The 72,089-nt window shown below is 37.8% G+C and overlaps 2 protein-coding genes across 3 annotated transcripts; both read right to left on the bottom strand.

Moving 5' to 3' along the window:
- Window positions 1–21,142: 21,142 nt before the first annotated feature.
- F11 (coagulation factor XI) lies at window positions 21,143–40,686 on the bottom strand. Its single transcript, XM_058525395.1, has 14 exons — window positions 40,632–40,686; window positions 35,721–35,883; window positions 34,142–34,248; window positions 33,016–33,175; window positions 31,422–31,531; window positions 30,552–30,711; window positions 28,310–28,419; window positions 28,043–28,205; window positions 27,850–27,956; window positions 24,423–24,591; window positions 23,205–23,380; window positions 22,522–22,617; window positions 21,811–21,950; window positions 21,143–21,304 (listed from the first exon to the last, which is right to left on the bottom strand). Exons 1-14 carry the CDS (start codon window positions 40,684–40,686, stop codon window positions 21,143–21,145), a joined length of 1,878 nt encoding a protein of 625 aa, XP_058381378.1.
- Window positions 40,687–46,980: 6,294 nt separating this feature from the next.
- On the bottom strand, window positions 46,981–69,102 carry KLKB1 (kallikrein B1). 2 transcript variants are annotated; one of them, XM_058525392.1, is made up of 14 exons: window positions 68,997–69,102; window positions 64,599–64,761; window positions 63,133–63,239; window positions 60,631–60,790; window positions 60,074–60,183; window positions 56,367–56,526; window positions 55,509–55,618; window positions 55,190–55,352; window positions 54,978–55,090; window positions 54,645–54,813; window positions 50,847–51,022; window positions 49,569–49,664; window positions 47,672–47,811; window positions 46,981–47,172 (listed from the first exon to the last, which is right to left on the bottom strand). In XM_058525392.1, exons 1-14 carry the CDS (start codon window positions 69,100–69,102, stop codon window positions 46,981–46,983), a joined length of 1,965 nt encoding a protein of 654 aa, XP_058381375.1. The 2 variants fall into 2 exon arrangements, with proteins under 2 accessions (XP_058381375.1, XP_058381377.1); XM_058525394.1 differs by lacking the exons at window positions 47,672–47,811; window positions 68,997–69,102 and having other exon boundaries at window positions 47,144–47,172; window positions 64,599–64,675.
- Between the last annotated feature and the right edge of the window lie 2,987 nt (window positions 69,103–72,089).

Raw genomic sequence — 72,089 nt, 5'->3', positions numbered from 1 at the left:
GAGCACTAGCAAAGCAGGGACATTTTTCTTTTTAAAGAATTTTATATTTGATGATTTTAAAATGCATTAAAATAGTGATCATGGGAAAAAACTAGAAATTTAAAGGACTTTGTTACACTTTATAGGACATTGTTAAACTTATTTTATGATTGTGTGTGTATTGCTGTGGAATGAATTGTGTCCCTTTAAAATTCATATGTTGAAGGCCTAAGCTCTAATGAGGTGGTACTTGGAGATGGGGCCTTTGGGCGATAATTCGGTTTAGATGATGTCATGAGAGGGGGATCCTCATGATGGGACTAGTGTCCTTAGAAGAAGAAAAAGAGAGACCAGAGCTTTGTCTCTCTCTGCCATGTGAGGATGCAACAAGGTGACGGTCTGCAAACCTGGAAGAGAGCTGTCATCAGAAACCAGCCATACTGACACCTTGATATTGGCCTTCCCAGCCTCCAGAACTCTGAGAAATAAATTCCTGTTGTTTAAGCCACTCAGTCTATGGCATTTTGTTAGGGTGGCCTGAGCTGACTCATATATACATATATGTATATGTATACATACACACAAAATATATATATATATATAATACAATTATATACATATAATGCATATGATAGCCCTGGCTACAATAATGCACTTAATTACATGCTACCTTCAGGTCAAAAATAGTTTTACTTTGCAGGACTCAGTTTATTACATTGCAAACATCTGCAGTCAATGAAGTCTAGTATACATAGGATAGCATAATATTCCTGGAGTCTCTGGAGCTGTGCTGTTCAGTACGGTAGCCACTAGACACATGGGACTACTTGAACTTAAATTTTAGTTTAGCTTAACTAAAATTCAGTTCCTCAGTTGCATGAGTCACATTTCAAGTGCACGATAGCTACACGAGGCCAACTACTACTGCATTGGACAGCACAGCTAAACACTGTGCTGGAAATATTTCCATCACTGCTGAGAGTTCTATTGGACAATGCCACTCTACAGGTAATTAAAGTAATATAGTCTGAGATAAGATAAAAGGCCTAAAGCTGATGCTAATGTCTAGTCTCTAGAGTGCCACATGAATTTCTAGAAGCCACTAAATCAAAGGCCTTCTAAATATACTAAAAAAGTGATTTCATCCTAAAAGGCTACCTTGCTGATATTTAGCTTCCTCTGGGCTGGCTAAGGGGGTCTCTAGTTGTACATGCCCATTATTCCTTGGAACATGTACATACATACCACAGTATATAAAATAAATGGATTAAATAGAAATTCAAGGGATGATGTTTTCCCCTGGCTCTCAGAGCTTGGGAAGACAGAAGGTAAAATAAGACTAACCAAAAAAAATACTATTATACATCCATCGCTAGACTCTGAAAAACAGCCAAGCTTGTATTGTTTTGGTTGCACTAATATCTGATCCTGACGATATTTTTGTATGCATCTTTGTATGCAACATTCAGCAAACCTTTATTAAGTGTTTGTGGGGAAGCAAACACTGTGTTCAGTGGGAATAGGTGGAAGAGGGCACAATCACTGCCCACCATGAGCTCAGGAGTAGTGGGGCACACACAAGCAAGCCTCTGATTACAGTGCAACACAGTAAGTCCTAGACAGAAGCCTATACCAGGGGGCAGTGTAGCAGAATAGGAGGATTGTCCTGAGAAAGCCTGGGAGGGCGTCATGGAGGAGGTGACCAGTGAACCAGGCATAAAATATAAGCAGGTTGATATGGCTGTAAGAAGGATCATAGGCAGAAGAAATGGTAAATGCTGTGCCACAGAGACTGAAGCAGTGTGACACTTAAAGGAACAAAAGGAGGTTTGACTTGGCTGGGGCATAAGATGTAACTGGATGAGAGTGGCAAGAGTGGGCACACTTGTCTTGTTCCTGTTCTCAGAGGAATGGCTTTCAGTTTTTCACCACTGAGTATGATGTTGGCTGTGGGTTTGTCATATATGACCTTTACTATGTTGAGGTACTTTCCTTCTATACCCATTTTATTCAGAATTTTTATCATAAATCAATGTTGTATCTTGTCAAATGCTTTCTCTGCATCTATTGAGATGATCATGTGATTTTTATTCCTCATTTTGTTAATGTAGTGTATCATGTTGATTTATTTGTGGATGTTGAACCATCCCTGCATCCCTGGAATAAATCCCACCTAATCATGGTGTATGATCTTTTTAATGTATTGTATGCGATTTGCTAGTATTTTGTTGAGGATTTTTGCATTGATGTTCATCAGTGATATTGGTCTGTAATTTTCTTTTTTTCTGTTGTCCTTGTCTGGTTTTGGTATCAGGGTAATGTTGGCTTCATAGAATGAGTTAGGAAGCTTCCCTTCCTCAATTTTTTGGAAGAGTTTGAGAAGGATAGGTATTAAATCTTCTTTGAATGTTTGGTAGGATCCACTAGAGAAGCCGTCTAGTCCTGGACTTTTTTGGAGGGTAGGTTTTTTTTATTACTGCTTCAGTCTCTTTACTTATGATTGGTCTATTCAGATTCTCTATTTCTTCTTGATTCAGTTTTGGGAGGTTGTATGATTCTAAGAATTTATCCATTTCTTCTAGGTTATCCTATTTGTTGGCATATCTTCTCATAGTATTTTCTTATAATCCTTTTTATTTCTGTGGTATCCATTGTAATTCTCCTCTTTCATTTCTAATTTTATTTATTTGAGTCTTTCTCTTTTTTTCTAAGGGTTTGTCAATTTTGTTTGTCTTTCTAAAGAACCAAGTCTTAGTTTCATTGATCCCTTTCTACTGTTTGTTTAGTCTCTATTTCATTTATTTCTGCTCTGATTTTTATTATTTCCCTCCTTCTATTGACTTTCAGCTTTGTTTGTTCTTCTTTTTCTAGTTCTTGTAGGTGTAATTTAAGATTACTTACTTGAAATTTTTCTTGTTTGTTGAGCTGGGCCTGTATTGCTATAAATTTCCCTCTTAGTACAGCTTTTGTTGCATCCTATAAGAGTTAGTATGTTGTGTTTTCCTCTTCATTTGTCTCCAGGTATTTCTTGATTTATCATTTGATTTATTCATTGATCCAATGGTTGTTCAGTAGCATGTTGTTTAGGTCTCCACATATTTGTGATTTTCCTAGCTTTTTTCTTATAGTTGATTTCTAGTTTCACAGCATTGTGGTCAGAAAAGATGCTTGATATGATTTCAATCTTCTTAAATTTATTGAGGCTTGCCTTGTTTCCCAATATATGGTCTATCTTTGATAATGTTTCACATGTACTTGAGAAGAATGTCTATTCTGCTGTTTTTGGATGGAATGTTCTATATATATATATCTATTAAGTTCATCACAGTACCGGAAGTTTTGGCCGGAGCAATTAGGAGAGGAAAAGAAATAAAAGGGATCCAAATTGGAAAGGAAGAAGTAAAACTTTCACTGCTTCTGGATGACAAGATTCTATATATATAGAAAACCCTAAAGAATCCACCAGAAAACTATTAAAAATAATCGACAACTACAGCAAAGTTGCAGGGTACAAAATCAACACACAAGAATCAGTTGCATTTCTGTATACTAATAACAAACTAGCAGACAGAGAAGTCAAGAATACAATCCCATTTACAATCACAACTAAAAGAATAAAATATCTAGGAATAAATTTAACCAAGGAAGTGAAAGATCTATGCACTGAAAACTATAGGACATTATTGAAAGAAGTTGAAGAAGACATAAAGAAATGGAAAGATATTCCATGCTCATGGATTGGAAGAATAAACATAGTTAAAAGGTCCATATTACCTCAAGAAATCTACAGATTCAATTCAAATCCAATCAGAATCCCAATGACATTCTTCACAGAAATAGAAAAAAGAATCCTAAAATTTGTATGGAACAACAAAAGACCCTGAATAGCCAAAGCAATCTTGAGAACAGAGAACAAAGCTGGAGGTATCACAATCCCTTACTTCAAAATATAGTACAAAGCTATAGTAATCAAAACAACAAAGTACTGGCAGAAAAACAGACACACATGTCAAAGGAACAGAATTGAAAGCCCGGAAATAAAACCTCACTTCTGTGGGCAGGTAATCCTTGACGAAGGAGCTAAGAACATACAATGGAGAAAGGAAAGTCTCTTCTAAATGGTGTTGGGAAAACTGGACAGCCACACGCAAAAGAATGAAAGTAGACCATTATTTTACACCACACACAAAAATTAGCTCAAAATGGATTAAAGACATGAATGTGAGACCTGAAACCATAAAACTCCTAGAAGAAAATACAGGCAGTACACTCTTTGACATCAATCTTAGCAGTATTTTTTTGAATACCATGTATACGAATGTGGAGGATTAGAGGAAAGGGAACTCTCATACACGGCAGGTGGGAATGCAAACTGGTGCAGCCAATATGGAAAACTGTATGGAGATTTCTCAAAAAATTAAAAATAGAAATACCATACAATCTAGCTATCCCATTACTGGGTATTTATCCAAAGAACATGAAATCAACAATTCAAAGAGATTTATGCACCCCTATGTTCATTGCAGCATTATTCACAATAGCCAAGATGTGGAAGCAAGCCAGGTGCCCATCAAGTGATGAATGGATCAAGAAGATGTGGTATATATAAACAGTTAAGTACTATTCAGCCATTAAAAAAGACAAAATCATGCCATTGGTGGCAACATAGATGGACCTCGAGGGTATTATGTTAAGTGAAATAAGCCAGACAGAGAAAGACAAACGCAGTATGATTTCACTCATATGTGGAAGATAAACAAACACATGGATAAAGCGAACAGATTAGTGGTTACCAGAGGGGAAGGGGGTGTGGGGGTGGGCGAAGGGGGTAAAGGGACACATATGTATGGTGATGGATAAAAACTAGACTACTGGTAGTGAACACAATGCAGTCTATACAGAAACTGATATATAATAATGTACACCTGAAATTTATACAATCTTATAAACCTTTATGACCTTTATAAAATAATTTTTTAAAAAAAGAAAATTCCAAATCCGTAGCTCAAGATCAATGATGCAGAAATAAAGTTGCATTTTTGATTTAAACAAAAAACAAGATGCACCTGGAGGGGATAGTGGGAGCAGAGGCTAAAGAGATGAGCAGAGAAAGACCTGGGAACATCTTATATGTCATGCCAAGCTATTTGGAAATGATCCTGAAGACCCATGGAGAATTATAAATAAGAGGGGAAATAAATCTGCATTTTGATGACACAGGCAAAATTGTGAAAAACGATTGAGACATATGGTATTAGAAACCCAGAAACCAGTGGCAAGTCTGTTGCAATATTCCAGTGGGAGACAACAGGTCTTGAGTGATGGCTGGAGCAGTGTGTAAGAAGATGGCGAAATGATTTGAAAAGATTTAGGGACACAGAAATAGTAAAAATTTATAAAGAACATGATGTAAGGGTGAGGAAGAGAGAGGAATTTTACTGACTGAGAACATATTTTCTCATCTCTCATTATGCTAATGACACTCATAAGACCCAACTATTTTCTGGACTCCATAAACAGACTGTGAAAGATCTTTGCGTTTAACACTAAGGAGTTTGGAAATTATCCTGAAAGTCTGTGAAGAGTTGCATTTCTAATCAACAATTTCTATAGAAAATCTAAAATATCAGTTGACACAACTTCCTAGTCAACATGTTCTCACTTTTTTATAAACTCATGTAAAGAAAAGAGGCAAGAAACGCATAAAGCAGAGATTAGAATGGGGGTTATCAGGAACCGGGAGGTGGGGGGATTGGGGAGATGTTGGTCAAAGGGCACAAACTTGCAGTTAGAAGATGAATAAGTTCTGGGGATCTAATGCACAGCATGGTGATTATAGTCAGCAATACTGTGTTATAAACTTCAAAGTTGCTAAGAAACTAGATCTTAAATTTTCTCACCAACAAAAAGAAATGATAATTATGGTACATGATGGAAGTGTTAGCTAATGCTATGGTAATAATCATATGGCAATATACAAATATATCAAATCAACCTGTTGTACACCTTAAACTTACACAATGTTATATGTCAATTATATCTCAATAAAAAAGAAAAAGAAAAAAATAAAGGAGGCAAGGATGTACTGAAAAGAATACTAATGTTTACAACAGGTAGTATAAAATACGCACTGATGTAGTCCTGGTACCTGGAACAGCCACACTAGAAGGGATCAATAAATACTTGTTGAATGAGTGATGAGTGAATGGGTGGTGCACCTACATTCTATATCATCCTACAACCAAGCTAGATGCCCCTGGAAACACCAGGTAACCTTTTAGTGGATGCGGTTGGGAGCAATGTGATTCTGCTGAGTATTATAATTATCTGTGAATTTCTTTTCATTCTCTTAGCCACTTTCTCACAAGATAATAATCCTTTAGGTACAGGAGTTGTGCTTTCCTTCATTATCATTTTCCGTCCAGAACTTGGCTCTATACTTTGCACATAATAGGTATCAAACACGAGTAAAAATACATTGAAAATGAAGGGGCAGGCTAACAAATAGGATAATTAAATATTGAAATACTTTATTTTTACTTCTGCATTAGACCAATTATTGGGAGGAGGATGTGGCTGACGACCCACAAGGACTCCAGGCCATCTGGAGAGAGGCCCGTGTGACTGCAGCCCTTGCCGGACCCACCGGCAACCCAGGAGCATGAAAGGCACCGCCTCATACAGGGGAGGACAGGGTGGGATCGGAGTGGCTAAATGGCAGAGCCTGGAGAATACTCCACGAAGGAAAACAAATAGGAAGGTATTACCCCTGCAAAGAGAATTCCTCCTGTGCTCCTCTCACCCGAGTTAGACAATCATTTTTTCCCCATGGAAAAGAAGCTTGTTTTATTCCATCACAAACAGTATTGAGCATGTTCTGTTTTTCATGAACCAAAGATGAGGGAGTGGGAAGAGGATCTTTGCCTCCACAAATCAGCTCCTCTGCACCAGCATGTGAGCTCGGCAGGATCTGCAGGGGCTGGCAGTTTTCTGGGGTGGCCAGGTGGAGGCTGGAAGCGAGAGGAGTATAAGCAGCTGAAATCACACCGCCAGGCTCCTGCCAGCTCAGAGTGAATGTCCCACGCATTCCCTATAGCTCTCAATAGAGGTTTGAATTATTTAGCTCAATCTCATCTTCTATTTTGCAGTAAAATCTAGTCAAAGCTGGTTTTAAATTAGATTTGTTCTCTCCTTTGTTGGGCTGGGAATTCACAGTGTAATCTCATCCTGATCAGGTCACTGGCACGGCCCCAAACCAGAGTCCTGCTCTCTGGAAACTGGCCCCTCCTTTCCTCTCCTCACAGTGTGGATCATTACCTTATCCTTTGCAGCCAAAGGAATACAGCCTCTTTTCCATGATAACATCCACTGCTTCTACAGACATTTCTTGTATGTTAGAGTGATGGAAAAGACGTGAATGCTGTTCAAATGAGGCCCAAAATGAGAAAGGAAAGCAAACTAATGGGTGTGACCTAATCTCTATGATCAAAATAAAGAAATTATTTAGGATACAATTAATTACAGTAGACCTAAGAAAAGGAACTTAGTTTTAGTTTACAGTGTAACCCTGCAAAATAATAATAATTATAACCATTTATTGAGTATCTACATGTGTGTGCTAGACACTCTTCTGGGTACTTCTAATCAGTTACGATATTTACTTTTCACAGTAGCCACAAAGTAAGTATTATTATCATGAGAGTCAGTATAGTATAGCATAGGGATCAGCAAACTTTTCCTGTGAAGGGCTAGATACTAAATATTTTAGGCCTTGTGAGCCATAGGGCTCCTAGGTCAACTCCGCCCTTGTAATGAAAGCAACCATAGGCAATACGTAAATGAATGGTGTGGTTGTGTTCCAATAAGACTTTATTTACAATACTCCAAGGAGGCCAGGTTTGGCCCAGAATCCATCATTTGATGATCCTTTGTGTACTGGAAAAAAGTACAGATTCATGAAGCAGACACTATTTTTCTAGCTTGCCTTTTACTAACTCTTCTAATTCTTAACCTGTCTTTGCCTCAGTTTTCTCATCTGTAAAATTAAAATAATAATAGTATTTACCTCATAAAGTAAGTGCCTAGTATATTGTTAATACTGTATAAGTACTTGATATTCTATTTTCAATTAAAAATGGACATACTGAGATTCAGAGAGGTTAACACAAATCTAGTGAAATCTCTTTATAATTTTGCTCCAGAATCTTATCACATAGAACAGAATCTCCTCTAATGATAATCAGGTATATTGAGAGGAAGAGTAAAAGCACCATTTTTAAAACACCAGATGGTAACATGTCAGGAGTCCTTCTTCATATGCCATTAGAACTGGTAGTTGGAGAGTAAAAGGTCTATTAAAAGGGAGACCAAATAAAATGTTACTTGCACACCATCAACATTTTAGAGAGCAAACTAAACAAAAGAAGCAACATTATTATTAACGTTATTATTAATTAATAAAAATTAGAGCAGAAATAAATAAAAGAATACAGAAACAAAAAAAATCAATGAAAACTTACATCATTTCTTTGAAAATATCAAGAAAATCAACAAACCTTTAGTGAGACTAACAAGCAAAAAAGAGAAAGAGGACTCAAATAACCAAAATCAGGAATGAAAGAGGAGACATCACTACTGACCTAACAGACATTAAAAAAAAAGATTATAATGGAATACTATGGACAATTGTATACCAAAAAACTCAGTAACGTAGAAGAAATAGACAAATTCCTAGAAGGATAAAGATAAAAAGCATTGAAATTGACTCAAGAAGAAATGGATAATCTGAATAGACCTATAACAAATTAAGACATTGAATTAGTAATTTTAAAACTTTGACAAAATCCAAAGTAATCTACAGATTTAATGTAATCCCTCTCAAAATTCCAATGGCTTTTCCACAGAAATAGAATAAACAAACTTAAAATTTGTTTCGAACCACAAAAGACCTGGAATAGCCAAAGCAATCTTGAGAAAGAACAAAGCTGGAGGTGTCACACTCCCTAATATTACAAAGCTATAGTAATCAAAACAGTATGCTGTTGGCATAAAAACAGACACATAGATCAATGGAACAGAATAGAGAGCCCAGAAATAAACTCACACATATGGTCAATTAATTTATGACAAAGGAGCCAAGAATGTACAAAGGAGATAGGACATACTCTTCAATAAATGGTGTTGGGAAAACTGGACAGCCACATGCAAAAGAATGAAACTGGACTACTATCTTACACCATAGACAAAAATCAACTCAAAATGGATTAAAGACTTAAACATGAAACCTAAAACCATAAAACTCCTAGAAGAAAACATAGGCGGTAAACTCCTTGACATCAGTCTTGACATTGATTTTTTGGATTTGACACCAAAAGCAAAGGCAACAAAAGCAAAAATAAACAAATGGGACCACATCAAACTAAAAAGCTTATGCATAGCAAAGGAAACCATCAACAAAATGAAAAGGCAACCTACTGAATGGAAGAAAATATTTTCAAATCATATATCTGATAAGGGATTAATATCCAGAATATGTAAAGAACTCATACAACTCCATAGGAAAAAAAAACAGTCCAATTAAAAAATGAGCATAGGATCTGAATAGACATTTTTCCACAGGAAACATACAAATGGCCAGCAGGTACATGAAAAGGTGCTCGATATCACTAATCATCAGGGAAATGCAAATCAAAACCATAATGAGATATCTCACACCTGTTAGAATGGCTATTATCAAAAAGAAAAGAGAGAACAAGTTGGTGAGGATGTGCAGAAAAGGGAACACTTGCGCATTGTTGGCGGGAATGTAAATTGGTGCAGTCACTATGGCAAACAGTATGGTGGTTCCTCAAAAATTAAAAATAGAACTACATTATGATCCAGCAGTTCCACTTCTGGGTATTTATCCAAAGGAATGAAGACACTAATTCAAAAAGATATCTGCGCGCACATATTCATTGGAGCATTATTTACAATAGCCAAGACGTGGAAGCAACCTAAGCGTTCATTGATAGATGAATAGATAAAGAAAATGTGGTATATATACATACAATGGAATATTATTGATCCATAAAAAAGAATATAATCCTGCCATTTGTGACAACATGGATGGACCTCAAGGGAATTATGCTAAGTAAAATAAGTCAGACAGAGAAAGACAAATATTGTATGATCTCACTTATATGTGGATTCCAAAAAAACCCAAAATCACCAAAAAAAAAAACCCCACCAAACTCATAGATAAGAGAATAGATTGATGGTTGCCAGAGGCAGGGGTGGGGGCATGGGTGAAATGAGTCAAGGTGGTACAAACTTCCAGTTATAAAATAAATAAGTCATGGGGATGTAATGTACAGCATGGAGTCTATAGTTAAGAATACTGTATTGTATATTTGAATGTTGCTAAGAGAGTAGATCTTTAAAAATTCTCATCACAAGAAAAAATTTGTAACTGTACATAGTAATGGATGTTAACCACAGCTATTGAGGTCATCATTTCACAATATGTAGATATATTGAATCATTACATTGTATACCTGAAACTAATACAACATGTCAATTATATCTCAATTAAAAATAACCAGTTTGACAGTTCCTCAAAATGTCAAACATAGTGTTACCATAGGACTCATCAATTTTACTACTAGGTGTATATGCAAGAGAAAGAGAAACATATGTCCACACAACAACTTGTACATGAATATTCATAGCAGCATTTTTCATAATAGCCAAAAAGTGGAAACAATCCAAATGTCCACCCACTGATGAATGGATAAATAAAATATATATCTGTATATTGAGATATCATTCAGCCATAAAAAAGAATGAAGTAGTGATACCTACCACAACATGGATAAACCTTGAAAACATTATGCTAAGTGAATGAAGCCATTCACAAAAGATTACATATTGCATGATTGCATTTATATGAAATGTCCAGAATAGTCAAATCTATAGGGATTGAAAGTAGATTAGTGATTGCCTGAGGCTGGCATAGATGAAGAGGTGAAATGGTAAATGACTGCTAATAGGTATAAGGTTTCTTTTTGGGAGTGATGAAAATGTTCTAAAATTAGACTGACGGTTGCACTACTCTGTGAATATACTAAAAATCACTGAACTGTACACTTTGAATGGGTATATTTTGGAGTATATAAATTATATCTCGATAAGTCTGTTTTTTTTCAAAGAAGTACGTACTATCACCAATGAGTTATCAACGTTACAATTCACTGATGTTAACCTGGATCACCTCTCCGGTTCCGCCACTGTAAAATTACCTTTTCATCCCTCTCCCTTCTCTACCTTTTGGAAGCAATGGGTGGAGAGTAAGCTCCACTTCCAAGAGAGGAGGAGTATCTCCATAAGTTATCCGGAATTCTTCTGTATGGGAGATTTCTCTCTTCTCTCTCATTTTTGGGTTCATTCAATAATTTATCAGTCTGAACTCACGGATATTTATATTTTTTACTTTAGGATATAATCCAATACTACATTATTCATTTTGTTGCTCAAATTGTTCCCGCTTTGGTCACGAGACCTCTTTCAGGTTGGGGCATACACAATTGTGAGTAAATTACTTCTTTACAGTAACAGGTAAAACCGACCTGAATATGGAAACAGAACCGATTTCAGAAGCTTGCATTCAACTGAAGAGAGCAGAACCTCGTGCCTGCACTAGAAAGGAGCCTTTAAGCCACAAGCATTTTGTGGTTGGTAGAATCAGCCAGGGTGATTTTACAGTAGGCGTAGGGAGTGTGGATGGCGAATCTGCAAGTCAGTTAAGAGCTTCACTTCAAATGTGAACTTATAAAACTAAGTCTACCGTGCAGATAAAAAGTATCAATACTGCCAAACGCAATTGTTTTTCCAAATATAATTGAATTGATTTTTCCAGAGTCATTTTGTTAATACCCAGGCACAGAATCTTATGCTTTCAGACATGCCCCCCACCCCTTCTTTTTCTCTCTACTCTACAGGAGATGACTCAGCACTAAAATCATCTAGAAAATCTAATGAGGCTTCCAAATTGAGTCAAACCTCTTTCTAGAGCTAGAGAGACTGTGTTGGTCTGTGAGCACAGCCTGGGCTGCAGCGGGGGTGGGCATTGTTCTATTCTACTTTGTTTCAAAGCACGTTTCAGACCCACTCCAAGCTTTAAACAGCAACCTTTTAAAGAACCAACTAAACATCAACTTTGGTTGACCTTTAATAGAGTCCCTTTTGGAGACTAGAAGAATCTATTCAGCTGTTTGTTGACCACGTTAACAGCAATGCTTTCATTTATGACAAATGTCTGTTCCCGGGGACATCTTTCAGGGCAATTATATTCTATTGGGGAAAATTACACAGAAACTTGAATCTTCAGTAACAAGCATGGGAAAACAGAAAAAATGTCATGTTGCTCTGGTTTTATAAATAGATGTTTATGATAAACCAGCAAGAAGCAATGGGCTGTCTGCTGATTCATTTCCTCATTTATGTATGTACTCATTCAATAAATAGTTATTGAAAATCAACTATATTTTAGAAGCAAGTAGAGCTATTCTTCTATGATAGACAGAAAATAGACAAAAAACACACAAGATGTATCTCATTGTGATAAGGTCATAAAAAAGGTATTGTGTTGGTGACAGCTGATGGCAGAGTTTAATTTAGTCCGAGTGGACGAGAAAAACCTCTCTATAGATACAGGATTTGAGCTGAGACCTACAAAAATGAGAAAGACCCAGTCAGTGAATTACTGAGAATGGCACCTTCCAGGAAGAGAAAAAAGTACAAAGTGCATAAGAACCGTGCGTTGGTGGAGAATGGCGAACAAGAGAGGAGAGTGAATACAATGAGGTTAGTGAGAGATGCAGGAGCAGATAACTGAGGGCATTAAGAGTCTTAGAGTTAGGAGCCTGAATTTAGATAAAGATCAAAGACCTAGAAGGATTTAATCTAGAAGTTCATAATCTGCTTTCTGTATTGAAAAGTTGTACTCACTTGCAGGAAACGAATTGTAAGAGAGCAAAAAGAGATGGCAAGGATATCTGCTAGAAGAATCTCACATGAGTTCAGGCAGGAAAGAGGTGATGGTGGATTGGTGTTAGCTGGCAGCAATGAAGATGAGAAGTGGACATGTATAGCGTATATTGAAGTTGGAAGCAAAGACCTTGCTGATCAATTAGATGTGGAAAGAATTTCAGGGTTCCTGATTTCAGGAAAGTGGCATGCACCTTGTAAGATTATAATTTATATAACCAAGAATACAGAAAATGCCAGAAGTGGAGGGCCACACAGCCTGTAGGTGATGTAGGATATCTTAGCCCAGACTTCCTAGCTCCCCAGGAGGTAAATCTGCAGCTAAGGCCCTCATTTTTGCCTCCCTCCCCCAATTATGTGGCACTCAAATAAATAACTGCCCAATAGACACCTCTTCCCAGAAGGGCATCATCTGGACTAACTTTCTGAAGGGACCTGTTTTTTTATCCCATAGAAGGTGATTCTAGCTTAATGGTGTAGTGACTGAACTGGGGAGGTGTTTCAAGCCCATTCTTGCAATGTCCAGGCACAGCAGAGTCTCTAAATAGGCTTCATGGGAGCCAGATAAAGATGGATGGTATCTGCCACTCTTTGGAGGCTCTGCACAACTTATCTCCCACAGTACCTAAATATCTCTGGTTAGTAGGGTTGAATTATAATTTTGTTATAGGGTGCTCAAACTAAGACTGGACTCCAGTAACTTTTGAAAACCTAAGGGGTACACATTGAAGACAAACTAAGGTGGGGCTGAGAGGGGAATGACATTTTAAGACTTTAAGAAATTTCTCTTCTCTAGAGAGTCAGAGTCTTCAGTTCACAGAATAACTGTGCCCTCTGATGGCACACATGGAAGCTATGATGATTCATACTGCGCCCTTTCAAGAGCTGCACCTAGATCCCTCTTCCCCAGACTTTCTAGCCACCAGTTTTATTTCACTTTTTTCAAGTCCCTAGCCAGCCAGCCAACTTATTAGACACCATCCACAGGGCAAGGCATATTCATACCTCAGGCCTTCGCTCTGTCCACATGAAGTAGACAAACCAAATACTGATCAATGTTCTGCTCCTAAGAGGCTTTCTATGTCATAATCACAAAACAATATAAGCTTCAGCCCCTCAAACCTGGCTGCCCCTGTGGGCTCTGTGGTTAGAGAACTCTTAAGCTGGGCCCTGCAAGCTAGGGGCCAGGGAAACGTACAGCCAGTAGAGAAACCGCTACAGAGGAACTTGGTCTGTGGAGTCTTGGAGTGATTGTATCTATATTCACTTGCCAGCGTGTGTATGTGTGTGTGTGTGTTGGGGGGAGTGTATTTTTCTTTTCTGTTTTTTTTTTTCTGTTATCACCTTAAGAATTCAAAAGTCTTTGCTTGTTTGCTTGTCTTCAATATTGCAACATGATCTTAACAATATTCTGAGTAGTCAGAGAAGGGATTCTATTCACATGTCCAGCAAAGAAGGTGGAGGAGGGGCAGAGAGTGACTGGAAGGTTGGGGGGGTGGGAAAGTGCGAGGGGAGGGGGCAGCAACAGCTTAAAGGAAACCACAAAGACATGGCAAGAAGTAGTCCTGAGCCATGGGTCAGCAAGGTGGCAAGTGACAACGCGGATGCTTGAGTGACACGCAGGTAAGCACTCCCTCTGCAGCCCTGGAGGTGTCTGGGGAGTGCACCGTGGTACACACTGACACACTGTGCACGCGCTGTTGGGGGCTCACAATAGTTAGCCACTAAAGGGAAGTGAAGACCCCAAAACTGGGGGACTCGGAAGCATATAGTTTAAAGGAGAAACTACTATCCAGGGACTAGATGTTTACACCAGCTATATTTGAAGAGTCAAACGAATTTGAATTGAAGCAATTGATCTGATTGAATGTTTCCAGATATTATACATACATAGAATTTGTTTAAATTCATTATCAATTAAGTGCATTCTGTCCAGATGCTATGGTTTAAAATGTAGCAAAAAGAGGTATCAAGCGCCATCTAGTGGAAAAATGGAAAATTAAGTTGAAAATGTTTACAAGCTGATTCCTTTTTTCCCGTTTAAAAACAATGACATTATATTGTTATAATGGGAATAATAGTACCTTATCTTACATGGTGGTAATGAAGAGAATGAGCTGTAAATCACTTCATACAGCGTGTGGCACACAGCAGGCACTCCATAAGAGGTAGATATGGCAATATTCTTGTATTCTTTCTCTAATTCTTGTTAATCAAAATGATATTACTATTATTACGAACAATACTAACTGATTGTTGGCCTATTTGAATTTTATGTCTATACTATTCACTTAACGAGCTGTTCACTTAACTCTAGAATGTCCACTTTAACTCTTTTTGGGTAGAATTAAATGATAATGAGATAAATGATACCCTTATGGTCGCGCCCTTCTTGGGATTGTTTAAGAGGCTGCTCAGAAGCTCCTAATTTATTTCAACATACACTCTTCCCTGACATTGTGCTGGAAGCTGCTCGAATTGAGAGGAAATAGGGAGGAGGAGGCACAGATCCTGAGCCTGAGAACTTTGATCTACCTTCAATGTCAATGCCGTGCGTGCAGACCGAACAGCAACTGGACGTAAAATGCCTTTAAATAATAAGAGTGGTGTCTTAGAAACTCGTTTCTTTCTAATCTGTACGTAGCAGCAAAGAGAAACACACGCCCTGACGAAGGGGCTGCTTTTCCATCTAATTCTATTATCCGATCTCCCTTCATGTTTACATTGGCACCTAGAGAACTGGGGCCCGTCATTAGAAGACCTGGATTTTCTACTCTTGCCCTAACTTGCCATGTGAGCTGGGAGAGGTCTCTTCCAGGTCCGGGCTTCATTTCTGTGGATGTGATCCTTAAAGTCTCTTTCTCCTCTAAGAGTCTGTGGGCCCCCAATAATTCATGTGCCAAACGTCACCTTTCATCAGTCTCATCAAAGTGCGATAGCACTTTCGTCAAGGTCAAAAATCAAAAGGAGTAGATTGATTAGACACCAGAGCAACTTTGAACTTGGTATTCTGATCCTCCAAAGTAGCGGAGATAACTCTCTTCACATGAGTTTTAATGCCCTGAGTAGCAGGAGGGAAAAGACTGGAACCATAGATATAAATGTATAATGCCTGGAATTCAGCTAAATTATAAGAATGAGCAAATTGAGCATCTGAGCCTATAATTTAGCTGTACATTATTTTTATAAACTCCAGCAGAGCCATCAATATGCTACTAAACCCATATATTGACTGTCACTTAGAACGTCAAAGGCTACCCATCATATCTCAGATTTCTCATTTACAAATTAGAATTTGAATAAAGAAAAAGTAACTTTGAAGTCTGAAAAATAGTCCTATCTTGATTGCTGCCATTTCACAAACATGTTGAAATATATAAGATGCAGAAATATCATTTTAAAATATCTTTATTAATCCTTCCCTCCATCAAGTGAAATAATGATTTGAGAAAAACATCCAGATCCACCACAAGCCAAACATCGATTTGCTCAATTATCTAGATCTTTCTGAGGAGGAGGTTTTTGTCTTGATTTCTCTTGGCTGCCTCACCTTTCTTATAACGGGCATAATTCTTTTAAGTGGTGACAGCAAAGACTTATCAGAAAAACCCTACACTTGGTGGTTGATACTGTTTTCCGTGTAATGACAATGGCTTGGTATTCTGTACACTTTGTTAAGGTGCCTTCCCAGCCAAGGCCACGAGTGTCACCCTGACTTCTTTTGACAATGTCCGAGCATTGATATTATCCACAAATCCACACAGGGTATGGAAATTCCTGCCTCTGCTCAGCACAGTGTCCTTTGAAAGTTTCTGGTGGTTACAAAGCATGCACACGTTCCTGGGGGTGTCGGGTGCAGTGGAACAAAAGGTAAATGTTGACCCCTATTTAGGTAGAGCAGGTAAAACAAACACATACCCGCACACCTATCATAGTCATCTGGGAATCCCACCATCTACCATTACATTTGTAATAAAATTGCCTGATACCCAAGGGCAAAGAGGAGGGAACTAAGTTATTGATATTTGTTTTGTGCCAGTTACTGTACAAGGCATTTTGAATACAGTCTCTTCTCTGAAAGTTTGAATTAAATGGACAACGACAATAAATTATATACTACATGCAGTATATACTTTATACAGTAGGTTGGCTCTTCATCCAATATGACTGGTGTCCTTGTAAGAAGAGGGGAAGAGACACGGGGGAGGAGGCCATGTAAAGACGGAGGCAGCGACCGGAGTGAGGCTGCCATAAGCCAAGGGACCTGTGGGGCCACCAGAAGCTGGAAGAGGCAGGGAAGGATCCTCTCTTGAAGGCCTCTGAGGAGCACGGCCCTGCTGACACCTTGATTTTAGGCTTCTAGACTTCAGAACTGTGAAAGAATAAATTTCTGGGGGTTTTTTGTTTGTTTTTTGTGTGTCTGTGAGGAAGATTAGCCCTGAGCTAACATCTGTTGCCAATCCTCCTCTTTTTGCTGAGGAAGATTGATCCTGGACTAACAGCTGTGCCCATCTTCCTCCACTCTATATGTGGGACACCCGCCACAGCATGGCTTGATAAGAGGCGCACAGGTCTGCACCCGGGATCCGAACCTGCAAACCCCGGGCCAGCAAAGTGGAGCACACGAACCTAAACACTATGCCACCAGCCTGGCCCCAACTTTCTGTTGTTTTAAAACACTCAATTTGTGGTAATTTGTTGCAGAAGCCCTAGGAAACTAAAACCAAATCTGAAGATGAGGAAGGATTGAAACCCAGAGAGGCAGGGCATTTGAAGTGAGTGCAAGGTGTTGCAGCTATCAGAAATATTCGTTTTCATTCCCTCTCTCTCTCTCTCTCTCTCTCACACACACACACACACACACACACACACACACACACAGAGGCACATTCCCAACTGAAAAATTGCTCTGAAGAGTTATTTTTAGTTTGTGGATGGCCTTGGAAAGGACAGAAATGTTCTCCCAAGAAGTAAAGAGAGAAGCTTGCTCTGCACTGATCCATGAGCACTGTGTACACAGTGGGAATTGAACAAATGAGTGGGATGTCAGGATAGAGCCCAGGGACCACGGCCAGAGAAGCCCTCCCTGGGGTAGCAGGGGGCCTCGTGGACATCTTGTGGAAAGATGCCAATAAACTTCTGTTGGAGCATAAGTGCCATCGGTAAATTCTCTAAATGTGATCTTTGGAACATTAACCCCAGAATGTTGAAAATTTTCTCACACCAGGATAGCGAAAGGTCCATTCTGACCCAGACTGCTGCAGGATGTGGAAAAGCACATACCATAGGAATATTAGAGGACAACATAGAACTCAGAGGATGAGGGGGGAAGTAGGTCTGAATAGGACCAGGTGGGGACATGTCTCTTCATCAAAATGGGTCAGTTTCCCTGACTATTTAATGAGGTAAGACAGCAGCTAAGGCTATAAGTGGATCAAATATAATATAAAATGTATTATTTCTAAAGTTTTTCTTAAATAAATGCCTTAGTCTTATGTATGATTCTCATCCCAAAGTTTGGGTTCACTCTTTAGGGTCTATGTTTATGACAGCCTACTGGTGCCCAAGGTGCCAGCTGTGTGAACCACAGCATGTGTGACGGAGCATGGCCTCATTGCTGGCCGTCCAGAAACAGAGGCAGCTCTATAAAGAGTTGTAACCAACTTCTCTTTGAATATTTAAAATCAAAATGATTCAAGAAAATAGAATTTTTAAAATTAGAAGAAAAGATAAACTAAGTTCCCTAGAATAGTACAATAGTAGGTGCCTCATCAAGGCAAGTTAAATTTAGTTGAATCAGGGTAATAATAATACTTTGGGTCACTAAGTCCTAGGGCATCCAAGTTTCCGCTGCAAGCAACAGAAAACCCAATTCAAACTGGCTTAAACACAAAAGGGGATTCATTACTGTGAAACAGGAAAGCCCGGTGTTTGCTCGGGCCTCAGCCACTGTGTCTCCACGTCTCTGTGGGCCCTGGGCTGGGTTCTCAAGATTGTTGCCACCGCAACCAAGGCCAGTGCTTCCCCATTCACCTGGAGGGGGATGAGAAAGCTGTTCCCTCGACAATCAATCCAAAGTCTTAAAGGTTGCTCAGATTGACTGCTGAGCCAATGACAGTGGCTTGGGGGATGCCATATGCCAGCTGCCTAGACCTGTTCACCCAGGAACTAATTCCCAGGGCAAGGAAGATAGGATTACATCGTTGGAAGCACGCAAATCACGATCCATCCCTGGACCTGGAGGTGAGATCACTTCCGCCCCAAATTTATGTCTATAACATACAGGGAGAAGGATAGGCAATCAATATGTTCACCACATTGAGCCACTATCCAGTTTGCACAATATAAGTTCTGGAACCGTTTTTTTTTGTAAGAATTCTTACTATATTTTTAAGACTGCAAGGATCATATTCTATTTTTGTTTATGTGATAACTGCCAAATTAATATTTAATTAAAAATTAAGCAGTTAATAATTTGGTGATCTTACACATGCAACGTTTAACGTCATTTATATTAAGAGAATTGCAAAATAAAACTACATTGAGATATCTTTTCCCACCGAATTGGGTTGTCAAAAAATTCCTAAGTTTGATGTCATAATGTTAGCCAAAGTGTGACTCCGTCTTACATTGCTAATGGGAGAGAAAATTGCTACAAATTTTTGAAGAGAAATTTGACAATATTTATCAAAATTAGAATTGCATGTATCCTTGTTTTCTTTTCAGCAATTCTATTTCTGGGATATATCCTACAACTTTACCTGCATACATGTGAAACAGTGAAAAACTGGAAACAACCTAGGTGTCCATCAGTAGGGGACTGGTTAAATAAAATGTGGAATCTCTGTGATGGAATACCATACTTCCATAAAAAAAAGACCAAGGAAGCCTTCTCTATACCAATCAGAAATATTTCCAAGGTAGAGCACTAAGTGAAAAAGAAATTTCGGAATAGTGTGTAGAGTGTATAACCTTTTGGTATGGAGAATGGAATCTTCTCATTGTATATTTTACATCTTCTTACGGTGTTTTCTCTTATGAACCATGGGTATATACTAGCTATTCAAAAATTAAGATATTATATAAAATTAAATATTACAAAACTAAAATGTGTATTTTTCTTAAAAATTTCTTGGGAAAGACTTCACAGAAAGATCTTTTCTTTTTTTAGGGAATAACAAATTTTTCTTCAGAAATAGATTAGTAACACACAGTCTCCTCTATCCCTTAATGCCTCTTCCTCTCCTTTTGAACAAAAGAGACACAGATGGGGAGTGTAAAGGAAGGATCTCTTCTTATCACAAATTATATCCTAACCTTTTTTTATGTGAAGTGTTGCATCAAGACTACTAAGGCAACGAACAGACAATAAGATAAGAAAAATTATTATCCTTGGTAATCTTAATGGCACTCCAATTTTCAATTCCAGTCTTGTTTGAATCAACAAGCATTTTGGATCAGGCCCTTTTATGCCATTCCAGTCTGTTTGATTTTAGGGGGTTTTTTGTTTGCTTTTGTTTTGTTTTGTCTTCCTCAGAACAAACTCCTTTTCATCACTCACAGCTTCTATCTACTCAAACTAACTTGAAAAAAATATTCAAAATCGAGATGACAAGAATTCCTGATTATTCTGAAAACCTGCCACTGAATTCAGTCAAGTTCTTCCTTTACAGAGGAAATGTGTTCATACAGGCAGAGAATAGATTCTTGCAAATTGATGGTGACTGTCCTTGTCTCCATTTTCTCCAGTTCCCGTTTTTCATTTAACAAATCTTTTCATGGTGGCTTCTTTCCTTTGGTGCCACTGCTCGATTCTTTTCTGGTTTATCTGGCTATATTTTAATCTTCAAAAATATCACCTTATAGTATTTCTTTGGCTGAGTAAAGATGTGATCAAAAAGCAAGAGACTGGATGCTGAAAGCAAACTATGATGATCATGGAATAGGAGTTTTGAAAACAATAGTTTGTTTGGGCATCTTCTTACAAATACCAAGCCCCTTCAATTGTTTCTGCCTCAGTATCGTGACCTGTAGAGGAAAATGATGGCACAGCGTCTTCTTCAGTGAAATCAAAACCCTCTTCTGGGGAAGAATCTGGTTTGCCCTTCAGGGAGTCCGATGGCATCCAAGAACTCTTTCACGGTGCTTGTGTTTTCTCCAAAATCCAGTCCACATACCTGACCACATTGGTGTAAACACCTGGCCGTTCTCTTTGAGCGCAGCCTTCACCCCAACTGGTAATGCCCACCAAGTGCCAGACCTCATCGTGTTTACAGGACAGGGGGCCCCCAGAATCTCCCTAAGATGAGAGGAGAAAAGAAAAGGCGCACAGTCAGTTCAGACACTTCTTATCTTAAATACATTTTCCCCAGAGTGATTTCGCCTAAAATTCTGTCTTGGCCCTTTTGTAAACTTCAGTTTTAAAACAAACACACTGTGGGGCTTGCCCTGTGGCATAGTGGTTGAGCTCACGTGCTCCACTTCAGCAGCCCCAGTTCACGGGTTCGGATCCCAGGTGCGGACCTACACCACTCATCAGCCATGCTGTGGTGTCAACCCACATATAAAATAGAGGAAGACTGGTGCAGATGTTAGCTCAGGGCTAATCTTCCTCAAGCTAAAAAGGAGGAGGATTGGCAATAGATGTTAGCTCAGGGTGAATCTTCCTCAGCAAAAAAAGCCAAAAAACAAACAACAAAAAAAAAACCATACTGTGTTCCCTGCTCCTTGGCAGAAGACTGCTTTTTAAAATGCATTAAACATTCTAATTTGAATATATTCAATTGGTTGAGAACCCTCTGTTACCTTACAAGCATCCTTCCCTCCCTCTTTATAGCCTGCACAGATCATCTTATTGGTAATTTTATACTTTGTGTATCTTGTCTGGCATTCTTCATTTGTCACCAAGGGTATCTCGGCTTTCTGGAGAGTATTTTGTATTTTATCTGAAAAAAAATTTTTTTGGTTTGTTAATGGAATAACCATATAATAGTATAAACATAAGTATATATTTAAATATAAATATATGTATTTAAAATCAAAATCATACCTATATAAAAATCTAGAAAGAAAAAATATTAGTTTTACCTCATAGACCTTTCATAATTACAGAGTAGGAAAAAGACATTATTCCCACTATTGTGAGTACCATTTTGTTAACGTTAATTAAGTTCAAAATTAATTACAACTCTAACTGGAATAACTTCCCAGAGAAAATAATTGAATAACAGGCTAGAATATTTACTGAAAAGTGCTAGATTTCACATTAAACTTCATTAAAAATAATTAGTCTTTAAAGAGATTGTCATATTTAAAATTTCCAATCAAACAGACGTGATAGTATCCTCACTTGGGTAATTTTGTCTTTCCACCTTTATTAATATGCTTTCTGCAATTGAATAATATTAGTATTTTACTCACATTTTAGCTGTATGACTTGACATAGCAGAAAAGGTTATGGTTAAACTGTGTTCTTTATCTTTAGGATGGAGCATATAAAGAAACATCATTTTTTACCTCTTAATTTCCTGTACCCCCATCCAGTCACCCAGCAATCGCTATATATTACATTTTTATCTCCTTTGGAAGGTAGGCATATGGGTCGTTGAGAATCTAAATTTTAAAAATCATGATTTGGTTATCAGAAACGAAATGTATCTTCTTTCCCAGGAGACTCTCTTCTTTTGCTTTACATTATTTACTGTGTTCTCTATATTCATTTTGGCCTTATTGGCATACATTTTCATCCCTCATGTTCAGCATGAACATATACACCACACATTCCAGGCAGAGGGAACAAGAGCGAGACCAGCCTCAGTCCTCCCCACTAACTCCATCACTCTAACCAGGTCTGGAACCCTGTAGGAGTTGCTTAATTGCTCTGACGTGCAGTCCTTTTGTTCCTAAAAGGGAGGTATAAATCATCCTTAATATTCCAATATATTATTAAAAAGTATGTCATTCTGTGCATCTGAAGAAGCCTGGAGAAAACTTATCATTTCCCCCACAGCCCAAAATAGGATTCAATAATCAGCAAAGAGAGTCAGTCTTAACAGACTGAAAGACTAGCTTTGCAAACTCGCCCCCTTCCTGATAACAGCACATGGAGAGATGGCTAGGGTCAGGCTGTGAATCTAGGAGTGTTAAACATTATGTCTAGGTCATCACTGTGGAAACTTTCCATTTAAAATTCTACATACCTGTGTAATTCATTGTTGTTTCCAGTTTCAACAAGGCAATATCATACCCACTTTCTGCCTTTTCATATTGATCGTGAATTATTATCTCTTGAACTCCAAAGAAAGATGTATCCTCTTTTATTTCTGACTGATTTAAAATGCCACCATAGACACGCAAAATTTTAGGTGACACTACCCTAAGGAGTAAACAATAGAAGAAAAGAAATTTCCTTTACCAAACAATTCCCAAACATTAGAGCTATATTGCTATTTAACTGGCTATACTATCTGATATTTTCTGCCAGTGATGGGCTTTTAGGTGGAAAAAAGCGATTTCATGCTAAGATTTTTCAGTCACATATTCCTCCTATACAGAAGGCCCTGGGCTAGCATTTACCTTACAGTAAACACAAAAATGAATTAATGCTCTTTCCACCCTCCAACACACACACACACACACACACACACACACTCCCCCACACACACTCATGAAGAGTTCTGGGTTTTAGTTTCAACTCTGCCATTCATTGGCCGTGACCCTGAGAAATTCACCCGGACTTTCTGGTATTCCATTTTCCCATATGTAAAAGATAAAGGAGACTATTGACCTCAAACGTATTTTTGAGCTATAATGTGAGTATGCTGCATGTTGATGGGGAAAAAAGCATACACACCAAACAGTGTCTGGAAACAACTCAGAGGATACTGAAGTGCAAAGAGGAAGTTTGGCCAACTAAATTTCCCTAGGATACGTATACTCTCCTGATGGAGCTTTTATTTTTGGCCGATATTAAAGTTGACCTAAGTAGGGAATACAATTTGAGGATGAGTAATGAATTCTTCCTTCTACATGTGGAAACAGTGAAAGAGAGAGAGAGAGAGGAAGGTAGAAAGTGAAATTAGATTCGGGGAATGAAAAACTCTCTTTGAATTTAGTTCTGGAGCCAGTGCACAGAAGATGGTGTGCTCTTATAGGAAATAACAAGAACTCCCTTGGGGACGTATATACATTTAAACGAGCAAGTGGAATTGTATGCAGTCAAACAGCCACCTTCCTGCACCTATTCTGATGCTAGTGGACCACGAGTGGTTCTTCCTTTTTGTTTTTTTCACTAAAGACAGAAAATTAACTTAGCAAATAGGGTAATTTACATATTAAAAATATTTGCTAATATACTAGTGATGGATTTCATATATGTGTGAGCACAGTGAACGAGTAAAAACAGTAATAATACTGACTCGTCAAAACAATGAGCAGCTGTTAATATCCACTGGTTTCCAATGATGGAGCCTCCACAGAGGTGTCTCTGGGTAGGTGAGGTGACGTGCAAAGTTATCTGCCACGGCCACTCACCAGAAACAGAAGCCCTTCCTCCAACAACTCTGGGCTTGATTTTGGTTGTACACGCTGCAACAGAAGGATTGCAATGAGTAGCTTCCTAAATCTTCTTTTCCATCAGTAGTTATGCTCCTTCAGATGCAAAGGGAAGGAAATTTTCCCTTGATTCAATAATTACCATGACCTTGACTGGAAAAAACTTTATAATCAAGTTGGCAAAGCAAAACATGCACGTAAAAATTGAATGAGTAGGTCGCCTTGAGATCGTATGCCCCCAAATAATGCTTCATCTGGTACCAGGAGGCAGTCTTATCATCCTTCAAGTGATAACCCTGATAGTCCTTTTAAAGCAGTGGTTGGCAAGTTGGCCCTCAGACCAACAGCATCACCTGGAAATTTGTTAGAAATACAAATTGTTGAGCCCTACCCCAGTCCCAGTGAATCAGAAACTCTGGCTGTAGAGCCTAGCGATTTCAGTTTTAATCAGCCCTGCTGAAGTTGGAAGTTATAAAGAAAAGTTGAGTACCTTCCACTCAGTTTGCAGTCTTTGTCCAATTCCTCCCCTATCCTCTTCCATTCGGGCTAACCTTTGGTCCCAGTCCCTCCTGCTCCACCCACAACCCAACCTGGGCTGCTCTTCTGTTTGTGAACTGCTTCTGCCCTTTGGTCTTGTTGACAGTTTGGGGTTCTTTGGCTCAAATCTTGATACTTTCCAAGGACTTTGAGTCAGACTTACCCCTCTGTTTCTTTCTATCTTGGCTGCCCTGAGTAGCATAGTCCCTTCTATTTCTACCTCCTGGGGTGCCCAACACAAGAACTCACTCTCTTGGTTGGAAGCCTTGGCCAAATCCGCCTGAGTAACCTAGATAGAATGGGAGTGAGGTGTTCATAGACAACAGTATTCTAGAGCAGTGCTTCTCATATTTTAATGTGCGTATGGATCACCCGGTTATCTTTGAAAATGCAGATTTTGATTCAGTCTGGGGTGGGGCCTGAAATTCTTTCTAGCAAACTCCCAGGTGATGGCAACGCGCTATGCTCAGATCAGACTTAGGAGAGCAAGGCTCAGGGGATCAAGGAAGCTTCATGTCCTCGGCTAGAGGAGGAGTGTGAAGTTAACAGAAGAGTCACTAGTCAAAAGCTAAGTCCTAGACAGTCCATTCATTAGTTTTCTAGGCGTAAACAACCTCTCTAGGTCTTTCTTTCCTCAATAGGAAAATGGGTGTATAATTCTGAGGCAGATTCAAATAGAAGAGGACAGGAAAAGGAATTTTGAAGGAAACACCCAGCTGGTGTAAAGCTGACATAGGAACAAGCATGAAGTGTTTGTGAAAGCCTAGATATGCTAAGAAGAGAGTTCTCATTTGAGAGTGGATCAGGTGGAGATTAGTTTTAGAGGACCATTTTGAGGATGTTGACTATATTGTGGAATTACTGGGAAGCCCTTATAATTTGCAAGGTGGGAAGTGGCATAATGGCAAAGTTTAGGAAAATTAATAGATAAGCAGTAACTAAAATACATTCTGAACAACTTAGCAAAGACCTTATTAGGGATGAGTCATTGATGTTGATGTTCATTCTATTTGGTTTCTCAGTTCAAACACAATACTAAAAATATCCATGTCTAGCATCATATTTTGTGTTAAGAAATGTTTCTTTTGATGGCAATTGCTCTGTATCTTAAGAAAGTTAAGTTATATTGTAGACCAATGACAATGCAAGACATGTTAAACATAATTAGATATCCCCTCTAATATTAGGGTATTATTTCATCTAATATAGTGCAAACTAGTTATCTAGTTTCATTTAATTCAGAAGCTTCACTAAAATGATATAAGATTTTATTTTCCCTTATATTTTCTGCTTCAACTATCAATCTACACCTCATATATTCTGTAACCTTTATAGAGTCCATGAATTCAATAGAGAAGAACATAATGAAGGAAGGAGAGTGGAGAATGGATTCTGCAATTTAAGGCGTAAGTGCTGGTTCTTATTTTTTAAACTATGTCGACGTCATTAAGAACAAAACTTGCTAAGTGTCTCTTCTAATGCTTAGTACAACTAAGACAACAGAGTTATTATCAATGCTCCTTCTTGCCTAGGTAAATTTATTGCCAGGAAAACACAGAATGTATGACATACAATGTAACTGATTAGCTTTTTAAAGAAGGTTGAACCATCCAAAGATTCCCATAAGAGCCCCCTCTAAACTCTAGGAAGTCATAGTTTCCTAGCTGGGATATTAGTATTGGACGCAACACAATATCATATATTCTACAAAACAAGTTCTCAGAAGTTAAGGATTTATTCACCTTCTCAGTAGAGCAAATAATTCTGAAACAAAAAATTTTATGCTTTGAAACTATTACAAAGCATAATTATCAACTTCTATTTTATTCATTAAATCTCAGTTGCATCTTAATTTATATTACATTACGATATCGGACATTAAACAATAAAAGTCTAAAAATGTGTGGTTTTATGTAAACCGATAAATACTCAAGTCATCACAGGGCATTATGGTAACTTAGGGAGGAGTGTGTGTAGTATATTCTTTCCTGTTGGGGATTCTGTCCCCTAGACGATTCTGTTCACCTACAAACCACCTCTGGTTACTATGCTCAGAAATTGGCCACTGAGATGAAAACATCACTGATCTGATTTTTATTGTAATTTTTATGTTATTACAGGTCTTGTTTAATCTAGACAATCTTTTTATTTCCCCCCTAACACACTCATTGTTACAAAATAATAAGGTTTTACTGTAATTTTTGCCAATATTCATAAGTATGCAGAACACTGGCAGGGAATCTGAAAGAATGAAGGCCCCTGAGAGGGAGCTACTTGAGTATTTCTTGAATAGAGACATAATTGTCAAACATATGATGATTATTTATGTTTCAACTAAAGATCAAGTAATGGTCAATGGAAAGAAAATGAATAATTTGATTAACCAAGATGCTGGTTGATATTTTGATTACAAAGAATGATAAGAAAGTTAGTTGGCCTTGATAACAAGAATCAGACATAAAAGTGTTGGCTGAGCCTGAGTCTCACCATGAAATACCAGTCGTGTGAATGTGTAGAATTAAAACACATATTCAATTAATACTAGGCAATGCAGAATTTAGTCAAGGCCCAATATTTACCCTTAAAACATGGTCAGCCTGGGAGATAGGAGTGAAAATAACAGAAAATTGCATCTAAGTTCATTATTTCACCAATTTTCTCCCTTCTGTGGCTATTATTGGCTCTCTTTGTCATGATGTATCTGGCATAGAATAACTCCTTCAGATGTATTCTTTCAAGTCACATTAAACTCACCATTATCCATTTTACATAATCTTAATGTATATCCAGAGATGCCTCCTCTCCCATGAAGTATTTTAGTTGGAGATCCATTTGAAGAAAGTTTTAAGTAACATTTACCCCTGCAGGTTGGAAACAAAAGGGTATAAACATAATGCTCCTCTAAATAGATGGGACAGAAGCATCACTGTAACCCTTTATGTCTTACTTCCCTGCGTTGCAAGATTCTTGAGGTGGAGAATAAGTAAAAAATTGGCAGCGGACGGTGTTGGTACACATTTTCTGGCAGGCTTCATGCCCTTTCGTATCAACAATGTCCAGTTCTTCTCCCAAGAAATCAGTGTCACGGTAAAATGAAGGATGACAGAACACTAGACAGCAAATCACATATCAGATATGAGACATATCACCTTAGCACTCGTCAATTTCCTAAATTTCTTGGTATTAATCAGAAGAAAATGCCGTCATTGTTTACCTGGGACGCTGTGCCTGCAGTTTTGTAGACTGAACCCGGAGAAAGCTTTGCTCTTTTTAATGCGTGTACTTGGTAATCCACTCGCAGATGTTTTAAGAAGACAAAGATTTCTAACAGTAAAAAAGGGAAATATAAATATACCATATAAAACATATCAAATTAAAAAACATTTTTTACAGCACATGTAGAAGTCAGCTCATGCTGGCATTGAATAGCAAAGATTTTCCCATTTTGAAAGTACTCTTCATAAATCACTGAGTCAGACCCAATGATCCATAGATTGTAGACAAATTTTCAAACCTAAACTACCTGCCTCCATAAAAATTTTCTGAGCTTGCTCTCTTGTCAGTGTTCCTATCATCTTCCTTCTTTATTTCCTCTCTTTCAAAACTCTCATCCTATCTCAAAGATTCAAGAGTTTTCATGCTACCTAGAAATCTGCTATCCAGCGTTGCTGCAGACTTAGACAGGGATAAGTGAAACCCATCACAGGCTCCACACCCAGGCAGAATTTTCCTGGAAGGAAGTAACTTTTCCTAATTAGCACAAAATCACTGTCTAGAGCAGTGCTGTCCAATAGAATTTTCTGCAATGATGGAAATATTCCATGTCTGTGCCATCCAACACAACAGCCACTAGCCACATGCAGCTGTTGAGCACTTAAAATGCGGCTAATACAGCTGAGAAAATGAATATTTAGTTTTATTTAATGTTAATTAATTTAAATTTTAAAAGCCAAGTCTTGGCCTGTAGCATCCATGTTCCTCTCTCGCCCTATATTGAGAATCAAATGTGTTATTCCTCCTATAGGTATTGACTTGGAATTTTATAAAAGGAATAAAAAAGAAAAAGAGCAGTGCTTAACACAAAATAACACATCACAAAGGCACCTTTCTAATTTCTGAAGTTTATAATGCCTCAAGGCTCCATCTTTGAACCTCCTTGCTTCTCTCATTGCATTCAACCTTTTGATGATCTCACCAGATTCAATGGCTTTAACTACCAGCTGTATACTGGTGACGCCCAAGCATAGATCTAGAATGTAAACCTCTCTTAATTCCAGATTTTTCTTTTCAATTGCCAATTCAACATTTCTCTCTGGATGTCTACTAGGCATCTCTTCTCTCTTGAAATCTGCTCCTTATGAAATCTTCCACATCTTAGTCATTGGCATTTCCATCCTTTCAATTCCTTGGGCCAAAAATCTTGGTGCTATCCCTGACCCTCTCCTTCATAGCCAGCATGCAGGCCATCAGCAAATCTTACTGGCTCTACATTGACAATATATCCCAATCTGATTACGTCTCTATCACTTCCACTCCAAATGGGGCAGGATTTTTATCTATTTAGTTTACTAATGGCATCCCTAGTGTTCAGAACAGTGTCTGGTATATAGTAGGCACCAAATAAATTATATTAAGTTTGTTCAGTAAATGAAAGTAACAGACATATTTTCATGTGACAGACCTAGTGCTTCTGAAATTATAGCCTCACTCAATGGAAAACCAGTCTTGCTCGATGGACAAGGAACTCAGGGTTTACCTTGGCTGGATTGATCTGGGGGACACTCTCCCAATAATGGGCAGCCAAGCTGAGCAAGTGCCAAGGGCTCTGAGAATTCTGATTCAGGTAATACACGGAATCCATATTTTGAAGCAGACTTAATCTTAAGATATTCTTAGTGAATCTTGTTAATATGGGGCAGCAACCCCAGCAAATGTCCGTTTGATGATCAGAGAAATTTCCCACGCTTTGTTATGGTTTCCTGTGTTTTAATATCCATCAGTAGGGAAATAGGGTCTCAATTCTCAAACCTCCCTGCACCATCATCCCCAGTTCTGATGATGGAGGCCTTCATTTTCACTTCTCTCCTCTTTGGATTTGACGTTTCACTGATATTTCCAGGTCTTTCTGTTCCAGGTTCAATTGTCTCAAACCAAGCATTGGACTAAGCTGCCTCTTAATGACCATTTGCTTTCCTCATTCCATTCAGACCTAGGCAACTCTCCCTTTGCTGAAGGCAGAGACCTCCCTAACCTAAAGAATATCAAGAGTCTTTGGTAACATGGGGTTTGTAGTCAGTAGTGGGTAACGGAAAGGCAGCGGAGCTAGGAACTCTTTGCAACTTTTACCTACCCTATACAGACACTTGGAGTAAATCTGTAGTTGCTCAGAATTTTTAACGATGGGTTTTGATCAGCTGTTTTAAAAGATAACATTGCTATTAATCTTAACTCCTTACCTTTCAGACTCTTTAGGCCAGTCTTGAGAGAAGAAGGTAAAAAACAAACAATTGGGATGGTGGGTACAGATACGGCGACAGACAAAAGGGTCTGGAGCCACCACACTGTCGATGTTACTGTCTGCAAACACCGTGCTGGGGAAAACATCTCTGATACAAGCTGTAGGACAGAAGAAACTGTGTTCAGGCTGTCAACTCACCAACTGAAACAGTAAAAGCCCAGTCATGGTATTCGTAAATTCCACATAAAGAAGTTTGTTGGGGAGCGAGGGAAGGATGAATAGGCAGAGCAAACAGGAACTTTAGGGCAGTGAAAATACTCTGTATGATACTGTAATGATGCATACCCATCATTATACATTTGTCCAAACCCATAGAGTGCACGACACCCAGAGCGAATCGTAACCTAAACTATGGGCTTTGGGTGATTCCAATGTGTCAGTGTAAGTTCATCAGTTATAACAGATGTCCCACTCCAGTAGGGCAGGTTGATAATGGAGGGGGCTATGCATGTGTGGGGGCAAGGGGGATACGGGAAATCTCTGTACCTTCCCCTCAGTTTTGCTGTGAACCTAAAACTACTCTAAAGAAATAAGGTCTTAATAATAAGTAAAAAGTTTGTTGACTCCAAGACCTTTAAACTAAATTTTTAATTTAGAAAAACTAAAGTGATTATTTTAAGCTTTAAATTCAAACACAAACTCTAATTGTGTAGGACACACTGAAATTTTTCACATGAAGAAGGTAAAAGATCTTTGAGTCTGTTTCATCAGTGAGCATAAACTGGTATCCTAAATTAGGCCCATTGCATGTATCATCAGCACCTATTATTTAATGGTTAAACCACCTCATTAAGAAAAGAATACTTACCCAGATTAGAAAGTGCACAGGATTTCAGTGAAAATCCAGACTCCACTTCACCGAGCTTCGTTATTCTGGTTGGTGTCCCCGTTTGGGTGTACTTCAGTAGACAAACATTACTGAATGAAAATAAAAATGGAAAAATATATTATTCTTCCAAATGCAAGTAGGAAAAAACATAAAATGACAAGAAATTCCCATTTAGAGATTGCTTGGGCATTATAGCTAAGGAAGTGCTCTGACAAGCATTGATCTGACAGGCTGGACAGCTGGACTTGAGTCTCAACTCTGCCAGGACCTGGTGGTCCTGTGCACTTTGCCATCAGTAAAGTGACAGCTTGAGAGGGGTGGTGACATGATGAGCTAGAGTGTAGGAATCAATGACTTCTCAAGCCCTTCTCCATTTTAGCATTTTTAACTTTTTAGTATTGCCTAGCAACTCCCAATTTCCTGGCTCGTTGTTCACATCGTGTTAACTCTTAGACATAAAATATATAAAAAGATGTGGTTTGAGCTGAGCTAAAGACATAAAAGCTTGAAAATTAAGCATAAAAGTTTAATTATTGGGGCCAGCCCCGTGGCGTGGTGGTGAAGTTCACACACTCTGCTTCAGCAGCCCAGGGTTCGCAGGTTCTGATCCCAGGTGCAGACCTACGCACCACTTGTCAAGCCATGCCGTGGTGGCGTCCCACATAAAGTAGAGGAAGATGAGCATGGGTGTTAGCCCAGGGCCAATCTTTCTCAGCAAAAAGAGGAGGATTGGCAACAGATGTTAGCTCAGGGCTAATCTTCCTCAGAAAAAAAAAACTTTAATTATTAATTTAAGGGTTTGTTTTATCATGTTGTTTTTGAAATCTTTGGTGCTTTATTTTCTTTCCACTCATCTCCTTTCTGTGAATATGGAGAGTAGAATGTTAAAATCCAAATACTAGTCGTTTGAACTTATTTCTCTTTTTTCATTGGATTACAGATAACTGTAGTTTCCTATACAAATTTAGAATATCTCAAATTATTTCTAAATATAAAGTTAATGATATTTTTCCCTAAAATATTTTTAAAGAGAACATATTAATCATTAGAGTTAAAATCATTTTTTTTAATATTCTTACGCAATAGATTTACCCTTGGAATATTTCAAAATCCAGTATGGGGAAGATTAAAACACTACACATGAAGCTTCCGTTATTTTGTCTTAGGAAGCTTAGGGCTTCCGTTATTTGGAGAGATATCTGAGTAGGTTTTTCTTTGGTTTTAAAGGGTCAAACAGTAGCATCCTTTAGACTGGGAGTGGCACAGTCAGACCAGCTGTAACTGTCTCAAAACTGCCAATTTAAAAATGTAGCACTTTTTTAATTAACTAGAAAATGGGTTAAGCATATATTTATATTTTTATAACAGATAGACTCCTCACCATAAATGCATCCAAATTGGGCTTTAAATGTACTTTCCATCAAGAAAACTGTAAGTACTTATTATGGAAATGTCTTGTAGGGATTAAAAATAAATTTTGGCATCAAGTTGATGAAAAACATTTTAATGAATCCCCATTTTGTTCTCCATCAGATAATCAAATGTCTTTGGGCTCAGTCTACAGCTCACTCACCGATGCTCCGCGCTTGGAAACCACCTTGTTGCGTATGTGAAAAAGTGACAGTGCATGTCATTCGTGCATCTCTCCTGGCATTCCTGAGCGTTCTTGGTAATAGAGCTATTATAGTTCAAGCCCCTCATGTCTAGATCCACATAAACATATTTGTTGCAAGCTGGAAATAAAAGTGGAAAATATGGTTATCTTCCAGACTCCAGGGGCAACTCAGTTCTACCTTAGCAACCCTCCCTCCTGACTTGCTTCTCAACTCTTTCAGCCACTTTTCCTCTGAAGTCTTTTATTTTTGTTTTAGTCTGCTTAGTTCCTACTTTCACATGGAAGCAGTAAGAGAATGCCAATGTCCTTCCTATATTGCAACTATATTAGACCTGTAAATGCCTGATTCACTTTTCCGAGCTGGCCTCTCTTGATTGATTGATTCATTAATTAACCTATTCAACTATCTATTTCACTATTAAGACAAGTGTCATCTCAACTTATAAAGATGCTTCCTTTGAATTAATATATTTAATAAGGACTTTCATATAAAACTTTAAGCTTTGAAAAAGAGAAAGAAAATAAATGAATGATGAGAACTGATGTAGCAAGGTATGTCCTTCTATGAGATAAATTTTAATGAACTATAATGGGGGGGTAGGGAGACATGAATATATGCTAGTTCTTACTCTACACAGAAAGAATTTCACTAGGAGAATTTATTTCCATAGAGCAGGGTTTTGTTTTATAGCCATAAAACCATAACTGATGTAACTACACATATACATCACAATAACTGGTATCTATTAATTCTATTTTTTTTTTTTTTGAGGAAGATCAGCCCTGTGCTAACATCCATGTCAATCCTCCTCTTTTTGCTGAGGAAGACCGGCCCTGAGCCACATCTATTGCCAATCCGCCTCCTTTTTTTTTCCCCAAAGCCCCAGTAGATAGTTGTACGTCATAGTTGCACATCCTTCTAGTTGCTGTACGTGGGACGCCGCCTCAGCATGGCCAGACAAGCAGTGCATCGGCACGTGCCCGGGGTCCAAACCCGGGCTGCCAGTAGCGGAGCACAAGCACTTAACCGCTAAGCCGACGGGCCCGCCCCATGGTATCTGTTAATTCTAACAAGACATCTTACCACTTATTTGGTGTGGACATTGCTTGAAAGAATATCCAGAAATTGCTCCTGTCATATTCACCATTGGCAGTGTTTCTGTAACACTGTCTTTCAGGATACAAGTAAACCTGTGTTTTAAAAAATGACATTACTTGGTGGGAATTTATGTTTTAAAATTATGGGTCTTAAAAGTCAGCACACAGAAAGTCGAAAAAAAGGAAACAAACTACTCTATCTTATGCCAAAACAAACATTTTCTTAACAAGACTGTGAGTTTGTTTTTCATTCCAACATCCCTACATTTAAAAGATCACATATACTACTCCTTCCTAACAGGAAATAGAAGTGGGCAAACTATGACCTGCTGGTCAAATGCAGCCCTCTGCCTGTTTTTGTATAGCTCATGAGCTAAGAATGGTTTCTATATTTTTAAATAGTTATATTTTTAAATGGTTACATTTTAAATGGTTATATAAGTACTTATATAATATCCTTGATTTTGCCTCTGGATCCATAACTCCTAAAATATTTACTCTCTGCCTTGTTAAGAAAAAGTATGTGGATCCTTGTTGTAGATTTTAGAATAGTAAATTTTATAAGTTCGGGTACTATGTAAGTATCTATAAATGCAGCAATAATACACAAAGATGTTGATAGCTTAATTCTACAGTAAAAATTTATTATTGAATTTTTAAGCTCAACATGGAAACAAAAGTGGTGGGTGGAATGTTCTAGAAATTTTTTAAAAATATGACTATAGAGACAAAACCACCACAGGCAATTTGTGAATCTTGATAAGATTCTGGTTAGTGGCTATAAATTACATTTGGGGGACAATTGAGATGATCTAGAGGGATTCTTCTTAAATTTTTTATGTCTTTTGTGTAGGATAATGTATGTTGAAATATATAGGGGTGTTTGATGTTTTCAAATTATTTCAAATAGTTAAACATGTACACATACAGTTATGCGCCACATAACGACATTTTGGACAATGATAGACCCAGTATACGACGGTGGTCCCATAAGATTAGTACCATATGGCCTAGGGGTTTCATAGGCTAAACCACCTAGGTTTCTGTAAGTACACTCTATGATGTTCCCACTATGACAAAGTCGCCTAACAACGCATTTCTCAGAACATATCCTGGTCATTAAGGGACGCATGACTGTATATAGATAAGATACGAATGGCAAAAAGTCTTGGTGTTGACGGGATCATTGTACTATTCTTTCATATTACCTTTATAAACATTTAAATTTTTCTAATAAAATAGTTGAGGGAAAAGTATCAGTTTAAATAATATCAACAATCAATCAAAAAGCAAAGATTAAGAGGCATAAAAGTAGAGAGAAATAAGAGAGAAAGTGTACCATTAATATGGAGACCATAAGAGAGGAAAGTCCACACTGAGAGGCATGTCTGTTCCTCCCTGATCTGCCTACACACCATCTTTTTTTTCTGTAATATTTAATATTTCAATTGAAGGACAATATCCAATTGTTAACATTAAATTCTATAAAATGGTACAGGGAAATCGATTAGTAGGTAACTGTCATGTAAAATCTATTTCCTCTATGTAGAAATGCAAACATTTACCATTTGGTAGGATCTTCAGATGATGATTCAGCCATAAAAGTGAAGAGCAAACACCTTGGGTGGTGGGTACAGACAACCTGGCAGTGCTTGGCACTTGGAGTAAAAACAGTAGTAATGTCTCCTCCTTGAAAGTAGATATCTTTGAACAGCTTCGTCACACATTCTGTGATGTAATACATGGCATGGGTTATTTTGGGTTTTAGCGGGCACGTGTCTAATTAGGGAATAATCTCACGAAGACAAGTGAAGTAGGTCTACTGAACAGGAAATATACTTGAACTTGGAAATCAGAGCAATCAACACTTTGATATTAGTTTATTGGAGAAGCAGCCTCAGAGAGGAAAGAAAATCACAAAATGGTGCATATGCCTTCATGGAATTGTGCTTATGAGTAATTATCTTGGAAACGTGGAGTGCTTTGTGGGTAATTAAATCATTTCTCAGATCTTTATTGGCAAAAGATGCTCTTTAGGATCCCATCCAAGTCTAGAAAGGACCTCCTGCTTTTCCTCTTCTCCATTGCTTCTCTTTGTCTAAACTCCGTGTTTATATGAAACAAAGGCTCCACAGTGATCATTTTCCAGCAGCACTCAATGGCCCTGGATGTGATAATGCATATCACCTCACTACTTAAAATGGGCCACTTTAGTAACAGAAACTTTAGACTCTCAGAACAGTAATTGAATCTCCTTCAGCTGAAACCATATATAAGTTTAAACAAAAAGCTAAGTTGCATAAAAGTAAAAATTTTTTCTATCTCTAGAAAAAGATATCTAATATTCCAAATTGTGACATTTTGGGTCATTGTCACTTAGTGACTGAATAAAGGTTTCTGAATAAAGATGAAAATCTACATTTTCATCTTGGTATATTCTCATGGAGAAGTACTACTATATAGCCCTTGGTCTTCTTAATATTAAATATATATATAACAAAATATATATATGCTTATTATGTATATACAAATATATACAACAAAAGTGAAAATACTTTGGGCAGAATAAAATATAACTCAAATATTTATTGTAATAACAACCAACATACCAATAAATACGTGGGAACGTATGTAGGTACAAAGCAGTCAAAAGTATCATAGAGTCTTATAGGATTTAAGCCATGGAATGGATGGTGGAAAATTCCATCTTTATTTTCACTAACCTCTAACTGAAATGTGGCATTACCTTCTATTATTAATGTAAGCAACAAACCACATTCATGTTCATAGTATCTGTGACTTTGTCATAATAAAAATCACAGATTTGAAAAGAAAATACTCCAGTTGCAGATATTTCAAAATATCACTATCACTCATTACTAGTTTGGTGGTAAATTATTGCTATTCAGTTTTAGGCCCACCACTAAATCTTGTTACAGAGTGTGTTAACAAGAAGCACATCTATTTTTATATCACTTTTTTTGTTTTTTACATTTTAACTAACTATATTTTAATATGATTGATTTCCTTGGTAATCCTACGTATTTTTACTTTATACCTTTAAAAACATGATTCTGAGAATGGAGACCAGAGTGTTCACTAAATTTCCAAAGGGATCTATGTGAGAAAAGAGAGTCAAGGATCCCTGCCAAAGACTATCCTCAAAAATTCACTATATATGCCTACAAACTTACCCAGCTGTAACCTCTGTATATAGCACGATTTTCTCCAAAATTGGCAGCTAACGAAGAATGACCTGGGACATAACAGAAACCTGCCTTGTCTCCCCAAGCTCTGTGTTACTTCCGCTGGACTTGTATGGCAGCCTCCCATTGATGGAGAGTCGATTCTCACCTCAAAATATTCCCATTGACCATGGAAATCCCACCTCTTGGTGCAAAGCAAGCATGCTACATTAAAACATTACTTTTAAGAAACTTATTAATTATTTGGTAAATTAAACAGATTTTATATATTTAATATAGATTCTGAATTTCTTAAAATATACCCTATACTAATTGGATCATTTAGTTTTACAAGGAGGATTGGTTTTCAAAATCCAAATACAGCTTTTTAGTGCCAGTAAAAACTGGTTAATCTGTTGTTTGCAAATTAGCAAGTGCTCTTTTTTGTATATTGAGTTCGGATTCCAGACTTCTTGCTAATATAATGCATTGGCTCAAATAATTTGTGTTGGTTATTTTGGACTTTTCTAGGTACACAATCGTATCATCTGTGAACCATAAAAGTTATTTCCTTCTGATCTTTTACTTTTTATTTCTTTTTCGTTCTTTACCGCTCTGACTAGGACCTCCAGTATTATGTTTAATGGCAGTAACGGTGGGAATTCTTGTCTTAGTCTCAATTTCTAGGGAAAACTTCCAATGCTTCACTATTAAGTATTAGGTTCCTTGAAGATTTTTGGTTTGGATTTTCGTTTGCCTGTCTGTTTTAAGATATTCTTTAACAGATGAAGGAAGTTCCCTTCTATTTCCAGTTTGCTAAGAGTTTTTATCATGAATGGAATTTTATCAAAATTTTTTTATGCACTATTAATTTTAAAAATTATTTTTTATTGTAGTAACACACACATGTGCGGAACTTTTTCATCTTCCCCAACTAAAAGTCTCTACCCATTAAACACTAACTCCCCGTCCCTGCTCTGCCCAAACACTGGCAACCACCGTCCTTCTTTCTATCTATGAAACTGACTACTTTACATACCTTATATAAGTAGAATCATAAAGTATTTGTTCTTTTGTGACTGGCTTATTTCACTTAGCACAATATCTTCAAAGTTCATCCATGACATAGTATGTGTCAGAATTTCCTTCCTTTCTAAGACTGAATAATATTTCACTGTATGTATGTTCACCTTTTGTTTATCTGTTCATCTGTTGATGAACACTTGGGTTACTTCCACCTTTTGGCTCTTGTGAATAATGCTGCTACGAATATAGCTCTTAGAGTCTTTTCTTTCATTTCTTTTGGGTGCCTCTATTGATTTTTGAATGCTAAACTAAATTTTCATTCCTAGAAACCCAACTTTGTGGCAATGTAATCATTCTTTTTATTTTTATTTTTTTTTAACATACTGCTGGGTTAAGTTTGGTAATATTTTGTTTATGACGTTTGCATCTATGTTCATGAAGAAAAAAGGCCTGTGGCTTGTCATAGTGTCATAATGTCAGGTTTTAGTATCAAGATTACACTGACCTTACAAAACGGGTTGGAGAGTGTGACTAAGTTGACCTTCTCTAATATATGTTTGTTTTACATTCAGTTGATTTCTGTAATTTTCTTTATTTTTTCTTCTTTCTACTTTTTTTTTTTTGCATTTAATTTGCTATTCTCTTTCTACCTTCTTGATATGGATTCTTATATCATTAATTTTTACCTTTTCTCCATTCTAGTGTGTGCCTGTAAGTCTATACACACTTATCTCAGCACTGATTCAGCTACATCCCAAAGTTTTGATATGCCATATTTTCACTATCATTTAATTCCATATATTTTCTAGCTTCCATTGTGATCTCTTTTTTGACCTATATTTATTTAAAAGGGTGTGACTTAATTTTCAAACATTGGAGCATTTTCCGGTTGTCTCATTGTTATTTTTTAGGTTAATTCCACTGTGACTGGATAACGTGCTCTGTATAATTTTAATCTTTTAAAATTTGTTGAGACTTGCTTTGGGGCCTTGAATGTGGTCAATTTTTGTAAATGTTCCATATATATACATAAAGATTGTATATGCAGGTACAGGGTCCAGTGTTCAAAATATGTCCACTGAGTTAGCACTGATTTATTTATCAATGAAATAACAATACTGTTTCATAATGATGACAATGAAGGAATATAATGACCTGGATAACAATGTGGTTACTAAGAAAAATGAAATTATGAACTGTATAGTTTAATACCGTAACTGGAATTTATTTTAAATCTCTTTACCTAGATTTGCCATTTTTCACATATGCCAGAATAAGTGTACTGTGTATAAAATGCTAGCAACAGCAGAAATTAAATGTAATATATGTAAGTTATTTTTAAAAGGAATGTTGACGCTTTCATTTTAAATAAAGAATAAACACAGGGGCCAGCCCGGTGGCTTTGCGGTTAAGTGCGCTCGCTCCGCTACTGGCAGCCCGGCTTCTCCGGCCATGCTGAGGCCGCGTTCCACATACAGCGACTAGAAGGATGTGCAACTATGACATACAACTATCTGTTGGGGCTTTGGGGGGGAAAAAAAAAAAGGAGGAGGATTGGCAATAGATCTTAGCTCAGAGCCGGTCTTCCTCAGCAAAAAAGAGGAGGATTAGCATGGAAGTTAGCTCAGGGCTGATCTTCCTCACAAAAAAAAAAAAAGGTTAAAAAAAAAAAGAATAAACACAGGGGCTAAAAATACTTGTACTGATTTGTTCTTCTGAATATTGGTTAAGTAATTTATAAACAAATTTAGTGGATGTGATGTAGAGCGGAGAATTAAAATTAAATTATTGAAATGCGTAAACTATGTATGAATATTCACATAACATTTTTCAGTCCAAAGTTGCTAGTGTGTGTGTGTGTGTGTGCATTGCACGAAACTGACTGCTTTATGGAAAACTGACTAAATGAGGTGAATCAAAACTCCTATTTTGTAATTTTGCTCTTAAATATCATTTAAATGTGATGAAAATTTAGATATAAATAAATATGGATATGGATATAGATATAGACATAGATTCCTACTATTATGAATAATCCGTTGACCTCAATTTCCTTTTCTTCTTTGAAAACACCTGGAGCCTCAAGCAAAAAATAAAACAATTTTGTTTCCTTCCCAGGAGTGGATGGTGTGGGATTCATTCTCCCACATATATGGGGACTGTGGTGTGATTTCTCTCTCTGGGCTTCTGCTCTCTTTTTTTCTAATTTATGAGTCAGAGAACCAAGCTATTTCCAGTCCATACTGAAGATAAAGCTCTACTTACCACCAGAAACCGAGGCGAGCAAAATGAAATGTACCATTTGATATAATAAAATCATCCTACAAAAAGAAAAATGTGCTTATGTTTAGAACATAGAATGTGAATTTGTAATTAGTTTACTGACATCAGAGTTTACAAGAACTAGGGAGGGAGAGGAGTAGTGAACTCAACAGTGTTCACAGAGTTCCTATCGCCATGTTGAATTTTATCTTCCCCAAATCCTAGAACGTTCCTCGGCATGACTGTGTGTGTGGCAGTCAACACTCTCATAGTTCTGAAGAACCCAGCACTGAAAGAAAGGGTTCTCTCCCTCCCTTCCCTCTTCTCTGGCTCCAGCTTACCACTAACCAGATATTTCTCATCTGACCCTTCCCTCCCCCACCATTTTTCCATTTTTTTGTCTTTTCTTCCAATTTATTTCCTTTCTTTCCATCTTTGAGTCTCTCTATATCAAAGAGCTCTAAATGATTTTCTACTCATGAAGTTTTCAATTTTTAAAATTCTGTTGCAAATATTTTACCAGGTTGTCCCGGACACCTATAAGTATACTTATGCCTATGAAGCATTAAACTGTTCTATGAAAAACCAACTATCAGCGGGACAAATCAAGACTTCTGATTTTTTAATATTTGCTCTTGAATGTCATTTTAATTTGTAAAATACTTGTTATTGAGCACACACTATTACTCTTCTTTTATTCTGCATCTCCTCTCAAATTGGTTATGGATATTAACTAAAAACTTCAAAAATGTTAAATCAGACAGATTTTAAAAATTAATCGTTCTCTATTGTAAAACTTTTAAAAACCCCCCCATGGTAGAAAGAGGTACTTTGAGGAATAATTGCCTGAGAGAAATCTTAATAATTTTTGAAATCATACCTGAAAACACCTCGTTTGCTGAAATTCTTAGTAAGAATGCTTTTCTTATTCCAAAATGGTCTTCATCCTCTAAATAAGCTTGTGCAGGTAATGTTCACTTAACTTTAATATTTACTTTTACTGGTTCCCATTGTTATGTAACACCGTCTCTTTGTACAGCATGTCTGTGAAAGTCCTTAAAATCCTTGCATGTCAAAAATATTCCTTGGTAGAGTAGCTTGCTTTTTCAATACATTAAAATTTTTCCTCTTATCTTACTGTGTATGTAAACAGGTGACACACAGAGAGACAGCTACAGAACTTGAATTTGCCTGTGTGCCTTAGCGGTTGGGCAAACTCACATTCACCGTGCCTGTGAGCCAAAGCTGCTCTTAACCACACTTTCAAACATCAGCTGTTAACCATTAATTCCAGCCTAACTTGAGTCTCACAGTCTAAAAAGAAAACAAGGGAAGTCTGATGGACTTATTGATGCGCAGTATGACCTAGGGGCAGAACTTCCGCCATTCAGGGCTGGGGTGGTGGGTAGAAAGTCAAGGGCAGACCACAGGTGCTCTACTCTTCTAGATTCACAGCTTCCCTTTGTATAATGTCACCTCCTCAGAGGCTTATGCAGCTACTATTAGTTCTAAGGAGCCAAGCTCCTTACTATCCCACTTGAACACTGAAAGTCTAAATTAAATTTTTTTAAAAACATATGAGACTTTCATAACTTTCTTTAGATTTTGGCGCACTGAGACACAAATGAGACCTAGGAAGTGACATGTCTAGCTGTTTCATGACAAGCAATCATAAAACATCAGGTTAATTCCCTTTGTCCTGGAGGGCACCTCCTAATGGGAGGAATTTTTGCATGTCATAGAGAGGAAAGCTTGTGGAATATTTTTCCAGGCTTCCCCTAATTAGATTTCTGTGACTTTTCCCCTAATTAGATTTCCCACTGACTTTGAAGAAGGGCTAGAAGCCCTGTGGAAGGCATGGTGATGTGTGTCCTTTGTTACCCAGATCTGTTCATTGGTTTACTAGTCATATAACTTGAGCAGAAACCAGCCTCCCACACTGTAAACCAGCTACCTGTGAGTCCTCAGCCAGGTTGCTTTCTCTCTCTGGGCTCGGGTTCCTCACTGATAACATTAGACGACACTAAGTAGCCCTAAGGATTTGTACGTGGTCGCCTAGAAACCTGAAAGAAATAAACTAAAAAAACCCCACACTTTTTAATATGCCTAATTTAAATAAATTTTAGAGAAAGAAAATTTTATGGTTCAGAAAAGACTCCTAATCTTCCATAGAAAGGCAAATAAGATCTTAGCTTATAAATGGAGTCATAAGTTTTAAAAATATTCTGAGGATGCGGGAAGAAATAAAATGACATTTGTCCCTCCTGGAGATCTTGCTGAAGTTATAGGTACCAGAGGAAATATTATACTTTGTTCAGGTACGATGTGCTAATATGAGTGTGATCTTCCAAACCTAGAAAATGTCACCAGTTTACTTTGAGGATTTCAATGTTTGGAGACCAAGAGTGACAATCTTATGTCTATCATAATAATGTCGCCATTATCTGAATGGTTTCTGAAGGTGTGGAATACCCAGTCCTTGGTGACCAAAGGCCTACAGAGAAAAATGACCCAAGATTAGAAACACTGGACAGCCCTTTCAGAACTCTGACAGAAAGGGAAATATGAGGAAAAAGAGAGAACTTACTGAAGGAGACAGTGAATAAAAGTAAATTCGAAGATTAGCCCCATATAAACTAATCGGAGAATTTTTGAGAAGAGAAAAGCCAGCATTTTGTTCCATAGGGCAGAAAGTTAAGAGGGATGTGAACTTAGAAGACGTCTTTATACAAAGTGATAAGGAACTATTGCGACATTCTATCTGGAAGGCAGGTATTCAGACATTTTTATTTGATCTATTGCCAGTTTTATGACCTATCTTGACATAAAGAGTCTTTAGTTGCTTTCCTGAGTTTTTCATTTAAAATTAAGTACATTCCAGTACACACAAAGTGCATATTTATGACATACTGCTTTTTATGAAGCTCAAACATAGAATGGCAAATTTATGCCACAACAGGTTTTCATGGAAAACTGATATGTGAAATTATATAAGGTCCTTACAACCCTGTATTGTTTACCCATGAAACCCCATCTCTATCCTAAAGCCCCAATAAAAAGACTATAATGACAACTCTCCAACTCTATTGAGAGAAATAGAAAGACTCCAATGAGAAAAATACTTCACTGGGAAACTAAATAATATTTTCCCAAGTTTCGTTTAGCTAGTTAGTGAAGTCTCTAAAGCCTTTGAAATAATATAAGGATTCCAAATATCCTTTTGTCTTTTCAAATAAAAGTGGAATAAGAGTCTTAACTGCGTAGAAACTCTTTGAGATTAAACAGACTTTCCTTTCAAACTGATACTATTTTGAAAACTCTTTTCAACTAACACCATCGCAGTTTAGAATTCTGATGTCAACTACTTTTATCTTAAAGGTAAAGTTGTTCTTTTTCCCCCTAGTGAAATAAAATGCTTTTGAAGCCTAATAAAAATGGGAAATTACTAGACAAAATCTCAGGAGGAATCCAGAACTTAGTCTACAGAGATGCAATTGCAAACCAGAAATTAGGAGCATTGGTGACCTAAAAAACCGCCCAGGCATACTGTTGGTGGAGACCCCCTTCTTAGTCACAGCCACAGTCAACTTTCTCTTGGAAACGTCTCTCTCATCAAGGCCTGCTTTGAAAAAGGGCACAGCCTCCCACGTCCTACAACCGCTGTCTTGCTGTTCCTGAAATGTGTCCCTTTTCATTATAAGGTTTTAATACTGACCTTAGATAAGGGTCTCTGAACCCTGGAATTATTATTTGGGCCAGATAATTCTTTGTTGTGGGGGGCTGTCCCATGCACTGTAGGCTGTTTAGCAACATCCCTGGCCTCTCCCCACTAGATGCTGGTAGCACTCCCTCACCCAAGTATGACGACCGAAAATGTCTCCAGACGTTGTGAAATGCCCCTTGGGTGTGAGTGGAGGGTAAAATTGTCTCCAGTTGAGAACTGCTGCCTTAGACGATAATGAAAATAACAAATGATGGTTATAAATGCTCCTGTCATCTTTTCTCCTTCTCATAGTATGAGGCAACATGAATGCAAAGCTTAATTCTGGCTCTGTATTTGCCAGTGACCTTGAGCTAATCTTTTTTACCTCTTCGAGACTCCATTGCCCCATCTTTAGAATAAAGATGTATTCATTCATTAGACATTTGCTGAATGCCCATTTACATGCCATACGCATAAAAGAGAGCCTCCTTCAAAGTGGCTCACTGTTTAGTGAGCAGAAAGAGATAAATAATAATTAAAATAAGAAGTTTAATTTAAATTAGGGGTTTCTCACACCTTGGTGAGGAATGAGACAGATGTTGGAGCCCTTGGCTAGCCTTTATCAGATGTGTACGCGTGTTGTGTACTCCACATGGACATTTGCTGAGGTCATAGGGAACAGCAGTGATAGCTTCCAGGCTTGGTGCTGCGACCACCCTCTCTTGGATGCCACTCCCAGAGACCCCTGCCTCTTCCTTGGGGGGCAAAGTCATTCCAACCTCTTTCCTTCTTAGCCTGTTACACACCCCTCGGTCCCATGAGGCTCTTCCTGTGTGAAGGGCACCTCGGTTCACCCCTGTACTTGAAGACATGGAGAGTCATAAAAAGACCATTTCAGAGCCAGCCCTGATGGCCTAGTGGTTAAAGTTCAGTGCATTACACTTTAGTGGCCCGGGTTCGGTTCCGGTCACGTCAGTAGCTGTGCTGTGGCGGTGGCTCACCTAGACGAACTAGAAGGACCTACAACTAGGATATACAACTATGTACTAGGGCTTTGGGGAGGGAAAAAAAAAAAGAGGAAGATTGGCAACAGATGTTAGCTCAGCAAATCCTTCCTAGCAAAAAATAAATAAAAAACAAAGAGACAATTCCAGTACCACTAGTTCTAGTTGGCAACTTTAAAGTGACCATTTATACCCCAGGGGAATTCCACATTTCAAAACTCTTGTCTCAGTTTTGCCCAAACAAGGTCATTTCCTAACCAACGAAAGCCTGAAAACACTCCAAAGTCCTGTTCAAACACCCTTTAAAATTACAACACTAAAAGCTAGAGATAAAGGATTTTCATTGCAAACCATTTTTCTCCCTTTTAAATATAAAACAACACTCACACAAGAACAAAGACCGATATCTTTATTGCATGCAAAAGTAAAGGTTGAAATTGTGTTTATTGTTAATCATTTCATGGAATCCAGTCAGATTTTACAAAATCTGGAGAATTTACTTCTGGAGTAAACTCTTAACTCTTCTCTTTCCTGTTGGATGGTTTGTGAATAACCCAGACCTACCAGTCTTCCTTCAACTCCCTCCATCTTTAGCACATTCTGCCACTCAGTGTGTCTTTAGCATGGAAGGAAAAACTCAGTCTTTCTTAGAAACTTCACTGTCCTATTTTTCTACTTAATTTACACAATATTTTGTAAATGGTCACTTCTGTGTAAATGTTAAGTCAGCTTAACTGAACCGAATCCAACCAGCAGGTATCAGTTGTGATAATCACTGTCAAGTTTGGAATTTGTGTCATATAAGGATTTATATCATCCACTTCAGGGCTACTTCCTACTACCATAAATTTACAAGACTGAATTTTATGAAATACTTTATACCTAATAATGCTTCTTGAATTATTATTGCAGAAACAAACATGCATTGAAGCCCCAGCAACGCAGATTCCTTGCCCTCCAAGAAGGCTGTGCGATGAGCCACAACCAGACAACCACACGGCCAGCTTGGAGCCCTGCACTAATGTCAGGGTAACCAAGGTGGGAGACCAAATGAAAAGGTACACTACTATTCACCCAGGTTCAGATAACCCATCTCTTTCTTGGAAATGTGAATATTACATAGGTGTCTTCCCTTCCACTTGACAGAACAAAACCCAAGCTTATTGGCTCCTCACCCCAAGCGAGGCTGGCAGCAGTAGGCTTTAATGACCACGCAGGTAAGGCACAGAGAAGAAATTATTATCTCTGAGATACAGTGAGTTTCAGAGGAAGCGGTAGGATTAGAATGATCCCATGCACTGTGCTAGGATCTGGAGTCAGATATCTTCTGGGTTCTGTTTCACAATCAGAAGAAAACATCTTTTAATCACACTCTTTATTTCACAACAAACAATTGTGGAGATCTTCAGTTGTTATCGCCCATTATTAGCATTATTACTGAAGGCTCACAGCATGCCTCTGCAAGACGTTGCCCTCAGCAGCTCTGTATGCATTATCTCACTCTAGCCTTATGACAAGGATGCGAGGTAGAGTCCACTCTCCACATTTTTGCAGACGAGGACCCCAAGGCTCAGTATTTGAATTGAACCCACATTGCAAAACTTATGCTACAAACTGGGCTCTTCTGTGCCTCTAAAAAGCTTCTTCATGCTTGTGACTTCATTAAAGACTGTCCATCTTGGTGCTGTGTGTTCTCTAAAATCCAGTCTATGTACTCAGAAACTCTGGTGTAGACACCTGGTTGTTCCCTGCGGGCACAGCCTTCTCCCCAGCTGGTGATGCCCACCAAGTGCCATGTTCCCTTGTGTTTACAAACTAAAGGACCACCTGAATCTCCCTGTGTCGCAGTGGGTGGAAAAATAAAATGATAGAAAGTTATGACAGACGTGCCTTTAAAATCCTATAGTCACACTACACACACCACACACACCATGCACATATAATTTCTTATGGCTCTTTAGGTATCTCGTGTCTAATTAGTTGTTGGATGTGGTGAAAACGATTTAATTCAATGGTGTATGGTTGCATTTTCTGTTGATTCCAACAAAAAAATTTTGACATCGTCATCTCAATGTCAAATAAACCTATCGCTCTTATATTTTAGTACAATTATTGTATGTACAATTGTCCCCTCTCAAATATAGCATGCCCCTGCACAGATTGTGACATATGTGTATATATATATTCAGTTTGTTAAAGATTACTTAGAAAATTATCAGATCATTTGGCTCTAAATTATTTTAAAAACTATACTGAAATACACAATGGAGAATATATTTTGAAATTGGTTTTCTCAAGTAGCCCGTTGTGTGTTTTTTCATAATTGAAGGCATTACCTTGCAGGCGTCTTTGCCTCCCTCTTTATGGCCAGCACAGATCATCTGATTGGTTATTTCATGATCTCTAAGTCTTTCCTGGCATTCTTCATTTGTTACCAAAGGAATATTTACCTTTTGTAGGGTATTTTGGATTTCACCTACGAGGTAACCAACATATAACTTCAGAAATAGGAAATACAATAAATATGGACATAAGACTAAAGTCTTAAAGCAAATCAGAATGACGAACTTTTCAATAAGGTAATTTCTCCGGATCAAAACAGTAACGGTGAGAAGGTAGAGATACAGACACAGAGAGAGACAGAGAGAGACAGAGAGAGAGAGAGAGCGAGAGAGCGCTCTGTATTGGCCTCTGATGCAGTGTTAGGATAACCCCAGCCCTCCAGAGCCGACCAGAGACTTTGCTTCCATATTCTCTACCATCCTCTCATCTCAATAGAAGTCTCTCAGAAAATCCCTCTTATTGCCTACAACCCAAAGGCTTGGAAGTTCTTACCTTTCAGCTTTTGTTTTATATATTCAAAATGATAATTTTAAAATATATGATTTGGGGGTAAAAAAAAAAAACAAACCTCTGGCAACAGAGGAGTATTTTGTCCTTCGAATATATGCAAGTGAGTATTTTCCATGAAGAATAATTTATTTACAAATAGTTTAACTTCCACCGGTGCCCAGGCTCCCCTTGGATAGATGTTGGGAGCTTTTTTTGTTTGGTTAAAGGTTACTTTTAATTTCTTCCTGCCTCAAGGTACTAGACCAAAATTTGAAAATTTTGAATTAGTTGAATAAAGGAGTGCATCAGGAAAGATGGAGAGAGTGTGGCAAGCTCCCTCCTTTTGTAAAGAATAATGCAAATATTATTCCTTATTTTGTCTATCAGGAACATAATTTTGGAAAGAATAGTCTGTTTCCTAAAAATCTCAAGGGCAATTGAAATACCCCAAGTGTACATAAGGAGGGGTTCTTAACCTGGGGTCCATATAAATAATTCCCATTATTTCTATATAAATAACTCACATAGAAATAATTCACATTATTTCCTTGGATACAAAAAAAAAAAACACATTTTTATTTTCACCAACCTCCAACTGAAGTCTAACACTTCCCTTAATTGTGAATGTAGGCACAAAACACAGGAGGGTTAGCAGTACCTGTGACTTTGCCATCAATATAAGTCATAGATATTTCCCTATCACATTACAGTTGTGGTAGATCACTGAAAATATCATTTGTGCTCACCAGAATTTCAACATTATGGTAGTCATGAGAACAACTTGCTATTTAATGCATTAATAAAAAGCATGTGTATTACTATATCATACCTTTTTAAAAGTATTTTGATAACTGTATTGCAATTTCTTTGGTTTCCTTTATAATTCTAGGTGTTTTATTTAAGCATGTAAAAGCATCATTAGAGAAGTGGTTCACAGGCTTTATCGGATTTTTAATAATTTTTTTTTCATGCAGGAAGGATACATGAAAAAAAATTATTAAAAGCCTGCCATAAAGAGAGATGGTATGGCTGCCTGCACTGCTGGTCGTTAATATCAAGGGAGAACAATGGCATTGAGAGATGGGAACACTATTAACACTGAGGACACGATGGGCTTCGGTGGGCTTGTTAGCCCTATACGGGACCAATCCTATATGTGAAGTCAAATGAATGATCTTTATTATAAAGTAAGATGCTTAAAAATTTACGTTATAAATTTTTCAAAGCCCAAGCAAAAGTACGTCTTATCAAGAGTCACTGAATAAAATATGTGAGAATGAATAGATTGGAAAGATCATGAGTTTGGATATAATTTTAGATAGAGGCCCATTAAACTGATCCTTTCCATGTACTTTAACCTATAAGACTTGCTGTAGGAACATTTAAAATGTCATGGTCTACCTTTTTCCTTTGTGAAGCCCCATCCGGTTACCCAACAGTGGGTGTAAATGGTATTTGTGTCATCTTTGAAAGGTAGGCAGATTGGTTTTTGGAATTCTGAAAGATAAGTTTTAAATTAGAGTTTGGTTAGATAAAGGTGTGGAACTTGACCTTAAAAATCCATGCTTTCCTTCTCTCATCTTCTCTTTCTATAGAATAGCACCAAGACGAATAACCCTTTTGCGTTCTACTCAACTTCTGAGGTCAATGATTCAAGAAAATTCCTCACCATCAGAGTCATTTTCACATAATATTTTTGGTGTTAAATTTTCTGGATTAAATTTTAAAACTCAGAGCCCAAATTTAGTGTCAAAACATTTAGAAGCATTCTTATGTCTTATTCTGTCTGTGATACCCTTAATAGTAATAACAGAGTGTCTACACTGTTTCAGGCACCATTTTAAGTGCTTTAACTTATTAACTGACTTAATTATTATAAGAAACTAATGGGATAATTATCATGCCCATTTTACAGATGAGAAAATTAGAGGTGCAAAGAAGTGAAAGGAACATGCATGAGGTCACAGAATTATTAATGGACACGGCGGGCATTCAGCAACTGTTCAGCATTGTACTTCCAAAGGTGACACCTCTAACTCCACTGCTGCTGTCTTCCAAGATCTTCCTTCTGATCAGTCTCTTCCCTACTCAAGTTACACCTGGAAATTAATATGTGGCCCCAGTTGACCTCATATATTTTTAACACAGTCATGTGTGACTTAACAACGGGGATACGTTCTGAAAAATGCATCGTTAGGTGATTTCATCATTGTGTGAACATCATAGAGTGTATGTTCACAAACCTAGATGCTATAGCCTACTACACACTTAGGCTTTATGGTACTAATCTTATGGGACCACCATGGTATATGCAGTCCTTCATTGACTGAAATGTTGTTACACGGTGCATGACAGGATGCCAATGCCCAAAGCAATGGTAATTCTGCTTCTCTTGTCAAAAGAAGCCATGCTTTCCAGATGGCACAGACATTTCCTATGTCTATTCAATAATGTATAAGCACTTGTATTAACTAATTAACATTTCTTGCCCCTTAAGTAAAAGAGATTTTATGTCAAGTCACAGGTTTTATCTCCCCTGGCAATTTTCACCTTTACCCCCACTCCACCAACCAGAAACTAAAGACAATCTCTCCAGATTCTGCCCTTTCATTCAAATTGATGTGAAAATTAAACCAATACAATTCAGCTATAAAGCTTCTTCTTAAATATGCTACGTACCAGTATAATTCAGAGGAGCCTCAAGTTTTATTAAGGCAATGTCATGATTAACTTCTGAGATTTTATAATTTGGGTGAATAATAATCTCTTTTATTTGTGAGAAAGGCGTTTCTTTTGTTATCTCTGACAGATGTAAAATGCCACCATAAACTCGCCAAACACTTGACATGGAAAGCCTAGGAGGGCAAAATAAACATCTATTTGAAACCAGAAAGTCTGGCCTTTGATATTGGTCCTTTTTCCTTTCACTCTACCTTTCAGAAAAGAACTGGGAAGAAAATACTACATATGACATATTTTTTCTTACCTAATTTCTCCTTCTGGCAATTCGTCATCACCAACAGCAGCGGTACCGAATTTTTGAAGATTTAGTTAAAAACATTGAAAAATGTACATTTATATAATTATGTAATGTTTACTGTAAGTAAAAATACAAGAATGTTGCTGTCCCATTCTGAGAGAGATGGTGTTCGGGAGAGACTCTAGTAGTTTATCACGGGAAAACCTTGCTCACTTCACCAAGCCTGAAAGCAATTGCTTCCATGAAATTCAGAACTGTCAAGAAGTCAGACTGATTTTACACAAGCCCGTCTAACAGGGCAAATTACGGGGACTTCAGTGTTATTTAAAATACACCTATATCGGCCCCATGGCTTAGCGGTTAAGTGCGCGCGCTCCGCTGCTGGCAGTCCGGGTTCAGATCCGGGGCGCGCACCGACGCACCGCTTCTCCGGCCATGCTGAGGCCGCGTCCCACCTACAGCAACTAGAAGGATGTGCAGCTATGACATACAACTATCTGCTGGGGCTTTGGGGGGAAAATAAATAAATAAATAAATAAAATCTTAAAAAAAAAAAGAGGGAATACATTTAAAAATAAAATAAAATAAAATACATCTATATTTTAGGAAGTATGAAAATTTAAATTAACTCTTTAAAATATGAATATATACAAAGTAAGTATAGAATTATGAGCTAACGCAAAGTCTTATTTTGTGTAAATATCTGGAAATTTTTATCATCATTAAGTGAATGGTGCTAGACAGATGTGCTCAAACAAAACTCTAGGGGAAATAATGGCGATATCAGGTACAAAGTAGCTTTCTTTTAATTAAATTACAGTGTTTCTATGTATATCACTTCTTATAAACGTACCACACTGAGCCTTCAAGAATGAAAATTCTTAACGTAAATTGGTGCAGCCACTATGGAAAACAGTATGGAGGTTCCTCAAAAAATTAAAAATAGGGGCCAGCCTGGTGGCATAGTGGTTGAGTTTGCGCACTCCGCTTCAGCAGCCCAGGGTTCATGAGTTTGGATCCTGGGCGCAGACTTACACACCACTCATGAAGCCATGCTATGGCGGCGACCCACATATAAAATAGAGGAAGATTGGCACAGATGTTAGCTCAGTGAGAATCTTCCTCAAGCAAAAAGAGGAAGATTGGCAACAGATGTTAACTCAGGGCCAATCTTCCTCACCAAAAAAAAAAAAAAAATTAAAAATAGAACTACCATATTACCCAGCAATTCCACTTCTGGGTGTATATCTGGAGAAAACAAAATCACTATCTCAAAGAGATATCTGCACTCCCATGTTCATAGTAGCATTTTATACAATAGCCAAGATACGGAATCTTAGGTTGTTTCTATTGACAGATGATTGGAATAAAGAAGTTGTGGTATATGTGTACAGTGGAATATTATTCAGCCATAAAAAAGAAGGAAATCCTGACATTTCTGACAACATGGATGCACTGTGAGGGCATTACACTAAGTGAAATAAGTCAGAGAAACACAAATACTGTATGATCTCACTTATATGTGGAATCTAAAAAACCAAACTCAAAGAAATAGAGAGCAGATTGGTGGTTGTCCCCTGGGGTGGAGGGGAGGCTGGGAAATAAGTGAAGATGGTCAAAGGGTACCAGCTTCTGGTTAAGATGAGTAAGTCCTGGGGATGTGATCTAAAGCATGGTGACTATAGTTAACAATACTGTATTGTATATATGAAAGTTGCTAAGAAAGTAGATCTTAAAAGTTCTCATCACACACACAAAAATCGTAACTATGTGAGGTGATGGATGTGTTAACTAACCATATTGCAGTAATCATTTCATAATATATACATATATCACATCATTACATTGTACACCTTAAACTTACACAATGTTATATGTCAGTTATATCTCAATAATGCTGGGGAAAAAAAGATGAAAATTCTTGGTTCCAGATTGGGGTGCATATAGTAAAAAGGGGACCTGCTATTTCCCTTCACAAAATCTTTCCATCCAGACCAACAGCCTTCTCTTTAGCAATGCCACGTGCAGCACAGCCTCTAACCAGAGGCCCAGGCTGCCACGCGGCAGCTATGGAGGAACTTTGCTCTGCCCAATTGTGCCACAGCCTCTGTGATATTTTGAAAGCAGTACCCTCAATCCCAGAACACAATAACCCAGACCCTGCCCTTTTAGACACGGAAAGAGAGGGAATTTTACGAAAACAAAAATACTTTTTGAAAGAGATCAAGCATCTTTTATTTTAGGGCTCTTAGTATCTCTTTTGCTTGTTCATAGGCTTTGTCCATTTTTACATTTCTTATTTAATCGTAGCTTATATTTTGTGAGTAATTTTTACGTTCCAGGTATAGTACTCAGCATTTTAGGCATGTCGCTTAATCCTTCCAATAACCTTACAAATTAGATACTATAATGATTCACATTTTACAGATAGGAAAATAAAGCTAAGAGAGATTAACAAATTGCCCAGGGTCATTCACACCTTTATTTTTTTTAATTGAGGTAACATTGGTTTACAATGTTATATAAATTTCAAGTGTACATCATTATATTTCAATTTCTGTGTAGATTATTCATCATGTTCACCGTCCAAAGACTAATTACAATCCATCACCATACACATGTGCCTAATCATCCCTTTTGCCCTTCCCCTCCCATCTTCCCCTCTGGAAATCACCAATCTAATCTCTGTCTCTATATGTTTGTTTGTTGTTGTTATTTTCTATTTATGAGTGAGATCATATAACTTTCTCCATCTGACTTATTTCACTTAGCATAATACTCTCAAGGTCCATCCACCTTGTCACAAATGGCCAGATTTCATCCCTTTTTATGGCTGAGTAGTATTCCATTGTGTATATATACCAGATCTTCTTTATACATTCGCCCCTTGATGGGTAGCTAGGTTGCTTCCAAGTCTTGGCTATTGTGAATAATGCCACAACGAACATAGAGGTGCCTGTATCTTTACGCATTGTGTTTTCACATTCTTTGGATAAATACCCAGCAGTGGAATAGCTGGATCATATGGTAGTTCTATTCTTAAGTTTTTGAGGACTCTCCATGCTGTTTTCCATAGTGGCTGCCCTGGTTTGCACTCCCACTAGCAGTCATTCTTACTTTTAATAAGTGCAGAGTTTTGACTCAAGCCCCGTTCTGTCTAACTACAAAGTCTAAGTGTTTTAAAACTTTAAAACCCTGCCATACATGCTGTTGGCCCGATAAAGTAGAAATATTTTTTGGTTATTCTTTCAAGCAGAAGTAATATCCCCCGGGGAACATCAGTCCTGCTAACACTCCACACTCTGTTCTGATGGTTCAGATCATTCAGTGCTCAGGCCCTAGTTCAACATTTTGAATACTGTCCCTGTTTTAAAATATCTTTTATTAAAAAAGAATAACCTATCAATAAACTGACTTGATGATCAAGAAATTGATTATAGATTCTTCAAAACTAAAAGGCAAGATAAGACCCCGGATAAGACGCATCCAAAACTTACCCATCAAAGCAATGGGCAGCAGTTAGAACCCACTGGGACCCAATGATCGACCCTCCACACAAGTGGCTCTGAGTTGTCAGCTTCACCTGAAGGCTGACCTGCCAGGGCCACTCTCCCCAAGTAGAGTTGATTCCTCCAACAATGCGTGGGTTTGTTTTTGTTGTGCAGACTAAAAAGAGAGTGTCGAAGTTAATGGTTGGACTTAGAGGTGAAACACAGTCCTCTTCATCCAAGGAAAACAAAATATACAATTCCATTATCTAAGACTAGGCAAGCTATCAGAACAACACAGACATCCTTTTACAGGTTTCTGGAAAAATGAGGTTTACTCACCAGAGCTGTCCTCACTTTCACACAACCTCAGAGAATAACCAGAGGTCGCTCGTGTCCCATACGTAATCCTAGTTGGGGAGCCATCCATAGACAATCGTAACGAACACTTACACCTAGATAAAATCATCCGTATAAAGATTAAACCTTCACAGAGGGGGAAAGTTCATGAAATTGTCTTGCTGACTGTCTCTGAAAAATAAACTTTCACTAACTTCTCTCCTCTACAGTCTTCTGGGAGTAAAGAATATATGAAGAACTGACAGCGAATCGTCTTTGTACATGTCTCCTGGCAGACATTCACTCCTTTAACGAAGGTCACATTCAATTCTTCCCCTTGGAAATCAACTCCTGGGTAAATTTTGGAATGGCAAGGCTCTGTGCCAGTTATAAACATAAAAAAATATAAAATGAAACAGAAATAAACCACATTTACATAAGTTTCTGGTACATTGATGATTATTTCATCACTATGACTTGTTAGAAAATCAAAAAATTTATATTTTATGTAATACTCTTCTCGAATCACATTACCAGGCAAAGTTTGTTTGCAAGTTAAAAGGCTATATCCAGATATGGTGTTTCTCCGAGGGGTAGGGGAACTCGGTGTCCCACTTTGGGAAGTTTTAAGTAAACAGATATTTCTATTAAAAAAAAAAAGGAAGAGAGAGAAAGAAAGCTGCATTAGAGGCAAATACAAAAATACCATATATCAAAAAAAGCATCCTGCAAATTTTATTCTTCTGAGAAGTATATTAGATGCAGAAGTAAATCAGACTACAGGACTCTAAAAAATTATAGACATTAAATGTAAACCAAGTCACATCTCCCTCTGAAGAAAATTGGTAGCCATAGATAACCTGAAAAGAGCTGAATGGTTAAGTTCCAACTGAGGAAAAAAAAGAACAAATTCTGGGGATTTATGCTGCTGATGCTATTATGTAACTATATACCCTTCTCTTAGCTGCAGCTTTCTTATAAAGGAAAGGGTGGGTTATCTGAGGGTAAAGAGGTCGAACCAGAGCCTCGATCAGGAAAAACAGGGCTCTAGTTTCTGAAACAGAGGAATTAGAACCAATGAGCTTAAAGGATGTGCTGCCAGCGAGTGCTTCATACTTCAAGCTAACACAAAACATTAAGATCTGTAAGAAAGGTATCAGATGCTTCCTTTTCCATGGCTGTTGTTTCATTGATTCAATAGTAGGTTTAAGTAAGAGAAGGTAGGTAGAAAAGTCCGCAAATCTCTTAACTAATCTGTACCTGGCAGAAAAGTACCTACTTAAACTGCAGGTTCAAGCATTTTGAGGGGAATGAACAAACCTTTTTAAAAACTCAAACGATAAAACTAAAGTGATGACAAGGCAGCAGCAAATGTTACACATGCGTACTCGCCTTTGTGATTCTGTATTCCATGCATTTGTATAGAACGTAAAGAAGAGGCAGTTGGGATTATAGGTGCAAATGGTTTGACACACGAAAGCATCTGGTGTGATAACTCTGCCCACATCCACATCTGAAAAGGCGAGGTGCTGGAACATGTCCATGTGGCAACCTGTGAACTCACAGAGGGAAGTTGTTCCTCAGTAAATGACATAATTTATGGGTCATCCATGCCAACCTACAACTACATCCCCTCAAGGACATCCCTGACAAGTTGCTCAGCTTCTACTTAGACATTTATAGTGATAAGGAGCTTGCTATCTCATGACAAGGCCCAATTCTTTTCTGGACCACTCTAGGTGTTAGGAATTTTTTTCTTTTATTCTTCATGGTAGCACTTACCTAGATCTGCCTTACGAAACCATACAGATTAGTCTAATCCCTTTCCCAACGATAACTCTTCAAAAAGAACAATAAGATAGTCATCCTGACTCTTCAGATTAAATGTCTTTAACTTGTTCCTTTAAACATTTTTATTTTTCCATTGCTTCTAGACATCTTACCATGCTGGTTATCATCTTTTGAAATGTTCCAGGTGACCATCGCTTCACTCAAAATGTGGAACATAGAACTGAACACATTTCAGTCATGGTCTGACCAGTCCAGATGACGAAAGGACAGGGGCCACCTTGTTCTGAAGACTATTTTCTTTCTTTCTTTCTTTTTTTTTTTTTTTTTGCTGAGGAAGATTGGCCCTGAGCTAACATCTGTGACCATCTTCCTCTATTTTATATGTGGGATGCTGCCACAGCATGGCTTGATGAATGGTGCACAGGTCCGTGCCCAGGATCTGAAACTGCAAACCCTGGGCCGTTGAAGGAGAGCAAGCAAACTGAACTACTACGCCACCGGGCTGGCCCCCCATTTTCTTTTTTAAAGCTAGTTTGTTTGCTTTGTTTTGTTTATCAAAAGCACTACAGGATGTTAGTAGGAATGGCAGAAACTCTGAAAATCCTTTCCTCTGTAAAAGTAATGAGAGCACTGGAAAAATGGTCAAAATGAACATTTTTAGAACTCTAGAAATTAACTAAAGGTTTATTACAGTCCAGGAAGTGTTAATTCAAGAAAAATAGCTGAATCTCAGTAAGAACAGTGAGTTTTGTGGGGTTTTAACTTGGCCTATTCCCATCTCCCTCTCCCAGCTCCACGTAAGCCCTTAAAACAGCCCCATAATGGTGCTGAAAACCTCTAGCAGCCACTGGAGGGGGCAGAATGGGGTTGGAGCTACTCTAATCCCCATACCAGTGACTTGTCTTTATTTGACCTGTCTGGAAGTTCTCAGGAAAATCCCACTCACAAGAATTGAGTTTATTTGACATGACTCAGAGCTTCCTCAGTGTTACTGGCCTTTTCCTTGGAAATATTTGTCAAAGAAAAAAAAAATTGTGGCATTTATGTAACATTGTGGCTGCCTAAGGCAGCAATTACAGATGAGGAAACAGGAAACCAATAAAAATCTTAAAACGAAAACCAGGAGAAAGAGATGTCCATGGTGGGGGAAGGGGGAGGGTGTAAATCTGTGAATTCCTGGGCTCTAGAAGGTCATGTGCATGTATAGGGCTGTGTGCGTGACCAGGGCTGTGTACGTGGCCATGAAAGATCTAAGAAAGCCCTAAGATCTCACTGCTGGCTGATGCTAAGCTCTGTGAGCTCTGCATCAGCAGAAAGTGAAGGTCAAGGCAAAGTTGCTGAATGCTTGCCTAAGCATTGAAGGCATGCCCCAACACTCACAGAAAGCCCCTTATCAAAGGCTGGGAGACTTACTGGTTATAGGCATTAAGAAAATTTCTGTCCAATCACTAGCTAACTGTCACCAATTAGGTGCCTGAGAAACTCAAAGGTGGGTTTGGAAGCAATTAACTGTTTTTCCAAGTTGTTTCTTTTCCTTTTGTATGTTAAGGAGATGTAACCACCAGCCATCCTGAAGCTGACCAAGCCTCACCACAAGAGCTATGCCCATGACCTTTGCCTTATTCTTAATGCAAAGATCTCTCCAGGAGGAGCTTAGGCCTCATTATGTGGAAGCATGTTCTCCAACTGAGCCTGTGCAAGCGCATACCTGCATCTCCCTTTTGAATATTCATTCCCCAACCGAAATAAAAGTTCCTGCTTCCCTTTGTTCAGGGACGCCATAACTTCGGAAATCATTCCTCATGGCCTCCTATTTGCTGCAAATACACTTTACTTTGTGAGATAACTTCCACTGGTGTATAGGCTTATTTAACTCACCAGGAGGCGAGCCTACTTGGTTCAGTAACATAACTGCTAAGAAAACCAAGCAGAGACACCAGTGGCCACATACAGCATAGAATACACATTTTACAGAATTAGCTCAAGAAAGCCACCAAACAAACAGCAAACAACAACAAAAAACAGTAATAAGAGCAAAGTCTGGGGAAGAAGTGAATCTGATTTCCAGAGTTGCCACATACTATTATCTAAAAGGTCTAATTTTTTCTTACAAAAAATTATAAGCCATATCAAAGAAACAAGATAGTATGGCCCTTACACAGAAAAAAAGGCAGTCAATATAAACTGTTGCTGAGGAAGTACAAATGTTGGCTTTACTAGACAAAGACTGTAAGTCAACTATTTTAAATATGTTCAAAGAACTAAAGGAAACCATGCCTAAAGAACTAAAGAAAAGTATGAAAACAATGTCTTACCAAACTCAGAATATGAATAAAGAGATAGAAATTATGTTTAAAAAAACAAATATGAATATTAAAAATTAAATAATCAGTAAATTTGAACCAGTAAATCTGGTACGCACCATGGAAGGGCTGTGCTGGGGGAAAGAGGAAACAAATAGGAAAATAGATTCATTGTTGCCAACTTCCCTATCATCCATGGAGAGGTCCTAGCCCAGCACCCAATACAGGGCTTGACACAGAGTCAGCTCTCAATACTGTGTAGAACTGGCTATTGGTGATTTGGTTTCAATAATATCTTATCATTAACATGGTGATACACTAAATAAGGTGGAATGTCATGGCAATTCTCTGGATAATTCAACTGAAATTACCTATAAGTCTGAAACTACAGGATTTTATTGATTCGTTGTGGTAGAGTCACTTCACTAGATGATGGACACAACCAAGAAATGACCTTATAGTTTTCTCTACAATGTCACTGTACTAGTTTCCTATTGCTATTATAATTATGACAAACTGAGTGGCTTAAAACAACATACATTTATTATCTCTCAGTTCTGGAGATCAGAAGTCCAAAATGGGTCTTACTGGGCTAAAATCAAGATGTTGCCTGGGCTTTTTCCTTCGGGAAGTTCTATAGGAGAACCTGTTTCCTCGTCTTTTCCAGTTTCTACAAGCCACCTGCATTTCTTTGTTCATGGACATTTTCTCCATCTTCAAAGCAGTGTAACATCTTCAGATCTCTCTCTCTCTCTCTCTCTCTGACTCTGACCTTTCTGTCTTCCTTTTTCTGTTATAAGGACCCTTGTGACTGTATTGGGCCCGTCCACATAATCCAGAATAATCTCCCATCTCAAAATCTTTAACTTAGTCACATCTACAAAGCCCGTTTTGCTGTGTAAGGTAACGCGCTCACAGGTTTCAGAAATTAGGATGTGAACAACTTTGGGGGACTCTTATTCTGCCTATTACAATCACATAGTGAAATAATAGCCATGTAATTACCAATTTCTGAGCGAGCACAGGGCTTCAGTGAGAATCCAGATGCCACGTTAGCCAGCACCTTTATAGTGGTGGGTGTTCCTCCTGGACTCCGCTTTAATAGGCAGCTGTTCCTGAATGTGAAAAAAAGAAGTTACTTTGCTTTCTAAACTGCAAGGTGCATGCAGCCATCCATTTTGCTTTGAAATGATCCACGGTCAATGGAAAATAAACAAAGCAATCAGAACAATGATTTTGACAATGAGTGGGTCAGGGGTTTGTATATTAATCAAATAGACATCTTTCCCCCCTGCAGAGGGAAGGTTAGGGTGAGAACGGGGTGGGAGACATTATTTTACTAAACCCTCATTCTACAAGCACAGCCTATCTGTGGTCCAAATGGAAACCATTCTCTTCCAGAAAAATGATACCAAAATTGAGTAAGTAAATAAGGAGGGTTGTTAGGTCTAAAAGTCCTGTTTGGTTTTCAATTTGAAAAAAAAAAAAAAAGAGGTTATGAAGAATACAATTAAATCCTAAAAGTACCATCAGAGAGAACAAACATTATAAATTTTACTCACTGGTACTCTGCACTGGAAAATGCTTGTGTGGCGTATGTGAAAAATTGGCAGTGAATGCTATTCGTGCAGCGTTTTTGGCATTCTTCAACACTATTAGCCTTAGATAGGTTAAAATTGTCACCTCTCATATCAATTCCTTTGTAAATGTCTCGGTGGCAAGCTGTACCAATAAAACACATGGGACAAATTCAGTCAGTTTCCCTTCTAGAAGTACATCATCAGTTTGAGCAGGGCAGTTTTGAAGGATAATATTCTGTTTTTGGCAATTTCCCTGTTAATTAGGGGATTTAGATTTTTTATTACATTACTAAATTATCAAACTCTGCTTGAAATAAACACATTCCAATATGTCTTAGGGACTAGCATGGAAAAGGGGTTACTGTGCTTTCAAAACTTCATCAGTACAGGTAATATTTCACACTGAAATTATCAACGAGCAATGGAAGATAAACAAGGCAATAATAACGAGGACCCTAATGACGTGTGCGGAGGTTTGCATTATTAAACAAACGGAGGTGTCTTCGACCTCTTGCGTGGAGTGAAGGAGCTTCTCATCTCTTTGCTTGTTTCTCAACTTTCAACTACTCCTGTCTGATTGCGACTTGCATCTGTAAGCCCCGTCATTGACATCTATGTGTCAAATCATTATCATAAAATGTGGAGAGTTCTTGTAGATGCATGATGAAGCCATTTCCATTCTTGCTTTAGAATTTTGTTAAATTCCACTTAAGCATCCTTTCAATTGAAATTTGTCTTATATACAAAAAATATAGGTAATTCTTTTAACAGACAATGAACCAAATTAATGAGTTAGGCTCTTTGTCTTAAAGACTCAAATTTGTTAGTTAGACCCTTGGCTAAGGATACTAGCAATATAAACCATAATCTATTGTATGTAATTTTCCAATCCTAAGAGGTATGGTTTAAGGAGTCAGAAAACTAGATTTAATGGTGAGAATTACAGAAAATATGCAAACTAGTAGGAAAACAACGTATTGAGGTGGGCAGGGCTGTAGATTATTCATGGTGGTTCATGCTCACAGGAATTTGCTGATTATAGAAATGGAATCTCTTTCCCTTTCTGCTGCACATGAGAAAAAGAAACAGGCTAAGAGTTGGGCTGGGATACTTAGAAACTAAAACGTTTCTTTATGGTTAGTTGAAAGCTATAAACCTACCCCTAAATGTTTTAAACCAAAATCGGTCCTGAGTTAAGAGACTTTACATGCCTGGAAGCAATAGTTCACTTTAATTTCACTTTAATGTAAGATATTTGGGGAGAGCTAGAAGAGAACATTAAATCAAGTTCTGTGAGTAGACTAAGTTTTGGGGGAAAAAATAACTAAGGTGTAATGAGAAAGGCACAATATTATTTTTTCTTTAAATTTTACTATGATGCCACAATTGAAACTAATGCTTAATTGAATAATTTACACTAAATTTTATTAAGATATAAATTTGATCTTATAAAATAGAAAATGTACTCCTTCCTAGGTAAATTACATATTGGCTAAGCCAGGTCCCCCTGTTTATCACCAAGGACTGGTTACTATACAAACTGCAGGCACGAAGTGTGTGTATGTATTGAGGGAGTGGTGTTAATGGGACAGGAAAGGATGAAAAATTTTAAAAACATCTGAAATTTAATCCTACAAAATTAACTGTATATAGTAAGGGTAAAATAACAATGATGTATAGTGATAACATGGTTATTTTAAGGTTCTGCCAACCCATCAATTGAGAGAATCTTTTCCGTACTTTTTACTCTCAGATCAGTCACATTAGAGAAATAGTTCATTTGCCTTAAATTTATTAGAATAGGGTTGGAAATTGTTTCTCAAGACGTTAATAGCAATAAGTGTCAGGATTAAAGTTTCCTGGCCTCCTAATCCTCATATATTTTTAAGTATTATTCTTCGCAAGATTTACAAAGCCCAGTCCTTCAGCATGGGAGTTTAACAGGATTTCTTAACCTCTGCACTCCTGACATATGGGACTAGAAAATCTTTGTTGTGGGGGCTTCCCTGTGCCTTGTGGAACATTTAGTGGCATCTCTGACCTCTATCCACTCGATGCCAGTAGCATCCCCCCAAGTTGTGACAACCAAGTGTCTCAGGCATTGACAAGTGCCCCCTGGTGGAAGGACAAAATCACCCCTGTTTGAGAACCACTGGTGTACAAATCACCTTCAAGTGAAACAGAAAGAGAGAACTCTCTGTGTTCTCTTTAAGATTCTTATCTGGAATCAAGGGGAGACTATTGTTTAGATGGGTATTCACTTTCTGCAAATCTTACCTGTAGTGCTACCCTCATAAATAATAAAGGCTCCTTAAGTGAGTGTTGATTGATAAAAACAAGAGGATATGTCCAGAATATTGCCCCATCTCTGTTCTTTCTGAGGGCTCCCTTCCAAAAGTCCATGACAGTACAGAGTTTGAGCAGAAGCTTTTCTAAGGCAGACTCCTCGTTCATTCAACTTTAGCTAAGAAATCCACATCTTACCGCTTATTTTATGTCCACATTGCTTCAAGGAATGTCCAGAAATTGCATTTTTCCGTGACATTTTTGGCAGCGTTCCCGTAACACTGTCTTTCATGAAGCAACCAAACCTGTTTTTAAAAGTAGCTTCACTTAGGAAGTGAAATAAACACACATTGAGGAAACATCTAGCATTTTTTATGCACTAATAAATATAGGCGGGAATAAGGAAAATAATACAGCTTCCCTGACATTTGCCGGAAAGAACATTCTTAGAGGCTATTCCATAATATCTAACGGTCTTTCAGTATTGTTTTCCTATACATTCACATTTTTAAGTACAGGAAGTCAATCATATTAAAGAGTTAGTGATTTTTCCTGTGTTCCTAAACTTTTGGGGAATTTATGTTCCTACTTGGTGATTGTTTTCATAAATACTTTCACTTACTTATGAAATTAAATCAGTCATGAGAGTGGATCTATATATGATGTCCATCTCGTTCACTAACTCCTTCTAGTCCACACCTAATGGAAGACTTCTTTCTGTCTTTCATGTCAACCTCAGTGGTAATTTCATTATTCACAAGGATTCTAGAACCTAACTCACCTTTTTCCTTAAAAAGTTGACATCTCTCACATACAATCTGGGTTTTCTGTACAAGTTTACCATGTAGAATCAAGGGATGGTTATCTAATTCCTAGTTTTCAAATTCAAATAGAGTGAAGATAAAAGAAAAGAATTGTGGATATAGAAATGGAACAATGAAGAAACACTCATTCTGGATATTGATCAAAATTAAAGAAAATGAAACTATGGCTGTATTTAGGCAACTCTATGACCTAATAAGATTTTTCATTGCCAATTATTTTTCCAGTGCTCTTCCTTTTCCAAATTACCAGTTAATAGTCTATATTCACAAGTGCACACACACGTGCACGCACATCACGCATATCATAGGTGCTCAAATTGGCTCACTGTAGGCACCATTCAGACCTGCCCTCTCTCAGCATCATAAGCTCTGGATCTTACTCAATCATATTCTCAACAAAATGCTTACCTTCTATTATATTTTCTTTGGACTGTGCTACCCACAAATGTGATCATGAGTCAGACAACAACTATGCTTCCTTGTTCAGGTGAAATATTCACTTGTTTTTAGACCTTTTCTTGAGACAATCTCTTAACCCAATGATTTTCTAGCATTTTCCTTGAGGCCTTGGATAGAAAATGACTATCTTTTACTACTTTAAGTGAATGCAGATATTTTTTAAATGCAGATTTCCAATCCCAAGAGTCTTTCGTTCAATAGGTCTGGGCTTCCACCTAAGGATCTGCTTATGTAAGAACTACTCCAGGTGATTCTGATGAAGCTGGTCCTTTAACCCCATTTGAGAAACATAACCCTGCGATATGCTACACTTTTTTGCACACAACTGATTCCATTTTGAAAAATGACTAGCTTCTCCAATAATGAAATATCAACTTTTACCTTTTGTTTGCATCATTGGTTGAATTTGCAGGAAGAAAACTGAACAGCAAACACCTAGGATGGAACGTGCACATCATCTGACAGTGTTGGGCACTCGGGGTGAAAATAGCAGTTACATCCCCACCTTTGAAGAAGGTGTTTTCATATAGTTGAGTCAGGCATCCTATGATGTCATCATTGAAAAAAAAGACATTAATTTGGGAGGAATGCAAATAATAATTTACATTATCAGAAAAGTGTCTGTGTTCTGAACCTTTTTACTTCCTCCATGGAATACCCAAAGATCTTTATGACAAGACCTTAATTATACAGGCAGAATGAAACATATTAAGGTGACTATTTGAACAATGTATGATGCTCAAGTCATTTTATGGGTACTTCTATATAAAAAAAAAACTTGGTTGATTTTTATTAAATCATACAATAATTTGCACACAAATTATCCCCAAGAAAATGAAATCCTAGGGCCGGCCCTGTGGCTTAGTGGTTAAGTCCTCGCGCTCCCCTGCTGACGGCCCAGGTTCGGATCCCGGGCATGCACTGACGCACCGCTTCTCCAACCATGCTGAGGCCGCGTCCCACATGCAGAAACTAGAAGGATGTGCAACTATGACATACAACTATCTACTGGGGCTTTGGGGAAATAAAAAAAAAAGGAGGAGGATTGGCAATAGATGTTAGCTCAGAGCCGGTCTTCCTCAGCAAAAAAAAAAAAAAAAAAAAGAGGAGGATTAGCATGGATGTTAGCTCAGGGCTGATCTTCCTCACGAAAAAAACAAAAAAACAACAAAAAAAGAAAATGCAATCCTAGCTTGGTTTCTCCCTGTTGCCTAACATGCAATGAAAATATCATGCCTTAAAAATAATGATGTGTGATCTATTTTTCAAAACACTTTCATAACAAGCATCCCCACCAGATTCTCACAACAGCTCTGTAAGGGAATCTGGAGACAGTCTTTATTATATATATCTGACTTTTTTTTTTAGGAAAGAAGTTAGGTAACTCAGTCTCATGGCAGCACACACTTGCCCAAGATCCACATGGCCGGTGAATGTCCTGGAACATAAACCCAGCTCTTCTGACTCCCCGTCTTGTTCCGTTTCCTAGTGTGCAACGTTGTTCCTCATCTCAGTTGAATGCAAGCAAACTAACAGTTATTGGTATTTATTACTTTAGGAATGAGTGCAGAGAAACAAGTATTCTCTCAATTTCTACAAGCTCATTTTTCAGACAGCTTAAGCAAAGGCATGCATACACCAAATTGAAGATACATTCTGAACTACATATTTGCTGTCTGGAATTGTTCATAGCTCTAAAGTACCCAGCATCCTACATATTATTAGAGTGTTAAGTGTTACCTTTACTGTTATACTGAATTTGAGTTAACCTTGAGAGACTCACTTCAAAGTCTGCTTAATAAGCTTTTCCAACTCAGATAACACATTCGCTTTACTCGGTCAACTGCCCGTTAATCACAGGATATTGCAATGGCAACCTCATCCATGCCCTAGGGCAGTAGTGCCACTCCAATTTTAATAATACCTATTTTTGTATTGCCTTTCAGAGAATGGGCAGCTTGGATACGTGTATTTCATTAAGCCCTGTTGATTAAAACTTCCTCTGAACTATTCCACCCCTCTGGGGATTTTGGCCCTGAGCCCTCTTATGATGACCCAGCCCAGCAAGATTGCTTGTCCTTCTCTCAAAGGTGTGGCTAAGATGACTAACCCTTGGGTAAGGTTTATATTTGGAAAGAGCAGAGACCTCTTCAGGTGGAAGCTTCTGGGAATACAAGTTGCCAGGTACACAGGCCTACATTTCATAAACACACAACATACCGAGTACCTGGTCCGGTGACAAGGCTAGCTGCAAAGTGGCTTGTGTTTTAGACAACCGGTGTTTTTGGCTGATTCGTGATGATCAAGCAGCCATCCTCCCCCACCTCAATTCACAGACATGGGTACAAACAATGGCTGGGGCTAGCCTGGGAGTTCCCATTCTGCAACTGAGCCTTGATGAACTGCCATGTGATTCAGCCCAGGAGAGGAGTAACTAGAAATACAGCAACTTTGGAGCAGACTGGAAAGAAAGTTCTAATAGGTGTTCTTGCTTAACCTCATAAGCTGGTACTAATGATGATGATGATGGTGATGATGATAGGCTTGTTTGTATTGTATTCTAGAGTATATGGAAAACACTGTGACATAAGTTATCTCATAACATAAAATATGCTATATCATGTCACACAAGTCCTTATGTCCATGGACCTTGGCAAGTTATTCAGTCTTGTTAAAAAGATCATATAATCAATAAAGAGAAGAAAAGGAATCTAATTTTTTAAAATTGGGCGAAGAATATGAAAAGGTAATTTGCAAAAGAAATAGAAGCAACTAATAAGCATATGAAAAATGCTAAGAATCATAAACACAGGCAAGTTAAAATTTAAAATTATCTAAATTACCAGTGTCGATGTACTGATTTTCATTGCAAATAACAAAAAAAAAACCTAGTTCAAAGTGACTTGAATACAAATGAAATGTATTGGTTCAAAGCCAAAGAGCTGGGGGTGGATCTGGCTTCAGAAATAACTGGACACAGTGCTCAGCGGATCCCATCAAGACACAATTTTCCTTCATACATTTGCTCTATTCCATGGGGTTGCCTTTCTCTCAAGCTCCATGTAGTGGAAAGACAGTGCCCGAAGCTCAGGTCTCAGCATTCTGTCATAGTTCGAGTTCACTTGAAAAAAAACAATAAAAGAGTCTTATTTCTAGAAGTGTAAGCAAAAGTCTTATTGCAAGGCTTTGGCTCTGATGAGGTCAATGCAGCCAGCAAGATGTGTGCCTTACTTACTGGTTCAAGCCTGCCTGGGTCACAACCACATGGACCAAAACTGGGAGGCAGCTGTTTCTCAGAAATAAATTAGGATACTGTTTCCAGAAAGGTGAATATATGCCAGGCTACAAAATAATAAGTGACTATTGAGTTGGCCTAGGTGGGGTAAATGATCACTCTCATCTACTAGTGGAAAAAGTCAACTTGGAAATTACCTTTTTGGAAGATAATTTCATGTTGTATGTCATAAAACCTTCAAAAATATTCACACCTTTGTATCTAGTATTTTTATTTCCAAAATTTTATTCCACAGAAATAATTCAATATGTGTGTAAGAATGTGCATGCAAAAATACCATGCATAGGGAAGAATACTAAGCTCCAAAAAATATGATATATATTTATTTGCATGAAAAGGTAGCTTTAAATGGGAAACGTTATAAAAAAAGTATCTATAATTAATAATATCTTTGTTACTTGTGTACATCGATATGTGTAGAAAAATATCTGAAAGACTAAACAAAAGATTTTTAACAATGGCCATTTCTGTATTATAGGACTACAGAAAATATGTAGTTTCTCATTTTCTGCTTATTTGCACCTCTAATTTTCCTAGTGTGATCATGAAATTTTTTTTTGGCCAAAAGAATAAAATTGAAGTAGCCATGGTCCACAGCATCTCTGGCTTCTACTTCTCAGCATTCAATGGATTTGTAAATGGTAATGATTCTGGCGCAGAAGAGCAATTAGGAATGAGACGACAGATGGAGGGGAGTTGCAGTTTAGGGAAAAAAAAAAAAAAGGCTTCTTCCTGAAGAAATTGTATCTCTTTACCAATGTAACCCTTACCCAAGAGGTGTTTCTCTTAGCCATACATCTGAGAGGTAAGTAAACAATCATTGTGATGTGGCCATCTTAAGTCAACATAGACTCGGAAGCCACCCATAACGGTGACACGGAGAAAACTCCACTCTGCAATGATTAACGAAAAAGAGTGTCCAGAATCCTCCTTATTCTCTGAAAATTTGATGGAATGGATAGACAGAGAAATACGATCAAAACCTGTTGTTGAAACTAGAACTATTCAAATGGATGACTTCCAAATTAAATTGAAACCAGGTATTTTTATTTCTGAAATGGTTCCCAGTGGCCTAAAAGAGTAAAAATATATGCTTTGTACCTATCACTACACTTGGGTTAGACCCAGACAATATAAAATGCCTAGCACTCTTTTGAATATTCAGATAAAGCTGATTTTTTTTTTAATGTTGATAATAAAAATGGAGCGCCGATTGTTTCAGGATCTGCTTTGTACAGAGCCACTTCCAAACAGAAGTTTCTGGTAACACATGCCTGAAGACATTCTCATTTCTGGGGTCTTCCCCCTGGTGTGTCTAGGGCGATGCATCTGAGAAGTGGTTGTTGCCTCCAAACATTAAAAGGATGTGTATCCTGCCTCCTTCCCAAGGCTGTATGTTCAATAGCTTTCTCCACGGGTGGCATGCCTTGCTTAACTCTCTTCCACACACCCTTAACTTTATGTTTTGTAGATAATCCACTCACCACAGGAAACTGTAGCAAACAAGCAAATGAAATAAGCTGCTTGCCTGAAGGAAATCATCCTAAAAGAGAAAGCACTGCATGAATAACTCTGCTGGTTATAGATCATATTTAGCATGAACTTTAATTTAAGATGATAGAGATTTTCTTGTAAATGTCTGAATTGCAAATCTAAGCACACAATTACCAATTCTAAGAACAAGGGTTTTCTGTACATTTTGTGCCCAGGGGCTTGGCACCAGCTATAAATTGAGACCTCTAGACTGTTATTATGTTTGTTGTTCATAAGCCACCTGTATTGTCAGTAATTGGTTGAGAGGGATTAAACAGCTGTAAAACCTCTAGATTTGAGCAAAAAAAAATTATCGTAAATAATGGCAGTGACATCGGTCCAGAATCCCTAAGTAAAAAAAAGCTTTGAAACCATTGAAGCTCATTTTAAATTTTTAAATGAGTTAATATTCTCTTTGCTTTTAAAATATATTACACACAAATATTTCCACACGTAAGAACATAATTTTTTCCACACTTTCTAAATATGCAAGAAATTAGAACATAAATTAATCCTTCTTCATAAAGTAAAAACTATACTTAATTTTTTAAAAAAACACGCTATTTGGAAGAAATCAGAATAACAGAAATTCTCTACCTGAAAGCACAATTGCTTCCGTGATTCTGGACAGAAGAGTCTCTTGCCACTTAAAAATGGACGATCTTCAAGCTTTCCTAATGTGGCACCACAGGCACTGTTTGCTTGGCTCTGATATTGACTTTGGTTTTCTGCCAACAGTTTCAACTTTTTGTCCTCTCAACATAGTCTATGAACATTCCATTCCTGTGTTCAGCTATTTAATATACTAACTATTTCACATTAGGGCCATACAATTCATCCACAGGTTTCCATTTTTTTAAAGGTTCATAATATTCCCAGTTATTTGGGGTCATGCAAATTAAATCTCATCTCACTGGACTTTTTCCATTATAATCACCAAGATGCACAACTGAATAAAGTCGGGGTATGGATAGTTTACCCTGGAAGGATCTTCTGTCCAATAGTATCTATGCCCTCCTATACCACAGACAAAGAATCTTGCAACATGGAAATTTTAAGTATGGAAGGGAGTTGGTTGATGTTTAGGTCCTCCTCCCACCCAATTCAGAAACTATGATGTAGCAGGGGTTGACAACCACAGTCCACAGACCAAATCTGGCACTGTTTACAAAAACAGCGCCTGTTTTTGTAAATAAACTTTTATTGAAACACAGCCATGCCCATTCATTCATGTATTATCTATGCTTGTTTTCACCTACAACTACAGAGATGAAATAGTTGTGACAGAGACAGTGTGGCCTGCAAAGCTGAAAAGATTTACCATCTGGCCCTTTTCAGACAAAGTAGGCTGAAATTTGCTGTATAGCACTCCTGGCATAGATACTTAGACTGGAAAGAAACATACTGATTTTCCCAGGAGCCTGTTCCTGCTCAGGGAGTTCTATTTTGTTTTTAAGAAAAAGCCTTTCTATATACTGAAATAGACCTCCTTGCAACTCTATCCTTCAGTCCTAGATGAATTTACTAGATCCACACAAAATAATTTATTCTTTTTGTGCTTTTTCAAATAGTTAGAGACCATAATCATTTGCCCACTAAATCTCCTTTGTTTTCGAACCATTCTTCAAAATTGTGATACATTGTTCTGGCTAGCAAATTCGATTTTTAGGGAGTTGATTTTTAAATATTTAACGCACGTTACTGCACTGCGGAACTATTTTTATTAAAAATGTAGGATAATGTTGTCAATAAAATATTTTTTGACCGTAATGAAGTAACATATTTCAAATATGCCTGCTGTACTGCCTTTTAGATTCAGAGTATCGACTGGTGCAGCAGCAGTCAACAAAAGGCAGTCCTCTGCCCTGTGCAGTATACAAGAATTTAAATTTTGCATCTCATCTGCTACCAGCCTTGACAGGAAAAAAAGATGACTGAGATGAAACTACCCTGCCTCCAAATCATGGCAGAAACGCTCAGAGATTGTTTCCCTAAAAGGTGAGATTACAGATTTTAACCTATTTAAACATACTTCTGTGTTTTGTTTGAATTTTTCTTACAGTGAAACCATAAGTTATGTTCTAGCAATACACTAAAACTAAAAATTTCCTTGTGGAATCAGAAGAACTAAATCAGAATTAAGTTGAAAACAAGCAGTGGTAGGCAGAATTCTAAAATACTCCCCAAGATTTCCCTCTCTAATCCAGGGGACTGAAGAAAATGAGATACCCTGTCTTTCCATGATTATGTTATGTTACACAACAAAAGCAATTTTGCAGATGTAATTAAGGTTACTAAACAGTTGACTTTGAGCTACTCAAAATGGAGATTATCTGGGTGGACCTGATCTCATCACAGGGGCCCTTAAAAACAGAGTTTCCTGGGGCCAGCCCGGTGGCATAGTGGTTAAGTTTGCAAGCTCCGCTTTGGCAGCACAGGGTTCACAGGTTCAGATCCCGGGTGTGGACCAATGCACCACCTGTCAAGCCATGCTGTGGCAGGCGTCCTACATAAAATATAGGAAGATGGGCACAGATGTTAGCTCAGGGCCAATCTTCCTCACCAAAAAAAAAAAAAAAAACCCAGAGTTTCTTTCTGCTGTTACATAAGGAGAAGTCAGAGAGATTCAAAGTGTGAGAGGGATTTGACAGCAGGCAAGCTCTCCATTGCTGGCTTTGAGATGGGTAGAGCCTGGGACAAGGATCTGCAGTGGCCTCTAGGAGAGAGGTTTCTGGCCAGGAGCCAGAAAGAAAATGGAGAATTCAGTCCGACAACCACAAGGAGCCGATTACTTCCAACAAACTGAATGCACTTGGAAGAAGATTCTTCCCCACAACCTCCACACCTTGATTTTGGGCTTGTGAGATAGATACTAAACAGAGAACCCAGCTAAGCCCACCTACTGACCTACAGAACAGTGAAATAATAAATTAGTGTTGTTTTAAACTGCTAAAGATTGTAATAATTTGTTAGGCAGCAAAAAAACACTAGGATAGAAGGTAACATTTATCTGAAGTGACAGTGGCCTGGAGAGAGGGGTTTGG

This window comes from Diceros bicornis, chromosome 29 (assembly GCF_020826845.1).
Source record: "Diceros bicornis minor isolate mBicDic1 chromosome 29, mDicBic1.mat.cur, whole genome shotgun sequence".
NCBI lineage: Eukaryota > Metazoa > Chordata > Mammalia > Perissodactyla > Rhinocerotidae > Diceros > Diceros bicornis.
The sequence above is the reverse complement of the archived record's forward strand: the minus strand, read 5'-3'. Positions and strand labels throughout refer to the sequence as shown.

What these genes read in the sequence shown, in the direction of transcription:
- F11 (XM_058525395.1), bottom strand. Translation starts at nt 40,686, where the DNA reads ATGATTTTATTATATCAAATGGTACATTTCATTTTGCTCGCCTCGGTT. An exon ending in TCTGAAGATCCTACCAAATG is followed by an intron (nt 34,249 to 35,720) that starts GTAAATGTTTGC and finishes TTTAAAACACAG; the next exon opens with GTTTACTTGTATCCTGAAAG. An exon ending in ATGTCCACACCAAATAAGTG is followed by an intron (nt 33,176 to 34,141) that starts GTAAGATGTCTT and finishes TTTTATTTCCAG; the next exon opens with CTTGCAACAAATATGTTTAT.
- KLKB1 (XM_058525392.1), bottom strand. Translation starts at nt 69,102, where the DNA reads ATGATCTATAACCAGCAGAGTTATTCATGCAGTGCTTTCTCTTTTAGG. An exon ending in TTTTCCAGTGCAGAGTACCA is followed by an intron (nt 60,184 to 60,630) that starts GTGAGTAAAATT and finishes TTTCACATTCAG; the next exon opens with GAACAGCTGCCTATTAAAGC. An exon ending in GGCTCCTCTGAATTATACTG is followed by an intron (nt 49,665 to 50,846) that starts GTACGTAGCATA and finishes CTTATCTTTCAG; the next exon opens with AATTCCAAAAACCAATCTGC.